The following is a 72089-nucleotide window of genomic DNA, read 5'->3' as shown; positions in this document are numbered from 1 at the left end:
AACACCAGCCTATTAAAACATCTGTTAGATAGGATGCACTATAAAAGCAGATGCATTTACAAACCTATGAGTTTAAGCATATTAATGTTATAAAATGTTTAGCTTTTTGAGTCTCATAAAGGCTTTTTGGAAGTTTTTTTACAGTACTTCAAAGATTCAAACATGTCAGTATTTGCTTTTATAGTTCAATATGGGGTATGGTTCAATTGCTTTTTAGAGATCAGTAGCAAGAATTGCTGTAAAATGTGACTTCTCCCCAAAACACCAAAATGAGTTCAGACATGCCGAATACAAAAGGATAACAAAAACATAGCTTGACAGATTTGATGGGTAGATGCTTTGATTTAAATATCAAAACACCACACACAAACACATTGAAAACATAAGAGAAAAAAGAGAAACAGAGAGAGCGATAGAGAGAGAGCTGCAAACATTATTGACCGTGATGATTTGTTTCATAAATCCACTGCATTTCATTAGACTTCTAACTGATATCATACATGCCTCTGTTCTCTGGAATTTGGCTAAGGGCCTTAAAAAAAGGCATAAAAAGCCTTTGAAGCAAAACTGCTTCTTGTTCTTATAGACAATGTCGTCTGTGTTTACTGTTAGAAAATATACAATTCTAACAGTTTCTTTTACTGTCATCTGCTCAAATTAACCAAAAAGTCTCTTTCTAGTAACCCCATTAGATTGGAATTATCAGAAAATCTCTTTTCACCAACAACAGGATAAAGTCATGTAATGCAAATTAAAATTCATTAAATATCTGGTTGCTTCTTCCTTTTTGTTTTACACTGTGCTTTTATGTAATTTTATGTTGACGGAATGTTGAACATCCATAATCAGATGAGAGTCGGGTAAGAGGGAGGTTAATGTAAATAACGGTGACATTAGCCAACAGTAATAGCATTTTTAAAGTAAAATATTGAATAACATACTTCTAAAGCCAAAGATCTCTCCTCCACCTTCAATACCACGGCTGAGGTGAGACCCTTGAACAAGGCTCCGATCCCCCAACTGCTCTGGGTGTGTGTTCACGGTGTGTGTGTGTTATTCACTGCTGTGTGTGTGCACTTGGATGGGTTAAATACAGAGCATAAATTCTGAGTAAGGTACACAACACTTGGCCTCACATTACATCACTTTCATAACTTTAAGTTTGTATTTTTAGTAATTACATGCCTGCACTGATATCAGTAAGTGAACGGATTGATCACTGGTGGAACAGAACACACAATACGAGAGAGAAAATTGTGTAAGTGTGATGTAAGATGGTTTAGGCCCCAGAGGATGCTTTTTTCCTCCACTTTAATTAACCTTTCATTCATGTCTTTAAACCTTTTGTGACTAGGAACAAAAAGAATTACTGAGCTTGTATTCCCATGCAATCTGGACTAAAATAACAAACGGACAGTACAGGGCTAAAAGCCCCATGAAGATTTTTTTTCTGTTTTAAAGTTAAAAACCAAAACATATGTAAGATCAAAATAGATATTGTAAAAGAAAATTTTAAAATATTAAAATGAACAGTAATGATAATGTTTATCACTATCTAAGTATTGCTATGAAAACTTACTTGTGATGTTTTCGAGAATTATTTAATTCCAAATCACATTAAAAAAACGTATATTCATAGAGTTCTTCATGTTAGTTCATGGTGCATTTAAGGCAGGGTAATCGATTTCTGCTTCCAGATAAACTATGACGCTCAAAACTGCTCAGTTACACAGTTAACACAACAAAGCTCTTTATATAAGATTGTTCACTGATGCTAATGCATTAACTAATTGTTGACAAATACAACCTTGTTGTAAAGTGTTATCGATCTAACAACATACTGTTTAATTAATCATTTTACCACTTTTATAAGTACTTTAGTATTTATTTGGAATGTATTGTTTATGTTGTACAGTACAGTATAAATTGGGGGCGCTAAAATATTTTGAAACATAAGTTATTGATACATAATACACACAAATTGTTTAAGTAATAATAAAACGGTGTGGTTTTCATTTTCGAGTTGAACAATTCCAGAACACTGTTATGAAATAAAAAAATCTCATCGGTTGTGCATGAAAAGGTGTCCATGCCTTGAGTCAGATTAGAGGGCATAAAGGAAGATTGGTCAAGTTTCATCTAACATGGATGACTCCAGGCCATATATGTCTGATCAAGTTTGTCGAAAAGAATACCATATGACCTACATTCCTTCACCCTCTTAAATTCAAACCCTCTTTCATGGCTTTCTGTCACACATGTTGACAGTAATTCCTTTTAAATGATCTGTGTAATGCAGCAGTCTTAATAGTATTGAACAAAAGCATTTGAAAATAACATTAAAATGACCATTATAAGCATTAAAAATACAATACGGACATACATCATTCACTTTTGTGACTCATCAACACAATCTGGGCATGTGTTTCCTCTGGTAATGTTCTTAAGGACGACACACTTGCTTGAGTTTAGTCCAATATCCCATTAAATCTTGTTGTAATGACAGAACATGATATAATTTCTTAAGAATTTCAATGTGTGGGTGTATATGAATGTCTCAGAAACACAAGATTGAAATGCCTAATGCGTTTTATATTCTTGCCATTATTAAAGGGACATTTAACCCCCCCCCCCAAAAAACATATATAATCATAATAAAGTCATCATTTATTCACCATTGAGCCCCTAATCTGTATACATTTCTTTGTTCTAACAAACACATAGAAAGATATTTGGAATATCTTGGCATACTGATTATCCAAACTGTTTTCAAGTCGAACACTCTGGAGCAGCTAACTTTCAAGTAAGTAAAATCACTTGTTAAAGTCTATTAAGTCTTTTCATATATGATAAATGTTATGTGTTTTGACTCTATTCAGGAGATTTGCTGACCACGCAATTTAGTTAAAATGGCAGTTTGAACCATTAGGTCTACAGAGTCTTTGTTACGGCCCTCATTGTGTGGTTCTGACCTGTAGGTTGTAAATAGAAAGCCATCCCACATCCTGGTTAAAGCCTCATTAGAGTTTAGACCAGCTGGGAAAGCGGGTGGGACACTGTGCTTAAATCCTTTTGCCCCGCAACTCCTACACAGACCTCCAAACACTTAGAAATGGTTTGGTCACTTAAAACTGTGCGCTTTTGTACAACGTTTTCTCACACTCGGGTCATTATCGAAGGGGTCAAACTAAGTCATCAGCTCATTTGTTTGGTGGGAAATGATTACCATCTTAAATCGGCGTTGTTAAATGACATTTCAATTTTAAGTGTTTAATGACACATGGAAATACATCAATTTTTTAGCTTTATAAGTGTCGTTCTCATAATGATCTTAATTAACTATATTAAGACTTATGTGAGGATTTGCTGAACAAATAATTGGATTATCCTGTCACTTCATAAATATAGGTTCATCTCGGTCTTTTCCTCTTCATACAAGCTGGATGTGGCATAACATTAATGATTCTCAGATGTTACCAAACAGTGAAACATTAAAGGGAAAGATTAACCCAAAATGAAGATTCTGTCATCATTTGCTCTCCCAACAGTTGTTTGAAATCTGTACAAATGTCTTTGTTCTGATAAACACAGAGAAAGCTATTTGAAAGAATGCTTTTAACCATACGGCTCTTGGCCACCATTGACTACCATAGTAGGAAAAATTCCTTTGTAAATATCTACGTTTTGTTGAGCACAAATTTTGAATATATTTTGAAGAACGTAGAAAAGCAAACAGTTCTTGGGCACTTTCGACTACCATTGCCATTTTTCCCACTATGGTAGTAATGATAGCCAAGAACTGTTTGGTTACAAGCATTTTTCCAAATATCTTTCTCTGTGTTTATCAGAACATTATTTTTGGGTGAACTGTCCCTTTAAATCATGCCAAAATCTAAATGCGCATTCAAAGTTTGTAAACCCATCATCTTGTTGCCTAACACAATGTGCAGAAAACTGACTTGATTGTAATCAAAACCTAGTGCTGTTGTGTTTATCGTTTGCACACGGTGTAATTTGTGGCGTAAAGTGCATTACATCTGCAACGGCAGGCACATAACACTTTTACAGGTTCATGAATAGAAGCAAGACTGTGTAATGATGTTCATTTTCCAGAACTACAGCAGAGCGAGGCATCATTTCCACCGTGTCTTTAAACAACAAACGCATGTTGAGAATCCATTGCCGCGAGCTGTATAACATATGTTGCATATAAAAGTTCATTTCTGATTGGATTACATTCAGTAGAGTTTTATAGAAACCACTGGCAATGGAGCAGCTCGTCAGTTATAGTCTGTTTCTTTGGATACGCAGAATAGTGCCAACAGCCCCGACTGCAGTGCTCGGTTTCATGTTTAATACGGCGAAATAAACTTGTAATATTCTGTGCTTAGCACACATTCCGCTGAGTTTATCATCAGTAAGACTCATCGTGCAAGTGTGGTAGCAGCTGTGAAGCTTAAGAAGAGATCTATATCTCTCCTTTTACCCCCCAACCCCCCGCGAAATGAATTCATTAGAGGTTGTGGTGTGCTACAAGCACCAACTAGAGCAATTCTCTGCATCGTTAATATATTTTATGATATTGCTATTCGATGTTACACCAAATGTGTTCTGTTAATATAAAATAGCAGCTTAAATTTGTTTTAGGCCTGGCACAACCGATCTCACAGTTGAATATGTTTCCTACGGCCATGTCTGTGCCGACTAATATAAAAATATTAATGGTGCTTTACCAACACAAGGGTTAATTTGACTCAACCATAGGGGAACGTAGAAGCAAAAGAATCAATTTTTGAAGATTCTAAAGTTTAAAAGTATATCTATTGCGCTGATCTTGATGGTTCGTCCTAGTATTGACTATCACTTCATGCTTGGATTATGCATTTGTCCATTCAATTAGGCAGCAGTGGAGGCTAAATCAAATGGGAATAGTGTACATTGACTGTAGTCTGGATTTATACTGGCCTCAGTATCGTATATACCAGCTGATGCGTATTGATTAAACTCTAGGAAGGCTCAGAAAGATTAGAGTTTGTATGTATCAGAGGGACTACGTGCGTCTGAGGTGTGAGTGTGTTTATATCCCAGTGGAGACCTAAATCTGAATGTACAACAACTCATGGGGACTCGTTTAAAAAAGCATGTAAATCATAGAGAACAATATTTTTAAGTATATGATCTTTAGGTTTAGGGGATGAAATCTACATTTTGTATATTATAAAAATCATTACGCCTAGGTACTGTCCTTAATAAACCTTAGTGTTTGTGTGTGTGTGTGTTTAGATTGGAGCAGATCATCTTGCTTCTCTTGAGTGCGATCTGAAGCTGCTCGCAGATGGTGTAGGTGCTGATTAGCAATATGGCATAGGTTAATATATGTGCATTTGTAAAGCCTACTGATGATAAGACTGACAGGTGAAAATAGCATGACCTGGCAGTACATGTGTACAAATATCTGTCCCTACATTTATTCAGCGTTTGTGTTTGTTTTTTGCGGCTTCTGCTCTGCTGCACAGAGTCCATGTCTTAAGCACATTAACCATTAGGCACATTAGCTAATGTACAAATTGTATTCATACAGTCTTCCATACACTCTCGGTGAGATCATTTTACAGTATTTGCCGGAGCAGCGTCAAGGACTCTCTGACTGTTATGATGGTGGGATCATGATAAATTAGGTGTGTCTTTGCTTCTGCAGCGATTCCTGAGATGTCTGATAGAAAGTCTGTTTTTCATTTTGCTGTTCTTTCAGCATCGCAGTGTAGAACCTCAAACTGTCTGCAGGAGAAGTATGAGAAAGAAAAGCAGTCATAAGGGGAAGACTGAGTAAGATGAATGAGTTCTGTTTGAAAGTCAGAGATGACCCCCCTTTCCCATCAACCCCCCTATAGGGAGGCTCAGAGATTACGTATTTTGTATGCAAAACCTGGAAATGAGTTAGCATTTTAGGACTTTGATCGCTCCAAAGTCTATGGGTTTCTTTAATGGGTATTTGGTAAATAAAGTCAGCGGTAAACAAAACCTCTAAATATTTTCACGTTTTATTCTATGACATAAACACCAATTATAACCAGCTTGTGTTTTTTTACGTTATATAAGCCTTATTGTGTCTTAAAAATGGTGGTTGCTAGCAACTTGCTAAAAGCGACTACTTCCTTTGGCGGGGACGTTAGTCGTAATCGCGCTTATAACGCTCAAATAATTATGTTTTATCAACGAAGTTCGGGAGGAGCACGTACAGATAACTAACCAGGCTGGCTTGCTATGACCAATCTCACCATTCAGATAACTAACCCGGCCGGCTTCCTATAACGTTCTTACCAAACATCTTTTAAATCCGGGAGAAAACCCTACAAAGACAAGACGCCTTACCATCATTCTCTTTACATTATCGCAGCATCACTCCTCCACCCAACTCCTCACCATCAGCCTATTTTACCGCAGCAAAACAGGGGGAAATGACCTGAGTCCGGGCACACACCAGACCCGGGGCTCTCTCCCCGGACAAGGGGCGGGCGCTCCGAGTTCGCTGGAACCACTGTGCTCGGAGCGCTCTCCCTAGGACAGCACGCGAATTACGCATAATGTCCGTCCCCCATCTGTAGTTATTATATGCGAGGCGAACTCGTGAAATGCAACATGGCCACAAATCTCTTAAAACGTAGATGCGGATTCATTCACAGAGTTATTACTTACCAGAGAACACATTTTTAATAAAGTTTGAAAGAGTTGTCGGAGGCTTGGTGGTAGTGACGTTGATATCGAGCGACCTTACAAGTAGTTTGTTTATAGCATCGTGTTAGCTTTTTACCACTGCCGATTGTATTTCGGCTTCAAAAGAATCTAATTCGATTATCTTGATAGACAAAATGTGTAAACATCATAAACATTTGTTAATCACAGAGCTTATTTTTTTCAATCTTCCAAAATAATATAGGGAAAATGCGTAGGCTTTCTGTTGAGGGAACCAGCGTGGCACTTACTTCTGGGTTAGCCTACAAAAATACGTATTTATGAAACACGCTAGTTTCTCTGTTTATGGCTACTGTTGAAACAACATAGCCAATTCCATGCAAGGGAAATTATACACATTTGAAGGCAGAGTTATGTATATTATATTACTTTTTTGTCAATACATCCTCTTAAAAATTACACATTGGACCTTTAAGCACATGTAAAAGAGAGACTGTGTTTTTGTGAAACTGATTTGTGGAGAGAGAGAGAGAGAGAGAGAGAGAGAATGCCCCTAATCTCCCCTGATTCACTCTGACATGTGAATGACACATGGTGAATGGTTACCATGGAAATAAATGTGTAAAATTTATGCATGCACCTTTTTTCTCTCTCAGCCAAAAAGAGGGAGATTTTGCTAATGGGGTGTAAGTGCTACTGGTTTCAATCTCTCTCTCTCTCTATCAGTCTGTTTCTCTTTGTGTATGTAAATGTGTGTGTTTCTGTGGGTGTAGTGGCCATTATATTTTGGGTTGTGGTTATGCATCAAAGCATGTTAGCATGATTAGCAATGAAGCGATGGTATGAATGCACAAAAGTGTAAAGACTTCCAAGATTGGGTTCTTTTACTATATTTGTGCAACACAAACCTATAATCATCTTGTATAATTGCACGCTTTGCAACACAAATATGCGATCCAATAAATGTTTGATTTCGACCTTGAGTTTTCACAACTGGCATGTAATTAAAGTGAGCTATACACATAAAACACGATAAATAAACAATAAACTCACATACAAACAAATGCACAGAGGCTCTGGACAAGCCCCAGGGTACAACATTACTATTTTGGTTTCCTGCATGAATTCCAGGCATTGTGTTAGTATGTGCGTGTGGTGGTGAAACAATGACTATAACATCCATCATTACATTTTCTAAGGCTCTACTTCAAGTTCTCTCTCCAACCATATTTTACTGCCTTATTTTTACTGCAGCATTCTTAGATTTCAAAGTAATAGCTAAGAATAAAAGTGCTTCTCCAAAATTTTGCACCCTGTGAAAGGAACCGTTTATGCTGTAATGCGAGATGAGAAAAAGTCCTGTTTATAAAATGTGCAAATGCGGTTAGAAATAAAATGTTTTACTTGCTGTGCAAAGCTCTCATTATATCCTGTAATGCTGAATCATGTATTCAGCATTGCTACACTTTCAGCAGGGTGCAACTGCAAGAATATTGCCTTCATTTGCAGTAGTTCAAAGGTGCTTTGCGCCCGCTCAGAATCTTTTGAACTGTTAGCCTTTATATCAGAAGAAATCTGATCGAGCAGTTCTGTACACAGAGTAATAGCTCTTTCATTCTCATCCCCAGGCCAGCTAGTCTCTTTATATATGTAGAATGGACAATATTACCAGAGAAATTTACTTTGATTAAATCTTCAGTGTAGTGATGTGATGAATTGGCCTCACAGTAGGCTATTTCATGGCTGTTCTATGGGTATATTCTAGCAGGGAATTAACTGTACTATTAATCAAGATTACGTCTTAAAGCAAAGCTTTATATTGGCAAAAATAATATGAGAGAAAGAGAGCGGAAGACAGACTGAGATATTGGGAGCAAAAATAAACCAATGACTGTCTCAAGCCATTAGAATGAGGGATATTTCAGCTTGACTGAGCAATTCATTCTCAGCATGTCACATTGAATTTCCTCAATTCTAAAAGCCCCCGCAATCCTCACTTTTCTCTAACCTTTCAGATGCTGACATATTGCTTCCAAACAGTCATTTTACCTAAATATGTTCACATGCTCGCAAAAAATCCGCTCAATTTCTGTCTATTTGCTTGGATTGACTTTTATTTTATTTATCAAATGACATATATATTATGTCATTACAATATTTATTATTTGTCAACCAGTCTGTAAAAAGCTAGCTAAAGTCATCAATTATTTTTTGGTGATATCCTGTTTTCTACATAAATTCATAAAGAACATTCTGTGAAAATATAACATTAATACTGGCCTTAAGAAGGCCATGTCAAAGATTGAAATCATAGTGAAAGTAATTATTAAAATCAAACTTTAATGCTCATTAGATTAGGACTTAAACTTTGATGCTTGCTTAGATTTTGAGACTTAAACCTGGTTTTCACAGACTGAGACGATGTTATTTTCCAACCCATTGCTATATATATGCTATTGTATAGTTTTGTATAAGGATGTGTAGGAATGTTTGGTTCAGGAAGATGTTTGATCAGACGCCGTTTTGGGTGAGTGATATGCTCTCCACAAACAGTATAATATCTGCTATCTCTCTTTCTCCTCCTTATCTGACTTCTCTCTCTCTCTTCCCTCTCCCTGCAGTCAGGCAGTTGTGACAGGCCTGCTTCTCTCTGACTGATGTTACCGAGATGCCAAATGGGAGAGAGAATGGCAATTATGTCAAACTGCGCAGAAACATGTGTCTGTGTGCACCATCGCCGACCCACCTCGCTGCACCTGATCACTCTAAATAACTCTGAACACAGGTATTCTCTGCCAGTGGCAGGCAGAAAAAGAGACGGAGCCTCTATCCCGAGGCTTTTTTTTAACCTCACTCTTCTTTTTCTTTCTCTTATTATTTTTTCTTTAAACTGTGTTATGTTTTTTTCTTCCCTTCAGCTACTCTGTCCACAGCCTTGATCTATCAAAATAAATAACTGGCGGCGTTTCTATTTGGAAGAAGCTTTAAAGTGTGATAAGAGACAAGACTACACCGATATTGCATTATGTGTATGATTCTACGTCTATGTGTGTGTACACAAACAGTACTTCGAGTACAACATCCAGTACTGTATATTTAAAAATACCAACGTGCACAAACATAGTCATGTTCCAACCACAAAGTGGAACAGTTGACTAAATGACATGTAATGCAGATATTCAGCATAAGAGACTGCATTCAAAATGGAAAAGAAAGAAAGAAAAAGAAGAAAAAGGAGGGAAAGAAAATCAAATAAAATACAGTAAATGCTATTGAAAGTAGTTTAGCAGTGATTTGCAAGCAAGGCACCATATGTGGAGGCCTGTGGAGGTCTTTTTTTACAGAAAATAGTCTCCAGACTGGTTTTACTGCAGATCCACAGACTGACAGCACATGCTGGCACTTGGCCAGTAACATTCAGGCATGAGGATTTGTTCATTTCTGCTACTTATTAGTGGGAGGGTGACAGAATTGTAACAGAGGTTTTGAATAGCAGAACCACTTCTTACGACTGAATAATTGCTATCATAGAACAACACAGAGGAAAAACAATCAGTAAAGTTGTGTGTGTGGTGTGGGAACAAATAGAGGCTTATGAAATGGAGACTAGTATATGAAAAATATATGTATTTTTTTCTTTAGATTTTCTGTCCCACACAGACACAAACATTATTTATTTGAGTATGATTTTATCTTCTCCGTGTACATGCAATGTACTTGCTCCTTTGTGTTCTTATTTTCATATATTTATACATCCGTCCTGACCCCACATGTATAAACGTCATGATGAGAGAATACTTTTCATTTGACTGACCTTGAAAACTAACTATAATAGTGTAAATGACAGCATGTTTGATTTATAAAATGAACAACCTATATTGAATGGATTTAATGGATCACTCTAAATAAAAGATTTAACACATACTCCTACCATGGCATAGCAGTAAAAATTTGTCCTTTTTTCTTCTACAGAAGGCAGCATGGTCTGTCCCTGATTCAAGTATATTATTAACCTGACATTCATAAAGCCAGCCATAAAGCTCTTGTGTTTAAATAGATTGAATGTAAATGGAAACCAGATTCTGCATTCCAAATTCATTTTGATAAGACCACAAATAAGACATACTGTTTGTTTCTTTTGATTTGTAGTAAATACCATCTTCCCCAAGTAGATTTTTGAGCGTAGCTTACTGCAAAGCTTATTGAGCACTGCCCCAGTTCTCACAGTCCTGCACAGTAATACTGCAGTGTAAAATATAAACACAAGGTCATTTGAAAGATTTATGACATGTTTATAGAGCAACAGAATTCAGACTTCCTCTTCTTATGCTGTTTATTCACTGTGCTAACCTAAACGCTGCTACATCTAACATGGCCATTTCCCTTCTTATCTGATGGAAACACTACTCCGAGACAACACACACACATTGCACATAAAAGCAAAAATGGCAAATCCTCTAGATCTTGTCGTCGTCGTTTTTTTTAAAGGTCAAGATAAGACCAACACTCATGTTGATTTTAAATTCCTCCAATCAGCTGATGTGAGTTTTCATTTTTGTGTATTAGTTTTTCATCATCTGTCTGTCTGTCAATGGACCTAATTTAATTCTTTCGGCAATATCACACACACAGGAAAAATAGGGAGGAAATCAAAGTTAAAGGCAGAAGAGGGGAAGAAAAATGTCATGACAGAATGAAACATGTCATTATATGCTGATAGAAAGGCAAACTGAGGCATATAATGTAATTACTTCCCAACTTTCACAGCGTGTCAATCACGCCACTATCTGCTTATGCTTTAATGGGATATTGAAATGTCCTCTCAGCTCAGAAGCAATGAAGGCTCCTGGTAATTAGTATGAACGAGGAGCGTTAAAACGAGTAATGCTGTGGAGGACAGGTTTTAATTGAGAATAATATAATGCTCAATCCCTCAAATTCATCAAAGCCCCGTGCTAATTGCTTATCAGACTAATGTTGCCACAGACCTTGCTTTATTTCTTTTACATTTTTGGACTAAGAAAGTTTCTTTACTCTAATTGATGTAAGATAATTACAGTGACATTTCTGAGTAAGGTGACATACACATTTTACTACACAGTGGTTAACAGAAATTAGGAGTTAAGTAGATTACTAATTAAGTCATTACCATTGGTGTGGTAATGACTCTGCATTTGTCAGTAGGTTAGTTCAAGGCAATTTTCGAAATGTTTTTGTCTGTCCATAGGCTACGTTTAATCAACAAATTAATTCATTTACAGTTCATTCTAACAACTGCTTGATGTGTTTACCTTACATTTGGATTGGTAATTAATCTAATGTGATCATAAATCTGTATTTTTGTTGTTTAACAAATGCTTAAAATTTAAGCATCAGTGCCATTTGTAATCACATTCCCTAACCTTATGAGAACCAATTATACACAACTTAATAAATCACACCTCCGCAAAAAGAAAATTGCATTACTTATGTTAAGTATCCCAGAGCCTGCTGATTTAAATAGAAACATAAATGCTATATGATAATGCTTGTTTTGATTAGGTTATTTTAAAAGAATGAAAAAATAACAACTTTATGTGGAAACAACTTATTCGCAGGAATCCCAAACATTAAAGGAATAGTTCAACAAAAAAAGGTCCCCAACGACATTTAGTAGGAATAAATATTAATATGGTCAAGCCAATGGGGACCATTTTTGGATGAACTATTCCTTTAAGATGAATCAAATGCATTAAGAAATTTCGTTTCAAGAGAGGATTAAAGTGATTCTTCACCCGAAAATAAAAATGCTGTCATCATTTACTCACACTCTTGTCATTTTGAAATTGTCTGTTTTTTTCTCTCTTAGAACACTCTCTTAGATGTTTTGAAGAATACTGGTAACCTGTGATACCCAATCTACACTCGTAAAAATTAAGGTGCTTCATGATGCCAATGAAGAACCTTATTTGTCTAAATGGTTACATGAAGAACCTTTAACATCCCAAAAACCTTTCTGTTCCACAAAAGGTTCTTTGTGGCGAAAAAGTTTCTCCAGATTATTAAAAGATAAGAAAGAGATGGTTCTTTAACGGACCTTTGACTGAATGGTTCTCTTTGGAATTGTTATTCTATTGCACCGCTCTGAAGAACCTTTTCACCTTAATCTTTTTTTTACAGTGAACAGTATTTTACAGATTTACAAATTTGAAGCAGTGTTGTCTTTCTGTACACTAGATTACAGTAAAATCCACATACTGTATAAATTCTCACTTATGAATCGTGTGGTGTCCATTTTATGCCATCACAGATACACAATTAAACATTACAGTGTAATATCACCTATAATTTCAAAGAACAAATACCACAATTGTAGAGAAACAGGGAGCGAGATCAGGAAAGGCGGGGCTATAGGAAAAAGAAAACGCTTTTATCTTTTATCTTCCTCATCATTACTGAATGCTGTAATAGAGACAATGGCCCCTGAGGGTTCTACATAAAATGCAAAGACAGCATAACCACACTGCATACTGCAGTATCAGCCATGATTGGGGGTTGTGGGTGAGAGAGAGAGAGAGAGGTGTGGGAGTATAGACTCAAATCTCATAAAAACACAATTTGTAGGAGAAATGTTTCAGTAAAGAGCACAGCAAATTTCTCCTCCTGTTATCCGAAGTAACCCTGTGTTTTTGTATTATTATGGGCTTTAAAGAATGTAATGCATCAGTGTAGAACTAAAACACATTTCTTAAAACCATTTAAGAATCTGAGTTACTCTTGAGATGACATGATCATAGAACTCAGTCACTATTTTTGATTATTTCATGATTCTGCTATGTTTAATATTAAATACAAATTTTTTTTTCTTTAGCTGTTTGGGCTTTGATTATGTTTTTTGTGTGTTTAACAATGGATGTTCAGGTTTCATATTTCAAAAACGGTTTATATTCACATATTTCAAGTCTATCGTTCACCGCTGTCCCTCTTCTCACAAAACGATTATGTCTATATAAAGTCCCTCCTTCTGAAATTGGTAAAGCTGACCAGGTCTGTCGTGATTGGTTCAACTTAAGGTTGAAAAATGTGATCGCAGGGACTGTGGCCTTTAAGATTACAGCAACAAAAAACATTTATTATATGTTTATTCTCTTGAGAGTTGGAAGTGTTTTGCCCACTTCAATTATTGCGCAAATGCATTAAATTCAGAATTAGTCCATATATTGATATGCAACTGCATTGGCGGCGACAGATTCAGGCATTCCCAGAAATGTGTGATCGTCATACATATTTTTCAAAGACAGTCCAACTTCATTGCATTAGAAAAGGAGGAAAGATCAAAGACATCTGTGGTTGATAATGAGATGCTGAGGGGCCAAGCCAAACACAAACAAAATAGCTGCCTTGTATGAATCTATGCAGAATGGAAAGAATATGAAATCTTAGAGGACGCTAGCTGAATCTTGATTATCTGTACACAATGGAGCAAAGCTGATTTGTCAGTTCACCAAGGTCACTTCAGTAAAATTATCTTGTTTGGGCTCAACACAGAGCATAATTTAGAGCTCTGGGTTGTAATGTAATGCTGTGGGTCATAGGTCTGGGTACCCTGAAGACAGGAGTCATGCTTAACAAATGCAATATGATGTGCAATGCTGCTATAAGACAAAACACCAATGCAATCATATAACAGAAATTTGTTTGCATTATAAAAAGGACCTGCGGGTGGCAATTTGTTATTTATACAAATGTGCTCATCGCATCATACATTATTTTGGCCTACATACAAATAGCCATAAAAGATTTGCATTGTACTGTATGAAGTATTTGGCCTTGTTTTATAATAAGCACAGGAGAATTGAGATATGAATATTATTGATGGCACTGATACCTCTTCTACTGCGTACGCAGCTGTTCAGTCCAATTTAGAGCTCACTGCTACAATAGAGAGATCACATGCTTAATATGAGGGCTGCATAAATAAAGATTATTAGGTTAATTAATTATTTTGCAATTATTATTCTTTATACCTCCACATAATTACTGTGGGCTGCTGTAATTGAATTTGAACTTGTGCCAAGGAGGGATAATTTGTTTTCAGGTTACCAAATGGTGACAATGTTGCCGGCTGTAGAGGAAATGACACGAAGTGTGAGCGCAGCATAATTCATGTGTGCTCAGACTTTGACACCCCACAACCCACAGAGAGGAAATTAATTCAGTTTCCCTCCTGCCAAACCAGCAAACAACATTACACACACAAATAAATAATAACAGTGAATCAAAGATTGGCTCCTGGTTGCATTCATCACCACACATATCAAATGCAATAGCAACATGGAATGTGGAACACCCCGTTTATCTGATCATCCGTGTTTACACGCACATATGTAGATGCATGCGTGTTGTTTTGTTTCTTTGTCTGTTTATACATGTTTTGTATTAGAGAAAAGAAAGGAAGGTTATGTTCAGACAGTTCTTGTTGTCACACTTTTTTTGCGGCAAATATTACGTATGGTATGCTTATTTCTGAAAGCCAGCTTTTAGAATACATAAAGTAATGTCTTGGATATAAAAAGCTATTTTATAATGCTTTGAAAATGTTTTACTATTATTTCCCTGCACTAAAAATCTGAGATTGAGAAAATTTAAAAGTTTAAGGCTTTCGGGACAACATCCTTTCAAGCTTAATGTACAAGTAGATTACTGGGTTTACTCAACTAATGATATAACGTCCACCCAACTTGTTAATAAAAATCAAGTTTATAATTTACTTTGTTATATTATATCGTTTTCTACATACAAGGCAACCTGTAACCTGTTCCTCTCTATCGCCATCTCTGTTTAAACATAAAAATTGCAGGTTACCTTATCATCATGTTCCTCAACAACAACCAATTTCCAACCTGACAATTTATATTATATAACATTACTGTATTTTCCTGTATAAATAAATAAAAATATTGTAAGCTTACTGTTGTTTTTGCCGAAACTGTAGTTGGATATTTTTGCAGTGAGGAAAAATATGAGGTAATTAAATAATGTTGACCCTATATATATAGTGGGACATGTTGTCACACAATATGGGGTAAGTTGTCGCAGTAGAACCTTCCAATAAGCACCATATACTATGTTTGATGAATTAACGCTAATTGTTTATATGAACGTCTCATTATAAACCAATTGCAATCAAAAAGTAACCAAAAACAGACAGACCAAAACAGTAATGACGTTGTAAAGGAAAAGCTCTAGGACCTTTATTTAGTGCAGGACACTGTGCAGCCTGTAAGTTTATCCAGAACAACCTTGTTTTCGTTCATGTCAATTTCAGTATGTTGTGTACCCTGACTAAGGTCAGTAGGCTTTTTAGGAAAATTTCTTCAGTGAACATATATAAAAAGATTGATTTGGCACCACATAAAAAGAAACACTGTTAGTGCTAACATTTATGTTGCTGAACCTTTAGCTCAAGTGTCTCAGACTGACTACAGTATAGCGTCAGTCTCCTCTATAATGTGTATACTCCTTCTGTATATGTACACATAATGTAAACAAAATCATGATTTTCACTTCCATCTGAGCCCTTTGCGGGTAAAGTTACTTTCATCTTTATTTCTGTGATTTAGACCCAAGGTATAACAAAACAAAAATATATGAGCCATTCTAAAGATAAGAAGCACATGCAGGTAATGTCTTTGCAATGTGTCGTTACATATAAAATGTTGTACTGCTTAAACTGCGAGTTCTCAGCAGTCTGTTTGAATAGCATACAAACAGTAAGGTTTTGAGCTTACTTGTAACACTGAATATGACCCAAATCTTCTTCCAAAATTGTATCCTTATTAAAAACCTTTGCAAAATACCTTCAGTGTGTCTGTAGTTTCTATAGCCCCTGGTGGTCACATATGGGAATGCTGTCCACCTTATTCAATAGAACATGTTTATTTTGGCTGTGTGAACAAACATCTTTCTCTCTTTCTGTCTCTCCAGCTGCCTCTTACATGCACTTGGTATTAACTAGCCTACTAACCTGTCTTATTTTTTAGCATTGAAACCATCATAGGAAGAGGTCTATTCACATGCAAATCATTCCTTAAATCTTCTTTCCATGCATCCACTGATCCTATTCTGAAATCTACACAACTAGGCTGTGTATTTTCCGTGGAAAATTGATGTCCTTGTGTGCTGAATTTAAAAATGTGTCCACACATGCTCAAATCAGTTATGAACATAACTATGCACGGCTTCTCTTTCTGATAGGGGAGTGGCGATATGAGATGGGGAGTGGTCGCAATGAGCCCCACTCTTCCCTTCTTCCATACCCCTGCCATCACAGCCTGATGTTGGTCGAAGTAAACACAAGACCATTGGTTGTTCAGACTCCCTCAAACGAGCTGTATAATGATTATGTAAACACAGCCTCCTAAGTTTCTAATACGGACTAACGGTGTCATCGGAGAGTGCTATCCATGCGTCCGGAGGGGTTAATTTGATGCAATCACCCACGCTTTAAGGGGCAAAAGTGTGCCAACTGGCGTGCATTGCTTGAATTAAAACGAAAAGTGTGGATTGATGGATGCGTTTATGAAACGGGACCAAAATTGTATTTCAGTTCACTAACTGTGTGTATCTTTTATAGCGGAGTTGCTGTTTGCCGGCTCGCGTATCTTTCTTTGTGTTGCTCCCCAAGCATGCTTGAACCTCGCAGCGCAGGAGCAGTTTGAACATCGCCAAACCTTTCTCAACATCCCAAAACTATGGCCGGCGATCAGTGCTTATAGAAGAGGATTACTTAAACTCACAACATCACCCTTTTACCCTTTCTCCGTCCCCCGTGAGCCGTGCTTATCCCCGTGAGACTCTCGTGATTCGCGCCTGGATCATTGAAGGACAAGTAAGAGAAATTGCGCCTTTTCACGGAGCAGCAGCAGCGCTTCGCCGAGAGGAAACATGGATGTATTTTATCCGTCTGCCGGAGGGAATTCAATTCCCAGAGATCCACAGAACCTGGATTTTTCCCACTGCTTAGGATACTACAACTACAACAAGGTAAGACAACCATTTTGGACCCCTGAGCCGGTTGCTTCAAAGTAGGAGCGCAAAGTTGAGTCCCGGTTTTTTGGTGACGTTTTCGGCAAGTGTGTGGAGTTCGCTTGTGTGTAACGTTAGCTTTGCTCGCTACACTTTTGTTTTTACTCAGTTTAACAGGATTCAATTTTGGAAAGATTTGATGAAATGCGCACGATGTTTTTCATCGTACAGAGAGCAGGTGGATGATGAATACACTCCCCACTCTTCTGTATGCTATCCTCTTTTTTTTTTGCGTAAAACAACGCGCAAGAAATCAATACGAAACATTTCTAAGAGCTCGAGCTCACGCCAGTTTGTGTCACTTGACAACTTTGTCTATGCCTCCTCGAGCTCGGCTGTGGTTAAAGTAACGTTAGATAAGTGAGGTCTGTTGTGTAGATTCAGTGGTGTTAAACAATGCAGAAGAATACAATACAAATCGGCAGTGAAATAAGTTTTAGACAAAGGACTGTCAGTGTGTTGCGGGACAATGAGTGAATTGTGCTGCCCTTACAGATTCTGCTTGATATGACAGGAATGTTTTTATGTGCTCCAGAGGGAACCGTTGTGCGATTTTCAGCTCGCTATGCAAATGTTGTTATTCACAGAACTATAAAATCACATGTGACAGTGTTCAACATGGACACTTGTGTATTAAAGATGCATTAAAACTTTGTTTGCACACCTTTAAACTACTTTGACTTTGATAAATAGTGTCCAGTGATACAGGTCGCGAATCTTTCTTTTTGTAAAAAGTACAAGCATTTTCCTCTGCCATAATCTATTTAAATCTTACTGAGTAATGGTTATGTAAGGATGGGTAGGAAAGTTAAGTTTTAGAGCTTTTGATGAGAGATACAGGGTAATAGGCTATGGGGCATTTCTGTATGGTACAGTATCTTTCTTACCCACAAACACACCTATTACAAACATTGGATCATGATCAACACAGCTACTTCAACCCACCCACTGCAGCCTTTACATGCTGTCTTTTTTATCTTATTGGTTTGACTTATTAGGTACAGGACTGATAGTGTCACTCTGTAAAGACTGACTCATACCTCATAATGTACACATACTGTAAAGCGTTTTGTTTATTGCAACAGCATTAGCCGCCATTGGCAGCAAATTACATTGTGTATTTTACAATATTTTTAAGGGGGAGATAAAAACTGTGCCAAGTGAGTAGTTAATGTTTAAAATGGATATAAACTGAATGAAGAAAAACAATGGTCATGGAAAAAGCTAATAATGAATAATGAGATTACAACGTTTTATAATGTTTGACATTATTCAGCGTTTATAAAAGTAGAAATGGGATACAGAAAAATCTGTGTTGCGAGTTTTTAAACTTTGGAATAACAAGTTAAAGGGCCAGGCCCTTGAGGCAGCTGTAAGGGGTCTTGATTTGTGTCTGCAGCCTCACTGTATGCGGTGGATTCTGGGTAATGAGTGTGGTTTCTGCAGGAGCATTGAGTTTATAAAGAGAGCACATGTGTTAGCAGTCAGTGAAAATTTACTAGAAAAGTGTTCCTGATGGCTTAAATAAACCAATGGCTTCATTTTGAAAATGTAATGGGATATTACTTTTTGCCTTTTTAGTTTCGTGGAAATTGAATGGCATGTTTAAACGTGAGCTGTTTGGGTTTCTGCTTTGTTTTTGGTCAGCAGAACTGACGTATCAAAGACAAGCCTGTCACACCAAACCAAACTCTCTGCTCGCTTTATATGTAATGTAATCACTTTGTGGGAGCTTTTACATAATGCCAGGTAGGAGTCATTTGCATCCGAGGTGAATTGTTGTATTTACGCAGATCATTTACAGATGCGTAATAGTAATCGAAGGAGCCTTTTTAAATATGCAAAGGCGTTTAAATTTGACTGGAAATTTTGAAAACATTTGAGGCTGCTGTTAAGGAAAAGTATTAAAATGATTACAAGGATAATGAGACGGCACATTTAGAAGGAAATGTTTATCTGAGTCCCACTTTATTTTGGTGGATGTCAGCATTCCTAACCGTATTCAGTTTCACTCTCAACTTCACTCTCTCTCTTTTGCTCTCACCATCTCTCTGCCACTGATGAAAAGCATTTCAAAATCATTTAGTTATGCAAGAGATGAAGGATTCTTTTTTTCCAGTTGTCCTGGAAATGTTTTTGTGTATGCATTTTGAAGCTAATGTAGACTGAGCTGCTGGAAAGGTTTACATACACCAAGTGTTTATAAATTCTTATTATTAAATGTAAAAAAACACATGTATAAATCACACACGCAAAACCATAAAAGGTTTTTTACGTTAAACATTTTTACTATACAAACTCCCGACAGGCAATGGCAGCTGTATGGGTTTACTCAAATAGTTTATAGAACAAATCAGGGATTGTTTTGACATAGTTTCATAGTACATTTTATTTCATATTGATTGCCAACTCACAATGTTTACTTGTAATAACATTTCACTACAGAAGAATAGCCACAAGAATTTCAAAAACATTTCACTTAGTCTTTCCTCATAAGGGTATCTCAGAATTACATGCAAATGTATCAAATAATCATAATCTCAAAGTGAAAAAGTAAAATGTCTGGCAAAAGTCTAGTGGAGTCCACGTATGTTCTTTTTGCAAAGGTTGAAGTCATAATGACAAGGCAGGGGACTTAAAAAAAACATTTTCAGTGAAATATTGCCTTCATTTCCTTATCTGTGCTAAGGACTCGATAACAATGTTTAAAAGAAAATTTCCATGTATGAGTGAAAGAATTGATTCACAATAAAGTGTGGATGTCAGTGCATAGGGGAGATGCAGCGACAGGCAGTGGTCTCTCTGGAGTTCATCTAAAGGTAGTGATGAGACAATGTATAGTCTGAACAAAGTGCCTGTAGTAGCAGCTGTTTTGTGGCCCTGCACTAGAGACAAAGGCAAAGAGGAAATGAGGTGACAGCCACTGGAGATAGCAAATTACAGTGGAGAAGAGATGACATTCAGATGTATTTGCTTGTAAACACCCACACGTTGACTCTCCCACCCCCTGTATAGAGCGATTCAAATGAGGCTTAGTGTTGATCTATAAAGCAAGGGTTAAATTACATCCTAACATTTAGATCTGTTTACAGTGTTACATTGTATTCGGCAGGTGTCATTGTAAACAGGAAGCAGTCAGTGATTAATACATTTTAATGGATGTGACACGGTTGCTCATTTGTAGGGGAATTAGAAGAAATATGTTTCTTGTGTCAGATTCTTTAAAAATGGATTTAGTGGCAGTTTATAATCAAGACAGTTTACATGTGCATGTCTAAAGGGATTTGTGAAAGAGAACCCTCCATCATGCCCCCAAGCACAATATTTGATGGAAAGAAAATATTTACTCTATGAATGACAGCTGAAGAAAATAGCAACTGTTAACGGAAATGCGAACTGTAAATGATACAGTTTCATATGCCACCTCGATTCAGACAGCATAGCATTTAGAGAGCGAGAACAGATGCAAGTGTTTTTTTTATCTCCGTCTGTTCATATCCTCCAGGAAAACCTATGCATTTATTGAATGTGGAAAGGTTTGATCAGAATATATCACCAGTGTTTTGTACTTAAATGTCAGACAGGTTTTTATTTGGACCTGTTGTTCGTGACAAGGTTTGTGTAATCTGCTACTGAACATTCAGATCTTTCCGATATAATCAACAAAATGATGCAGCCATCGCAATGTGTTCTGCATTTATGTTGGTCTCTCTCTTTCTCGACTTCTGTATTTTGGTTCTCTCTCTTATCTTTTATTGATCTATTTCTTCAAGTGAACTTACACTTCATGCGATTTTGCGAAATAGCAGCATATGTCCTATGTACCTCATCCCATTCTGTGCATGGCATCTGACTGCGTTGGTCTAAGAAGCTTGTAGTGCAGAGTAGTCCTCAATGGCTAAACTTAAGGGCCAATGATCATCTCAGATACATAAGTGATTGATGGGAGAAAGTTAGCCATGCCAGTACAAGCCCGAGGCTCAAGAGCTCATTTCCACTAACCCCTATCAGCAGACTCCTTAATAGTGGCTATGATTGATTTAGTAGCTGGCTGATATGATGCTGTGTGCTTGGGCAAATATGTAAATTTGTAGCTGACACACACCATTAGCCAGGCCAGATCATGCTCTATAAATCATATCTGTAATCCCCTACATGCTGCTTACTGTAAATGCTTCTTATCTCATTTCCTCCAATATAACCTACATGCCTCATCTGGCTGAGATGTGACGATTTCTGACTAGAATGATTTCATACGTCTGTTTGTTTGTTTCCAGCATAAGTGAGAGTACAGAATAAGGCAATAAAAAATACAACCTGGGGCGATGTGGCAGGTCACGAATTAGCATCTGTGACTAAAAACGCATACCTCTTGCTACGGTTACGCCTGGCGTTAACACTGGTCCGGTTTTTACACTGATCCGGCAATTTCGACCCCCTAAAACTGACTTTTGGAAACGCTGCTGACCCCGTTTAAGTTTGAAAACTCCAGGGTCTCGTTTTTGTGTAAATGGACGAAAACGGAGACTAAAGAATACGCAGGCATGGTTGCCCACATTCGCTTTCTGATTTGGTCATCAGTATCATTGCGTTTGCTTCCCCGATTCGTTAAGCCTTTGTCATCTGAGCCATTACGCAACCTGAAGGCGACAATGACCAAACAACGGGAATGTTTTACTTCAAGCTGCCTCGCAAACACGGATTTACACAGTAATATTACAGCAACGCGAGAGAAAATCGCGAGCTGTGTGCTTTAAAGCAGTACACTCAGTACTGTAATGTCATACGTCGATCGGTCTGTGTGGTGCCGAATTAAATCAAACCTAATAGAGCCTAATAGCATGGATTACCTCATCTAACGTTATCCACGTGAAGACGTCCTTGCTTTTCCTCGCCCTCATGCTAATTTTGTTCTGGTCGGTCTGTGACTATAACCAACTGTCAACAAAACCAACTTATGAGTGCCAATACAACTGTTTACATTTATGTGCGGATGCCCAGCGTGTCTGAATGGTTATGTGACATGCGTTTTCGGTAGTATAATGGAAAAGCTGATTTTTATTCTAAAACGCATGTGGAAATGGCAATATAAATGAGGATCACTTTCGTTTCAAAACGCTGTTTTTGTACGACAACGGGCTTATGTAAACACCACTTAAGACACAGAAAAAGAAATGCAGTGATCCTGGGCTGCTGAAAACTGTCACCGAATAAGATTGCGTTAAACAAAGGTTTGAAGGCTGCTCTTCAAGACAGGAATGTGGACCATGCTAGGGACTCTGCCTTTCTGACAACACATTGTGCTGATGCTAGTGAGCAACAGCATGAGGACAGAGTTTAGCATGTTGACTTTCTTTTGTTATGAGCTGAGCTGAAATTCTGATCCCCATCCTGTTCCAAAACAATTCTCCAATCTTATTGTTGCGAAACAAAGGATGTCAATCTGGAATGCTAATCAGTCAAAAGATATTCCAGTTATGACAATAGCTTGTGATTATAGAGAATGCACTTTTTTCCATATATTGTTTTACTTTGAGAGGGTCACAGATGTCAGGGAGGGCACTGAACATCTTTGTCATGATGAAACAGAAAAGTGTTACTACTGGTGACACAATTTTTAACAATATTAATACAAACCTGTCAAGTGCCAAACGTGACTGTTTTGCTGGCAGATTGACTTTTTATGCACTTTTTTAATTACAAATGAGATTTCCTATAAAGTTCAGTAAATCATCCGGCTGAATTTCTGTTGTGCTTAAAATAGGGCTGTATAACAGGGTTTTTCCTGGCTCTAAATGATGCAGAGGTGGCGCCATCCTGATCTTGTACATACGCGCATGTGTAGGCCTACCATTTACCAGACCAACATAAAAGTTGATTAATGTTAGGTTATTTAGAGTAGCCTGGAGAGGTGAGTCCCGAAATCTCAATTCAGGGGTGCCATAGGCCTCAGTGCTTGGACCGTTGCTCTTTTCCATATACATCCCTATGTTATGTCATTCGCAAACATAGCTTTCCCTATCACTGAAATGTGGATGATCCATTTCAGCCTGACGATACGACTTGTTGTTTATTCATGCTTTTCAGCATGCCTGAGTAACTTTTCGCTCTGAATGAAGGACCATCATCTGCAGCTGAACCCAACCCGAAGATTTGTCAAAGCATTTCCATTCAACTAGGCTCGCCAACCATCACACCTTCCAGAACGGCCAGAAACCTGGAAGGGGTAATCAATGATCAGCTAAACTTCACAGATTGTGATTCCGCCACCACCCGGTCCTGTAGATTCATCCTATACAACATTAGGAAAATTAGACATTTCCTGTCCAAGCATGCAACGCCAGTCCTTGTCCAGCCTCTTGTCCTGTCCAGACTGGACTATTGCAATGCGCTACTGGCTGGACTTCGAGCTTGCACAACCAAACCTCTACAGATGATACAGAATGCTGCAGCAAGAGTGGTCTTCAATGAACCGAGGAGAGCACACGTCACTCCTCTCTTCATTAGGTTACATTGGCTCCCTATAGTCGCTCGCATCAAATTCAAAGCTCTGCTCTTGGCCTACCACTGGTTTGGCACCCCCATAACTTCACTCGCTAATACAGACTTATGCACCGGCCATATCCCTATGCTATGCAATAGAACAACGTCTTCTAGTGCCATCCCAAAAAGGGAAAAAATCACTCTCACGTACCTTCTCCGGATCTTTTCCACATTTGTGGAATGATCTGCCCGTTGCTACAAGATCAGCAGATTCTGTAGCCATTTTTAAGAATCTGCTGAAAACACATCTCTTCCATCTACACCCCCTGACCGATTAGTTCTGAATTCTACCTCTTTTTTACTCTTTCTATCCTATACAGTGGCAGGCTATATGAGTCCAGTTTTACTGCGCTTCTGCTTTTTGTTGTCCTTATGTTGTTCCGATTGCTTCCATTGTTTACCTCATTTGTAAGTTGCTTTGGATAAACACGTTTGCTAAATGACTAAATGTAAATGTAAATTCACCAGTTTTACTAAATGAGCAAAGCTCATTCACATCCAGCGTTCTCTTGTGGTTCACTGTGCTTTTAACGAAACGCTTTTCTCTTATATTCGCTAGTGACTGAATAGTTTCAACTGTTCAAACAAATCTGTTCAAATGATATATTATTTTGCGTGTCGTTCTGATCACAATGTGCGTTCATACTAGCGAACTCACTGTGTACAGTAAAACGCTGATTCAGCGAGCTACTGCACAGCTTAGAACATTACATTGTCCCGTGTGCATATACTGTACTGCATTTAAACTCACAGTCTGTTGAATGCATGTTGTTTTTAATTTTTAATTTAAGAAACTCAACATAATTTTGCCCAGAGAAGAAATTTGACTGAGGTTGCATGGGCCGCCTCCAATTTTTCTCTGCAGGAAAAAACCCTGTATAAGTGTTATGTTTCTGAGATAATAATTGAACTTATGATTGCTCTCATTTCCTTTGACCTTTCATACATCATTAAAGTTAAAAAGGAAGCAGAGGAAACAGATTATTTAAAGAGCAGTCTGAAATATGTATGTTCATGGCCCTATAAAGTATATTTTGGTCTCGCAAAGCTCTTGCAAGCTTTGTCCTGCTTCTCTACAGTTATCGACCTCACAGGCTTATTGCTGGGATATTTTCGGTGACCTAAAAACAGCTTTTGCTCTGAATCAAGCCGTTTCCAACGATCCACTCGGCACTCTTAGAATTATATGACTCAATCAGTGTTCATTGCAGTATGTTTTCTTGCTTTAAAGTTAAAATACACACTTTTATTTTTTTTAAATAAATAAATAATAAATAAATAAGTCAGTAATAAATCAGTCAGCACTCTAAACAAATTATCGTGATTTTACGTGAACCTATTTACTTAAAGTAAAGAATACATTTTGAAGCTGTGAAATCAATGAAATATACGTAATATACATATTAATATACATACTTAATCGTAAGATACTCAAAATATTTCTATTAGAATTCACCAAAAATACTAAGTGTATTAAAATATATTTTTTAATTAAATACTTATTGTTCATTAATAAACCTAAATAATATATGTACATTTTAGAGAAATTAACTGTTGGATTCTTATTTATTTTTTATATATGTCTGATTGAAAAAAAACGATTTTAATAGGTTTTATTAAGTTAATAAAACTTTATCTGTTGTTTATTTACTAGGCCACATTAAATATTTTTCTGAGTGAGGAGTGGTACCTATCATCTAACAAATCCAGGATTAGTGTTACATAAAACGTTTTTAATATAATAAATGATTTGACCAACTCCTGAGATAGGCGCAGGCTCCCCGTGACCCGAGGTAGTTCGGATAAGCGGTAGAAAATGGATGGATGGATGGATGATTTGACCATTGAAGCTCTTTAACTGGTGGTAACATGACACTCCACATTTATTACATTTAAAATGTGTCAATAAGGGACATCTCTCTCTTTCTATCTCGCTCTTTTTCTCTCTCCTCCCTCTCTCTACTATCTTTCAAACCAGTAAACAGGTCAGTTAATCACTCATCTGCCCTTATTTGACTATTCAGTCTGCTCTCGAACACAGTGTTTTGCGGAGGTGCAGAGTGACAAAGAAAAAGAGGAAGAAAAAGGGGGAGGATCTCATTATTGTAACTGAAGAAAGAGGTCTTTGAGACTGTGTCGGATATAATATTAAATTGTACGGCAGCGCCTCTGTAAGTCCTTTGTCAGGTTGCCGGTGTTGCGCCACATATACCCACAATGCTCTGTGGCTCCAGGTTGTCCTGTATGAACTGACAAAGACAGCAGGTGTGCAAATACTAGTAGAGCTCAAAGAGCACAGAGTTCAGATAGTGGGGGTAAACAAAAGACTCATTTGAATGAGCAAACAGAGCTCATATTGAAATGACTTGTGGGGGTAAAACAGACATTAGAGTGAAGTCAAGGCGCTCTCTCTCTCTCTCTCTCTCTCAAGATTCAAAGAAACTTTATGATAAAATAAATGTTTACATTGCCAAAGCACAGGAAAATTAAATTTAAACATTTTGCACAATTACAGATGAAGATCAAAATAAAAGTGTATAACTATCTACACTATACATATAAATATAAACAGAAAAAGAGAAAAGTATTGATGAAAGTTTTCAGCGAGGGTGACAGGATCCTGTCATATGGCGTCAGTTTGTGTGTTTTGTGTCTGTTTTGTTCTGTTGTGCTGGTTGTTCTATTGTTGTGGCAGGACTTGACATATCTTGCAGCTAGGTTTGAGCTTATTGAGTTTTCTCCCAGTATGTATGAAATCGTCCTTTTATTGAAACTGGTTAAAGTCTTTGTGGAAGTTTGTAAACTGGGGGAAGCATGTTTCTCTTAGTGCTCGAATTGAATCAATTCTTATGGGGGTCCCCAGCATAATATTTTTTTGGTGGGGTGGGGGTCAGTCTTGCAATATACATTTTATACAAAATATATTTGATCTTAATATGCAAAACTATATACTATTCATTAAAAATAGGCTTACATAAAAGAATAAGCTTCTTTAAGTTTATTTTTTAATCAAATCAATGCAGGCTTGGTAAACAGAAATGACTTATGAACAGCAGTGTATGTCCAACTGAATTATTCTAGCATTATTTACCAATGTAGTATTTACTATTTTCCCTAAAAACAACTGGATGATTGACACTTTGTGATAATAATGTTTGTTCCAAAAGACTTGTTTAAATGTAATAAACTAGTTTATTAGATATTGAAAATATAAATTCTGACAACTCCGGCTGTCAGTCTGTGTGTTAGTGTTGTGGGGATTTTTCAACGATTTCAGTTTATATAGTTATTTTCAGTTAGTGGCGGCAAGGGACTCATATGAGTGAGTCTGTCAGTCAGCAGACTATTCAACCATTTCAGTCCAAAAGTCTGCTTTATTCAGGAACTAACTATTGCTATCAATATGTCAATTATAGCTATTTCAAGAGTGAATCCCCCATTTATATGCCGATGCAATTCCCAAAACTTTGCTACGTGTATGTGGTCCTTGGTCTTAGCAGCATGAGGTAAAAAAAATTCTGAATCAGAATCCGAACAATAAGCGCTCCCTTTGTAATTTCTAAAAAGCTGTCACTCATCTTCATTGAGATCTCTGGCACCCCAGATCAAGGCCTAATAATAATTCACGCAAGGAATACAAAAGCCCCGACATAGAGTTAATAAATATAGTGGACAGATATACAGAGAGAAAATTACCCCTCAAAAAAGAAGAAGCTTCCTCTTACCAACTGCGAGTGGACGTTTATTATTCTAATTTTTTTTAGCTGAAGTTAACTTCCCCGGAGCGACGCCAATCAACCAGTCATGTCAACGATGTCCTGCGCTTAGCGGTCTTTAGACGTGGGGTGGGGCGTTTAAAATTTAAAGAGACATGACAACTAGCCAATAATCAATCTTGATATATATTATTGTAAATAATTCATTCACAAAGTTTACCATATCCTTTGCATGAATTAAATCTAATTTGTCATTATCTTTTTTTACTCAAATAAAAATATTTGAGGGACCCCCTAAGTCTATTTTTTATTTCTTATGGGGGTCCCTAATGCCTTATGGGGTGTCCTGGTTCCCCCCAGGCCCACTTCAATTCGCGCACTGGTTTCTCTGATGTGTTTATAGTTTACTTTGAAGATGAGATTAAAAAGTGCTGCTCTGTTTCTTTCTCTCTCTCTCCAAGTCTTTACATTCAGTTGGATATTTAAACCCAATAGGTGATAAATTGCACCTGCAGTGTTATGGAAATTAGTGAACAATGTTTGTTTGCTATTACCTTAAAAAGGTCATCGGTTAGAGATGCTGCAGGTAGCCCCTCCTCCACTCGCACAGATGGAAGCTGGGTAACTTTAAAATGTCTTTAAATCCGGCACTGAACTCAAATTGAAAGACACTCTCTTTCTCTTTCTCTCCGTATTTTAATTGGATCCTTTTTAGGGGTGCATTAGACTGATAAGAAAGAAGGACCCTTTGTTTTGCATGGGAATGTAATTCTCTGTAATTTATGTTAAATAAAACGTCAGGCCTTGTACACTTTTGGCAGCTCTTGCTCTTGTTTTCTCTCATTTTGTTTCTCCTTTTCTCACATCGTATTTGTGATTGGATTTGTTTGGTATTGTGTTTACAGTTACACCTCAGATTCTAAATATAATTCTCTGCTGTTTATTTTAGTATTGGTTACAGTGGGTAAAGGCGGAAGACCCACCCCTGTCTCGCTTGCCCAAGGCAGAGCAGGAGTGTGGTTTTGTTCTGTAGTAGTGAATTGCTCCAAGGGCACTGATATCCAAAGGCTGGCAGCTTGTGCTGACATGCCGACTCGTTTAAATTGTGCTTGACAGAACAACCCAGGGCAATTAATCATTTGACTAGCATGTGGAATGATGCTGTGTAACAGACAGAGGAGAGAGAAAAGGACCTCTCATACGTTTGCTCTTCCTATCCGATTCACCAACCATGAAATTGTTATCATGCCCGTGACAGCGTATTTTCTCTCGCAATAAAAATCAGACGGATCCGCTCTGTCCTTTTCCTCTTATTAAGATGCCGCCATGGACATTCATATGTTGCTACTGGTATTCTAACGCATTAAAGCGCATGTTCTCTGTTTGAAGACAAGGTCCCACCAGATCGAAGAATGTAGACTGAAATAAAAAGAAAGGAAGAAAAAGTGAAGCATTAGTTGTTCGTAGCCACCCCGTCATATGGTTTCTCTCACTGCTGAGCCAGCTGCTGATATTTATTTCATATGCATATTAAAACTGGAGAGTGGATGCTTTGAAGATGCTTTGCAGGAATTGTACAGTGATTGCTTCATTGCTGATGGGTCTTTTATAAGCCTCAGAGGAATCCTGGAGAGAAACACCAGTCTGCACTCTCCGCTAAAGTGTGATTGAATGTTGCGTTTAGCCTCTAATAAAGTTCTATTGGAGACTTCAGCAGCTGGCCTCCATCTGGAGTGTGCTGAGAGTTTAGTGTGTGCCAGCGTGTTTTTGGGGTGTGAGGAACTTCTATTTAAATACATAGGAAGGAATCAAATCGTGCGTTTGGTTTTGGAGAAGTGGACAGGAGGAATATTGCAGTTGATGCGGTGTTCGAGATAAGTAGTAGAAGAGATGTTCCACAGAAGCTGGGTTAAGCTGCAGGAGGACAGATATCAAAATTTTGGCAGATATTAATGTTTTTCCATCATTCTGTTTAACATGACATTCACTTCTATGCAAAGTTCTTCGAAATAAAGCCTTGAGATGGGTGTGTAGCGAAGAGGCCGCAGGGTTTTAAATAGCACTGTTTGGTATGTAACTCATCACATGAGCATTTTTATTCTTTCATTACTGCTAATCTGCTGTCACACGATGTTCACACTTACTGGCTCATCTTTTGTTCAGTGCCTGATGTAAATAGAAGCGCAGTTTCTCGACTAAGTCATCACACCTCTCTCCCTTTATCTCCTTCTCTCATTCTCTCTCCATTAGCTGAGAAGTGAACAGTGAAAAGATACATTAAAAGGAATTACAGTATGTAAGCCTATGGTTAGAGCATTAGAACTGAACCATTTATCAACTAAATAAAACAGTGCAGAAATGAATTGTGGGCAATTCCGTGAAAATGTCAACCTTAGCACATTTTTTGTTTGTTTTTTCCTGCGGTTTTTACTATGGTAACAACATTTGAACAACATTTGGTTGTTCAAATACCCATTTGAGATCTCTCTTCAAATTTGTTAAGCATTTATTTTATTTTAAGTGCACGATTTTTCATGTTCAGGTAAGAGCAATTTTCAGGATTGTCTCCATATTCCTCATAAATGGACACATGAAAATTAATATAAAGTAACTATTTTATGTTCTATACATCCCTTCTCCATTCATTTGTGTATTTTTGCTTCAGGATTTTGCATTTTATTTGACAGAAATCCTACAAAGTTTAATGTCTCCCAAAAATTTCCCTCTTTTTAATATATAATTTTTTCATAGACTGACATTTTTTGATGTTTAGACTATCAACAAGGGTTCAGTAAAATATACACAGATGGTTCAATATATTCGTAACAAATTCATTCTCAGAGCATTATGTCACGTCCATAACGCAAAATGTCGCTGGAATTGCCCTAGTGCTGTGCTCAGTGTTGGTAAGAAATTCAAATTTATATCCCTCAGAGAAACATGTTTTGTGTCAATAAAAGATCACATTTTTATTACTGATCATTTTTAATAAAATAATCTGGATGGTTTACAGGTTTGTTGTGAATTTAGCAGCATTCCGCTTCTATTTTAAACCCCCAGTAAACTGTCACATATATAAATTATGTATTTTTATTGTAGCATGTAAAGTGTAAACAGCTCTGGGGCTCCAGTTGCTCTGTTTTGTTAGATTTTTAAAAGATAGCAACGTTAACCAATGATGTGAGTTTGAGGTGGAATTTCCTGTTTACCTGACCAATAGCAAATTGTTTTGAGAAACCTCTCATCAAATTTTATTTTGGTAACTTCCATTCTGCTTCTGATTCATACATTTTACATATCGCTGCTGTTTTTCTGAAACCTTGTATCTCCATATTTTGTGATTTTTATTTTTATGATTTATGATAATAATCATTATTATTACTCATACTTTATGTTTGTAACTGGGTTTTGTAAATATTTTACCAATCAAAAGCATTAAGAATTGCTTGTGAACTTGTGACAACACAGCATTTTATAATTTAAAAAGTACAGGGTTCCTTCCATTTACTGAAAACCAGCAAATGGACATGTATATGTAAAATGTGTGTTTGTGCATACAGTTGCTGCACTGCTGTAGAGGTCACCAGATGTTGCTCCAGTGTTAGAATCTGTTGGACTGGACCACTGGACAGTAAACTCTGCAGTCTTGCACTCCATAAAACCCATTGGTAAATCCTCAATGGTATATTGTTTGGGGCTCATTACCCCTCTCACTCACCCTGATAAACCGTGTATGAGAGCATTCATCTCCCCATGCCCTCTTAAGCCACATATCAGTGCTCTGGAGACTGGAATCTCCAAAACTGTGTTTACACAGGGGCTCAGTGTACTCATCAGCTCCACAAGCTAGGCTGACTACTGCCGTGTAAAAGAAGGCTACCATCTCTTCTCATTAGGGTTGAGTCTGAGCCAAACCCTGATACCGTTTGACATTCACTGTCTGTAATTGCTTTACTGACCAGCCATTTTGTTACGTGCCAAACTGAGACTGGATTGTTATCAGTGCAATCTTTGTTGGATGAATTTATAAACAATGCGACTTCAGTAACATTCCCTACTGCTTCGCTCAGGGCATGTTCATAAAAGGATCTGATTTAGCCGTATTGGTTTCACCGGAGCAGCCCTGGCATGCAAGACCTTAACATCTTTGTTCTCAATCCAGTAGAGTTGGACACATTCTATTAATAGACCGTCCTTCTGAAAGATTCCTCAGCTATCTTGTCTTTCTACGAGAGAGGGAGAATGTCTGGCCTTTGTAATGTCCGTCCTAACTCGACTCGGACTAAAGCACTGTGAGGAGTGACGTGATATCGGGAGTAATTCACGAGTGCACGCGTTCACACATTAGTGGGATGCAGTCAGACAGGAACAAGGTTGAGAGCTAATTACAGCATTTAAAACCTATCAGTTCCATATGATTGCCGCCCGTGCCGGGTAAACAGCCTTTATTTGGTATGCCAGAGAAGTTTCCCCTCACAGCGAGGGCTCGGCGGCTGCAAATTATTTTCATCTTAATTGCATGTAGGTGGAGACATGAAATAATGGGGCATATTTGTGTTCAATCTGCTGTGTTTTCATTACATTGTGGAGGAAAACATTGTTAGCAGGAGTTAATTAACAAATATGAGTAATTGCTCGACGCTCATATTTATCACTAGCGTGTTCGCAACAGGCAGACCTGAAGCGCTAACGACAAAGTGCTACATAAATCAAAGTGCTTTTCTTTGCCAAAGCAGAACCCTTGGGAGGTACCTTAGAGCTTAATTAGAATCTAGAAGGATTTTGTTTTAAGTGTGAGGTGAGCAAGCACTTGAATAACAATGATAAATTAGACCCCGGAGCATTGCCTGTATGTTTTGGAACACGTACGATGTTATATCCCATTTCTATATCATTCATAAAGTGCGATAGCAGAGGTGCTCTGCCAGATGTTCGGCCGGTCCTGTCCTTTCGATGAGAGAGATTAATGTAGAGATTGCTGTTACTGGCTGAAAAGTTTACTGAAATGATGCCAAAACGTTCGCTGTGGAATTACTCAGATGGGATTAGTTGGACTATTTGGATTTTACGAGGATGTTTATAATATTATTCTTGTCACAGAGTAATATGGAGGGATGCTTAATGTTTAATGTATGTCAGTCATAATTCAGGGAACTTGGCGGATTAGTCAAGCAAAATATTTGTGGTCATCCAATAAAGAGAATGTATTTGACTATTGATGGGAAATTACTGCGTAAGCCATTTTCCATCATTCCGTACTATTTTCAGAAAGCTTTATCATGGGACTTATTTTAAATGACGTAACCAATTCTGGAGACGGGTCACAAGCATTGTAGCAAACTCATTATTCTTTCCAATAAAAAAGCAGTGTTTCATGCAGGCACAATACAATTGAATGCTTTATGCTAACACGGGAGATCAAGAGCATGTTGGTACAATTAAAGGAATAGTTAACCTTAAAATGAAAATTCTGTCATCATTTACTCTCCCTCCTGTCATTTTAAACCTGTGTGACTTTCTATCTTCTGTAAAATACAAAAGAAGATAGTTTGAAGAATGTTGACAACCGAAAACCATTGGTCTCCATTGACTTGTATTCTATGGACAAACGATGACGAGGCCTGACATTTTTCATTTTGGGTGAACTATTCCTTTAAAGACTAAGACATTTTATTGCAATGCTGAGGTGCAATGAATAGTGTCTGCTGATTTAAAGAAACACAGACTAAAAAGACTCGCCTGACAGACACTTGTACGATTCTTGATTACAGTCATACTGATACTCTGTGGACATGCATATGGACTGCCTGTCTGTCTTGGCATCTGATTCAGCCATCTGGCCTCAATTATGCTTTAAACTTGCTTTGTTGTACATGACAAGTCCACACTGACAGCGAATCTGCCAGTGTTTAAACGTCATGCCTCTGGCTACGATTATACTCAATCAGTCATTCTGATTTTAATTGGAAAGTCACGAGATGTGTGGGAGATCTGGATGAAAATAAAACTTTCTGCATCTTCCGTGTTGTCGATTTGGAGCTTTTAAGAGTGTCTGTGCAGAGAGAATGTGCTCGGTGTAGATCTTCACCAAACAAACAACTTGGAATTGAAATCTGTGCTTTGCAACGAAGAAAACCCCCCAAAACTGTCTGTGCAGTTATTCTTCAACATAATTGAAGAATTAACTCATGTTTGCAGTGGGTTAAAGGACAAATTACCTGACAATTCAGTCAAATAAGTTTTTGTTTTTAGTCAGTGTTCTTGAATAAACATTAGTGCAGGAGGATTAATAAGCGTAACTGTAGACATCTGTTGACTGCCGTGATGTCGGGCTTTGCGATCTTCCAGAAAACAAGGCTTGATTCTCTTTAGTGTAAACAAATGGTAAATAGCATTTATTTTTATCTCTTCAGCACTACACTCCACTCTATTTTCAAGAGACAATCTCTCTCGTCCCACCATTCTCAGCTCCATTCCATGGCAGAGCATCTCTTTGCTCTTAGACTCGGATTAGCTGCTCGACATTGTCTGTGCCGGACCTGCTGTTGCAGTAAATTGGCTAGCCATTTTGTTGCTGCTTTCAAAATATCCAAGCTAACAGTGACAGAAGGTCCCCGAAGACCTCTTCAGATGCAGAGAAAAAGGTCAAACATTGACCTAATGAAGACGGATGGAGCTGGACAGTGTCTACATGTGTTGTGGATGATGGTTGGCCTGTGGAATGCATCGTGTGCTTTGCACGCCGTGTTATTTTAGTGCAGCGCTTCTCCCATTTGGCCGTAACATAGGTCAACTCAAATATAAGATCTGTTATTGACCCCCTTTTAAGGGTTCTCAGTGTAAAATTGGGTAAAATTGGAAACTGCCTTAGTGCCCTTACTGGAAGATTGCAAGACTGAAGTATTTACCGAAGCTTTAGCTAGAATTTTGCTTAATTGCAAATAGACTCATACGTTTCATTAGCGACACGGATGCCGACTGTTTATTTGAATGTGGTGAGTTTTTAAAATGGTTTTCTTTGTAGCATGTTATCTATTTATGAAGCGTGTTGATTTACATTAAAAGTATTTAGTTCTTTGATATGCATTGTTTGGAGTGAATGATTGAAAAGCATGTTGACAGATGCTTTAATACATTTGTGTTTGTTGTTGTAGCTGCATCACAAAGGATGGTTTTCACTCTCTCTTGTGTCTTAAAACGTCTTTGGTACTGAAGATAAATTCTCCCACTCCACTTTAAAAGATGTGGCACAGTTTCAGTAGTTCCCTGTTTTATTTCTGTTTCCCTTTGATCTGTCTGATGTCACCCTGTCTTCAGGAGTGGAGTAATTGTAGGGCATATCTGTTCAAATCCTTGCTACTCTTTTGTTCCAGGCCTCTCAAAGTGCCACCGTGATGACCAGAAGTGAATAGGTAAAATGAGGTATTTTCATTTCTGCAGCACTTGGCATTGTAATCTTATCTCTCCTTTGAAATGCAGAACATACTGTAAAATGAAATCTCAGGTGTAAACATACGTATGGGAAGCATTCAGGAATTGAGCTTGTATTTATTCTTTTTGGTTTTGATGCCTCCAGCTGTTATTTAGTTTTATTTAGCATGAGGTCTGGAGTACAGTTTGTCCTACATGAACAACACCCGTATTGCTGTACAGCTGTGTAAATGCAACAGGCACAAAACCTATAAACCAGTCATCAATATTTTAACGTTTTCATTATTCGGGCTAATTTAAACCAACTGCACTGTTAATCTTCCACAACCTGTTGATTGCTCCGCTTCTTGACACATTTCTGGAGGGCGGCCATAACTGTGTTTTCAGAAAGGCTCCTGTCAGTGGCGCCAGGCTACACTGTCTCAAATTGGAATGTGGCACTGGCCTGGGAATACAGCCAAGATTTAAATTAGACAATAACCTCTGGCCCCTCAAAAGGCTCCTCTCTGCAGCTGTAGGCTGATCCATTTGTTTAATATGGTGCTGTATTCGGCAGAATAATGAGCTGATGTATGAGTCGGCTCTTAACAGTTTGTGTTTCACAGACCCATCAACTGGCAGGCAATGCATCCACTGCAAACAGCTATACAGAAAGTGTACAGCATGTAAGGGTCATTAAATACACACTAACACTGAATGAATTTATCTCGGAAAGATAAGTAATGAAAATTATGGATGCAACACTGCTGAGGGAGCTTTGAGGGGAGAATTTTACGTAGATGAGGGAATGAATGTAACCTTTTATAGGATACACTTAACAAGGTTTCGCTTTGTTAACATTCCTTTAACACAATATCTATTGCTTTATTGAATTTAAAAAAAATGTATGTATATATGTTTACATTTTTAACTCATACACACTTTGTACATTTCTAGCTGCTTAAATTATGTTTCATCGGGGTGATTTGCCAGACAGGGATTATCTTAAACCAGGACTAGGCCTTAGTTTAATTAGGAAATGTACATGAAAAGTGCATTTTGAGACAACACAAAGGCAATGATGTATTTTAAGATATGTCCGTGCAAGCTGTTTTCTGTTTGGACAGCTTTTACATTTTTTTTAGTCTAGGACTAGTCTAATCCCTGTGCGAGAAACTGCCCCAAAATGTATAAAAATAACAATAAAGTGCTAGTTCACCTCAAAATGAGAATTCTGTCATCATTTACTCACCCTCTTGCAATTTTAACCCATTCTCTTCTATATGTACATAAACCAATGCAAGTCAAGAAGAAAGAAAACCATACATCTGTGAAATGACAAGAGGGGCAGAAAATGATGATAGAATTTTCATTTTTTTATGTAAATTGAACCTTTAATTGATCAAAATAACATTAACAATAAAAATGCTAAACGTTCATTGTTGTCTACAGGACTATCACTGTATCTGCACCGGCATACTTTCCCACCCTCCTACACCCCATCAAGAACTGTCTTGTATTGCCTTCTCATAAGCGCAGTACATTGCTTTCCCGCTCATTCTCCTTCTGAACTCCTTCCTGGTGGAACATTCTTCTTAACTCAGTCCGGTCAACCACATCTCTCACAACATTCAAACAACTACTTTAAACTCTATAAATACTTGACAGACAAATGAGAGAAAAAAAACACTCTCCCTCTCGCTTTCTCTCAACATGTATTGGTCTAGCTTTTGCTGAAACTAGAAACTTTGTATTAGCACCTATTTTATTATTGCTCCTGTATGACATATCGCTTATTGCTCCCTGAACTCTCTGTAAGTTGCTTTGGATAAAAGCTAAATGACTAAATGTAAATGTTAGTTCATGATACCCAGTGCATTATCTAAATGTCCATGAATCAAACCATTTGGAAAGTGTTACCCTTTTATGCTGTTACTTTTTTGATATCAGCATCCATACAATCTATTTCCTGACTTTCCTGAGATTGTGTTTGTAAGTGACTGAGCGTCCGGTTCTATTGTGAGAATCTCTTGAAGCTATATCCAGGGTGTTAGCTTTTCTGTGGTAGTGAGTCAATAGTGCTGTGCCCAGCGAGATCAAAGATGAAACTTTGGCCTTGCAATGCTTCTTTAAAGGTTTTATGTAAGGACTCAAATAGCAGAGCTGGTGTGTGAATTGAACACAGGAAGGTATGGGGGCTGTCATTAATCGGAGCTATGTAGATGAGACAAAACGGCCCTCTGGTGCGAGTCTCTTACATGGTAGAAACCGATGCTGGTGCAGTGGGAGATGGCAGTTCATCCCTAGTACACTTCTGCGTGGATTCTGTGGTGTACTTTAAAATATGTGGTGAAATAGATGGACACATTGTGCGTTGGCGCGGTACATTATCATTATTGCTATTAGGATTGTACTTTGTTAAGTGCTTGTAAAATATGCTGAAATTAATTTACTTAATTTACTCAATTAATTCACTCTATGTATCTATTTCATATCATTCACCTGTCACATTTCATTTAAGCCACTTGCATAACTGCATTTTGGAAATGGTCCCTAGTTCAAATCTTCTCAGTATTTCTTTTCCCAATATATTTGTACCCAATTAGCTGATATAGGGAGAGCCTTCATAGCATCCTGTAATGCAATTCTTGTAATTTGTTTCTTTAATCCATTATAAAAACAATTCTGCCAGTCTTGTTTTTTTTAACTGGGAGGTGTGTTTAAAAGAATAGAACAGCGTTAAAGAGACAGGTAGAATAAAGAATGAGAGAGAAAGAGTTGACAGTCTAAAGCAGATTATGATTGTGTTCTCTCTGTGTGTGTGTGGTAGTTTCATGTAATGATTTTAGCTTTAAACTGACTTTTGGTGATCGATTCCTCCTGCAGATCAGAACAGCACTGCTTCAGGGTCTTTGTGTGGGCCTACTGAGCAAACACGTCAGTTTACATAGTCCCCTGTGAGAAGATGTGTGTAGTTTTATGTTTTTTGGGTGTAGCACTCTTTTACTAAAACACCTGTGTTTTTGTGCATTTATTCACAGTGTTTGCAACCTGAAGTTGCCATCTTTTAATTAATTAGGACTGAAGGTGTTATATTTATACTATAAAACGATTTTGAATACGTTAAACTTTGGTATGTTTGTCCAACTCTCCCACTCACATATAATGGCATTATTACCTCAGTAATTCTACAGACAGACCGTTGGCCACGATCATAGACTTCACAAGTGGATATTTACTTTTTGGTTTATTTCAGGACGTAGTTCTACAATATTGTTTTTTCCCCTGGGTGATTGAATTCAGTGTTGTAATAATAGCTTATTTTCCCTTTGGAAACACTTGCATAGGAATATATAAACACTAAGGTTATGAAATGCTGCCTGGTATGGACGCTTGGGTCCAAAACCAGTCAGACCTTTCAAGAATGCTTAAGTATCGTTTAAGTATCATTCACATTTTATAAAAGCAATAAAATGGAGGTTGTGTGTTACAGTAGTTTCACACAAACACACAAGCTTGGTAAGAGGTCATCCGATTGATTTGTCTGCTGATAAACCGGCAGATTTTGGGGATTTTGTAATCATTTGGCATTGGCCGATTGTGCCACAAACTAGGCCGATTAACAGGCAGGTACATCTGTGATGCCTTTTAACTTTTTAACTACCTGATAACTTCACAAGAAAATAGTAAGACTCAAATTCTTTCTATCCTTCGTTCTTAATCTAGCCTTGTAAATTTCATTGATTAAATATGATGCTACTTAAGAATGCCAGTAACGTTTTGGAACTCTGTTGTTGGCAAGCAAATGGTTTAGGCTACATGTTTGCACTGGTACGAAAACCTGGTGACGAGCCCAGCGGCTAAATTATTACAGTTTTCCGCATTGTATAGCTATAATATTTTTTTTTTAAAATATACGTTTTTGGCGTCTTGCCTTTAATTGAACAGTTTAGTTGCAGAGAGGACAGGAAGCGAAGTGGGAGAGAGAAGGAGGCGGGTTCGGGAAAGGACCAGGAGAATGGATTCTAATCCGATGGGCAACCGCGCCACATGTCGGAGCACTGCCCACTAGGCTATCGGCTCCGACATATAGTTTTGAACTTCAACAACTGTTTCTGAACCGGAGAATTTCTCTCCCTCTGAAACTGAGTGTGAGATGGAACAACTCGCAGTCTGAAGCCATGCCTTGTTGAAGACAAACTTCTGGCTAAAACGTGTACGTTAACTTTCCTGCTTAAATCGGTCTGTGGGTCGGACTCTTGATTTGAAAAGACATTTCTTCAATAAATGTTTCATTTAATCAATATTCTGTATCACTTCTTATTACTTAATTATATTTAATGAGATGAAGTTGGAAAAAAGAAAATCTGCCAAACATATCGGCCATCAGCCTTGGCTCTAACATACAAGTACATAGATTCAATCACATTCCTAATTGGACCATTAGTTAGAAAGAAATATAAATTATTTTTAAAAGGTAGAAGCTGTCATGTTTATTATATTTCCATTAATCAATATTCACATCTGTGGAAAAAATTAAGAGACCATTTCAAATCCATCTGTATTCTAGATTGTGGTCATTACAGTACAGTGTCTGATGAATTTCAACAAAAACAAACCTCAAGAGTGACAAAGTCATCCAACGGCAATGTGAAAGACTGACAGCATGACAAGACACATGGAAACTGTGATAAATATCTATCACATATTTGTTTTTTGGAGCTTTCCCTAAATGCATGAATTTAAAAGTGAATATTAACTTGTTTTCTTTGCAATATTTAATGTCAGAAAAAACACAGGCATATTTTCTGTTATTTTGACCTGTTTCTCCGGTTTTTATTTTCTGCAAATAAATGCTGACAGAACAAATATATTTGAAATGTAGGTAGTAAAAATGATAAATTTACCTAAACACATGCCTTATAGTAAATAAAAATACAATGCATGTGATTTTGAAATGATCTTAGGATTTTTTTTTCACAGCTGTATACTCAACTGACAAGTAAATTTGTGATTTTTAAACAGCAGTTCTCATCCGTATGTTGACAGTAACATTTGTTCAGTTAATATTCATGAGTTGTGCATGTGTCAGTGATGTGAGGCAGAGAAGCAGGTAATGGGATTTAAAACAGAGTGAATGGTGATGATTTGAATGAATAACTTAAAGCCTGGAGCAGTGCCACTACACACACACACCCTGCATAATCGCACACACTTACACACATCTTTCACTCCCCTTATTGTTTGTATTATGTAGACTCGCATTAGTGAAGAAATGAGGCATAAACTTTTTTCCATCTACTGAGAATCCACCTTGTGATCTCTCTCAGTGTGATTCTCTTTCTCTGTCATGTGATAGCTTCTTTTATTATTCTCCATTTTCATGGTGATGGGTAGGAGGTAATTGTTGTCATGTAACGTAGTGGTCCATAAAGAAGGACACCCTAAAAATATTGTCAATATTACCCTTAAGCAGATAACATTTGCTTTTTATTAACTACTCCCTGCTTACATGTCCTCACCAATTATTTAAGCACAAAAAGAACAACAAACAAAGAAATTAAATGTACCTAGGGAGGGATACAGTAAACAGGACATTGAGCACCAGTTCAACGGTGTGCAGTATTGTGATATGATCACAACGGTTAAGAGGGTGTTGCAGAGCAACAGTGAAGCAAACAGCACAGAATGACGGTCATTTTTCAGTGTCTCTATTATCATAAAGACATCGTACTGCTGACATCACGGTGCTGTATTGTGTAGACAGCACCAGGTGAGATCTACAAAAGGCCTCCTCAACCCAAAACACCTGCTCTCCAAGACCTGCAGCTGCCGGCAGGCTCGTGTTTGCGTGGCGCAGGGGTAGGTTTGTATGCGTGCTGGTTAGATTTTTAACATATCGGCTCATTCTTTCTCCATATCCCCCACTCTTTCTCTCTCTTACTCTCTCTCCAGGGCATAGACTAATTAATGGATACCATTCGCAGTTGATTAGCTACAGTTCCTTCTGTAATTACATTCGCATACTAACCACTCAGACAAAAAGATGAGGGCGAGAGAGAGAACAAAGCAAGGAAGAAATAAATGAATGCTCTTCTCATTCTGCTCTGATCTTAATTTGTTTCTGCTATTGTTTTGCTTCCACAATAAGATAAGAAAGCTATTTTTTTCCCTCTTTTTTCGACTCTTCTGGTTGTGTAACATCTGAAGGAATCACTTTGTTATAAACGGACAAAAGCTTGCTGTTGGTTGCAGCATTGAATCAGGGCCTGTTGTGGACATTACTTTCTACGGCCGTTCTGGTGGATGTTTGTGTGTGTGTGTTTGTGTTTGCATGATTTGTCTGGTTACAGAGAGCCCTCTGTGCTGGCCCTCCAGCTGCTAACACATAATTCCTCATTTTGCTGGCCCATTGTTCCTACCTGTCAGTGTGTTTGTGTCTCTGAAGAAAAGATAGGATGGCTGCCATTTCAACAATTTTCTATCATGTCTGATTTAGAGGGATACAGATAGAAGAAAGGATTAGAAGAAAAGCTCAGTTTAGAAGCGAAGCTCTAAAATACTATGTACTGTATAATACACAGCACAATTTTATCTTTTCACGAGTCCTCAACGTTTATTTGCATATTGTTTTTAAATGTTCAGGCCACAACTGCCTTATTTCTTAGTTATTTTTTTCTGTTGGCGAGTCCAAACCCACCCTACCCATATTATAACCTGCTGTGTTGATGTAACGAACACAGCAATCCATCATCATGTCTGCGTAGTCATTTAGCACTGGTAATATGTCTTTGTGACTCACCCCCACCTTTGTAATGCAAAGATAATTTCTCCGTTACAGCCACACCTGTCTCTCACACGTTTTCTGCATGTTGGAGGTGAATAAGCAATAGGGGGTCGTTTTTATTACAAGTGTACATTTACATGTTACCATCTATTTATCGTTTATTCTTAATACAATCAGGCTACACATTTTCTCTTTATTTGCTTTGCTTGGGAAACAAACCCCTGATCTGAGAGTTTTTAGCGCTTTACCAGTTAAACTACAGGAAGGGTAAACTAATGAATAAATTAACTTTCTGCTCTGCTACTGCTTCCTAGTAAAAATAATGTTTTATATATCTTTTATGTGCAGATGTAGTTGCTATTTTGTACCGAGCTAGAAGTCGACTACAAAAAGAGAGACGGCTTTAATGACTAATGTTCTCTTCTTTGTTTCCTTTGCAGTTTGGGAATAACAACAACTACATGAACATGGCTGATGCCAATGGAGCTCTACTAGGGGCAGATGTGAGTATTTCTAAACTAGAAATGATCACAAGCTATATCACTGACACTGGGACTTCTAAATTATCATTTCCATGCATAACCACTTATTGTTTTAAAACAAAGCCAATTGGCTGTTTAAGTTGAAAAGAAAAGAGTCATTTCAGCGGCAGGTGTGCAGCTGCTACATTTACATAAAACATGATTTGCTCACTCCATGCTTCCCTAATCTGCGATGGGATTTTCCGTAATGCCTAAAGCTTGTTACACCAGTGGCTATCTGTATATCAGTATATCTCACAGTATACAGTATATCCCTCTGCTTCCTTAATACAATAAATGTTGTTGCTCACGTGTTACAGTGTCACTCCTGCCTGATTTCCATCACATTTCCAATGCAAATATCCCTCCTCTTAACATCTCAACGGCATTCATGCTGGCTAAGCAAAGATAATGTGTGCACTTGTTTGTTTATGCTTGTAGTGTCAACTTGCTTTTTAAAAATGTTTTTATTTTGAAGTGCCAGCAGTGAAGCCACAGCTTTGTCACGGGCAGTAAGCACATTTGATCGAGTCAGTTGCAATCTCCATGAACTCTTTTGATAAAAGTATTGCTTTGCCAAGGCCAAGCTCCAGGTTGGCACCTGCAATGGAAAAAGTGTTTTTTGTAGCGTTGATGGATATTATTTAAAGTAACAAAGTGTATATATCCTCCAACATACAGCAGATGGTATTATGGCAGGACAGTTAAATTTAAGCATTAACATTTGAATACATTTTTTGGGCACACCTCTAGTATGTTGGGAAGGTATTGTTTCATGTAACTCAGGCTGAGAAGAAATTAAAGACATTTTACCTTAGTGACTACTGTAATTTCACAGTGTGATGGGTTTTCTGTGAGCTTTAGCTCTATTATTAATCTGCTTAAAGTGTCATCTTTAGGAGAGAGAGAGAGACAGAGCCTGAGCAACTCTGGAGTCTCACACTGTGCATATGTGTATAAAACATTAGGTTTTGCCATAAAGCAAAACTATATACATTTATCTTTTAAAATAGACCTTCAACAATAAGATCCAGTTTGACCGTCTTGATTCATGCTAAAAACATTTGGCTTGAGAGATTAATAGGATTTCACGTACAATAATGTATGCAAACGACGTTATCTTAAAGTTCGTAATGAAACACGATATGGAAACAGAATATCACGGTGGTCAATCAGGTGACCTCTCCCTTCCTGCTTTATAACTGAAACTGATACCATCATATTTTGTTCCACTCAGCGAGATCACTTATCACACAAAATCTCATTACATATGTGTAATCACTACTGTATATGTAGAAATGGATTCGAAATGGCCGGTATTCCGAGAGGGCTGATTCGGAGCCATTGTCATCTGAGTAGCGGTTCTCTCTCTCTGCTTGACTGATATTAGGAGCTCAGCCTTATCGATTTTTCTTACCAGCGTGCTCAGTAATTGTGATGCACTGCCTTTTAACAAGTGCTGCTTAGGACTCTGCTGAATCAGTTTACTAAATCTACAAAATGAACGGGGTTATTGTTTTTTAATCTGTGCTATTGGTTTACTTTGGTTATCATATTAGTTGTAGCATATTAGGGTTGATAAAAGGATGGATGGATGCAGGCTGAATATTGATAAGGAACTGTAGTGTTAGTTTAATTTTGTATGCATCTTTGTATTGTATTCTTTTATAGTGATTTCATTCATTTCTCTTTTACGGTGAGAATAAAACAAAAATGTATAATTATTCAGCCTGAATTCACAGGATTTCGTAGTTATTTTACCAGTGGACTAGTTTGTATGAATTTGTATTTTGTGAATCGTACAAGTAATACTGAAGCCCCACCCCTTAACCTAACGTGACTGGCGGGAATGCAAATTGTACTAAAATGTAAATAAGATTGTACGAATTATCCAAAATGAGCCCCCTCGTAAAACAGTACGTTTTTGCTGTGAGATTGTGTAGGATTATTAGAGAAAAGCAAGAATGATGGTCCACACAAAGTCTTCATTAAAATCCAAAATAAGTTCAGACCTCTTTGAGTTAACAAGTGTGTATATTGAGAGGAGAGGAGTTTTCATTGACTGTATGTCTTAAGTCATAATCACACTTAAAGGGATAGTTACTCCCAAGATGAAAATTCTGTCATCATTTACTCACGTTCTTGTCATTTCAAACCTGTATGACTTTTTCTGCAGAACACAAAAGAAGATATTGACAATAGAATTTAATGGGTACAGCTGATGTTCGGTTACCAACATTCTTAAAAATGTGATCTGTTGTGTTCTGCATATAAAAGTAAGTCACACAAGTTTGAGTAAATGACGACAGAATTTTTGTGTGAACAGTGATTTTCTCCTATATTTACATGTTCTGGCACTGATTCTGCCATCTTTGTTCACATACCTGTACACCCTCCAGTGTTTTATCGCTCACCCCACAACATTGCGAGCAACACCAGACAGGCCAGAAGAACATCCCAATTCTCATTTACCCAAACCGATTCGATCGCTATACCTCTCTCAGCAGATGTTAATTTGATGTCTGTTTTCTCGCGTTCCACTCATTGTGTTCAGTCAGGTGTTCAGTGTTGTGTTTTGTTGTGTTGAAAGGTCAGTGTCATTTTAGTTACGCTCTGATGTGAAAAAGATGAAGAAAGAGACTCTTCCTCGCATTTGATCTTTGAATGTCGTATCAGATCTTACAGTACAGCTGTGTTGTTAGGACATTTAGGTCGGGCAGTGCTAGTTTTCCCTCTCTTTCTTTTGCTCTGCGGTTGTTGTACTGTGAACATGCTGGCACTGCAGGTCTTATTCATAGAGAAAGGTCATGAAGTAAAGTAAATGAAAAGAGCACCTCTCTCTCTCGCTCTGGTCCTTTCTGCTCCCCTTTCACTAAACCAATGTCTTTCATTCTTTCTTTCTCCACATGTCATGTGATTGCCTGTGTTATCTGGAGCGATCTTGTCTCATGATTATTATTTATGCCTCGATGCTGCTGTTTTGATTAACACACTGTTAACTGCTGCAATGCCACAGGGAGGGGAAATGAGTTTGTAGCTGTGTGTTAATGGAGAATTGGGAGACAGAGCTTTGCCGACCACTAATGGTTTTAAATGGAGGTAATGTGAACATGTGTTATGAGCTGCAAGCCCCTGGCCTTCAACATGCTCAACACACCTCTGCCTTTACAAGATCCACTGCTCACAGCTGCAGAAAAAGGGCTGTAAGTTAAATGCTGGAGTAGAGCCATATAAAAATGTACAAGAAAAAATGGGAGTGGCAATAAAACAGTTTCTTAGACTTAAACTTCAGCTGGATCTCATCATACAGTCATTGACCGAGTTTCAAATATATATGTGTATTTGGATGTGCATTTGAGTTTTGGAGGGTGGGTTAGGTTTTGCCATACAGTACATTGTGTCCAAATGTTCCCACAAGAATAGTAAAACCTGAAATCTCCTCCACTCTTAATAATAAATGTGCTTTACGAATCACGATGCCATAGAGGAACTATCTCTTTCGTACCTTTTCTTAATCTGAAGAATCTTTTTTTAACCACAAAGAACCTTTTGTGAAACAAATAGGTTCTTCAGAGGTCAGAGGTTTTTTATGGAACCATTTAGACAAAAAAAGGTAAATCTATGGCATTGTGATTCGTGAAGCACCTTTATTTTTAGGGGTGTACATTAGAGTCTGTGTTTGAATTGCACTGAAAGGGAGAAGATTGTTTTTCGTTTATAAAATTGGAAAATTTTCTTTACAATTGAGGAATAACATAAGATAAAACATCATTTCGAGCAAAAAGAGAAATACAGTTGAACATTATGTTTGCACGATGTTAATGTGGCTTAAGCAAATGTATTGGACACAATAAGTTGTTTTTGATAAAAAAGCACAAAAATTGAGGGAGCAGATTTTAATTTTGTCTTTAGAAACTGAACAAAGGCAAATTAACTATAATATGCTGTAATTCACTGACAGAGGGATTAGTCATGTAAGGAGCAGATTTATACAACAACAAAAAAACAAAGTGTGACACTTCTGGCCACACAAAATAATCAATGTGAATGTCCTGTAAATCCATTAGTCCAGTTCCATCATTTCCTTTTCTCCTCAAACAAACATCATCCAGCTCAGATTAAGCCGTTTTCATTATGTCCTCCTGCTTGTAGCGGTGCAATGTTTCATTTCAGAGTCTGATTTCTTGTATTTTCACATCCTGTTTCATTGAGAATATAATGGACAAAGGATAAACATTTTCTGTGCGAGATTTAAATAGGTTTTCTTATCTTCGCTATTTAGGTCAAGAGTTATTTCACAGCTCGGAGATTAAACGTGTTTCCAGTTTATGAGAAATCAGCAGGCTGTGTTTACTTTCTACAGCTATTGTCCTTGTAACATGTTATTAAGAACATACACAGCGATGGTTAGCGGGGGCTGCGGAAATTCATCTGCATCGCAGATGGCTCTACTGCTATTTTATAACTTCTTGTTAATAACTTTAAAACTTGGCATGTCTGATTATCTCCTTTGTCTTCTCTTTAGACATTTCACACTCCAAGTCTTGGCGACGAGGAGTTTGAAATACCCCCTATCACCCCTCCCCCAGAAGTTGAGTCTGGTATGGGCCTTCAAGAGGTGGGCTCGACTTACCCCGGGCTACCTGACCACCCAAACCCTCATCGGGGATCATTCACCCCACAGTTCCCACCCCAGAGCCTGGAGCTCCCCTCAATCACCATCTCCAGAAACATGATGGAGCAGGAAGGTGGACAAATGAACAATGGGCACCCAGGGGTAAGGACCGGGTTATTCCTACATTATAAAGGTCTTATTGTTTGCGAATGTTGTTATGCAAGGGATGAAAAAGTTATATTTCAAACATCCCGTTCACCCCAAGCTACATTTTTCTGAATAAATTGTAGATGTTTTTCCTTCTCTAAATGCAAATAAGTTTGCCAAAGGTGTTCTGTACAAAACAGATTAAGGTGGCTGATATACCTTGCTGGTATATGTTGCTGTTATAAAAGTGGGTTTTTACTTGTAAACAGTTGAGAACATACAGTCACAGCAGTCTTGCCAAGAGGCAACACATCCAGTAAAACATTGTCAGATTTAGCTGAATATAATTATTCTGTAACCTTGTATCACTGTGATGACTAAAGCGTAAGTTATAGTCGTGCTTAGGACCTTCGCCGTAACCTACAGCGTAGCTTACGCAGAGCCGCGTACCCTACACCATAGCCTGACGCTCACTTCTCCAAAAATGTAGAACACGTCAACTCAACGCGGACCGCATGCGCTGTGATTGGTCTGTTTGAACCCCTCCCTTAGGTAAAAAAAACTCAGCGATAGCATCATGTGTACTCAAACGCATTTCTGAAATTAGTCAATTTTACGCACGACTATTACATACACTTTATACATTAAAACGAAAGGTCTAGGTAAGCATTTGCTTCATAACAATCATGTTTTACGATCAAGCTTTTATGGCTGTTAATTCTGATCGAGAAATGGCTTCTAAATGCCACAGAGATGGATTCAGCGATGAGGAAGCTTTGAAAATGCCACGGCCTGACTAGATATATTAAAACCACTATTATAAGAATAAAATCACTGTCAAGTAACTTTGAATACATTAAAGGACACAAAATGACATTAGCCGGCAGATGATGTGAGGCAGACATCTGTGCGTTTTCATGAGCTTGAATCTGAAAAAAATGACTCTCTTTCTACTTATGTGTACATATGGAATTATACATCTTTATTTGCATTCCAATATCGACAGGCACCATCAAGTTTTACTGCTCTTCTCCTGGCCGTCCACGCTGCTGGCGAGTAAAATAATTGCAGCTTTTAAAATATCTGTGCTGCATAAGTGACCGCCGGAAGGCTTTTTGCCTAAAGAATTTTCATTACATGCTCAGTTAAGCTCGTATGCAGCCGGAAAAAAAAAACGGAACCTCGACACAATTACAACGTGGACGGTTCTCACTGCACTGTGAAGGGATTAGATTCGATTCCCCAACATTATTCCTCTTTAGCAGCTATTTCTGTAGACACTGCTGGTGATTGTGTGGGGACTATATTAGCGGGATTGGGGCGCTCTGCTCAGCGTCTGGTGGCATTGTGACCATCCCTCGGAATCTTTTCTGTCGCTCATCACTCAGTGTCCTCCTGAAAGACTCTCAGTCTCTCCTCTTAATGGAATTGATCTCAGTTTGTAATGCTCTCTGGGACTTGTGCGGACAGCGTCGTGCCGTTGAATCAGTGTCTTATATTTGTAAAGGACTCTGCAGGGAAGTTAGATTTGTAACCTCTAGCGTCGTCCTTTAGTGATTTTGATGTATTTTAGATCTTGTATTAATCTAATGTAGCATGAAGGACCAAGAAGGACGGTTCAGGATCACATTGATGTAATATTTCAGTGGATGTATGAGCAGCAAGGGCATAAACCAGAAATGCACTGAAAACTGTTATAGAAGGATTGCATCTGTAGTTGTGTGTGAAGGTAAATCAGATCGTTCTACAAGGCACGTCTAAAAGATTAAAACAGGCTAGTTTCATTTGCTTTCCGTGTTCCTGAATTTGTGCCAGATATTCCTCTAATTCCTTCCCACTGATGCTGTACGTCTGTCAGGTGAAATTAGCCGCAGATGCTGCTGGACAAACCCAGCTCGGCGAAATCCATTTCTCAGCTGTGAAGAAGCCTGGCAGGATTTTGAATGTGAAGTCATTATTTATTTAATCTGTTCTCCTAACAAGCTCCTACATCTCGCTCGAGAATCGTTGGATGTGACTGGCGTTCTGCTCAGGCCAGAACTGATGAGGATCTGAGCACTGCTTTAGACCGAATCCAAAAGAGAGACTGGCTCCTTCAGATTGTGTTGAGATAAACAGCAGATCAAGTATTTCTGGCACCTTTATTTGGACATGAATGATTTGTTTTGCTGATATTTGTTTAGCGTATGTTTCCCAAGCATTTTTTAACAAATTAAAGGTCCAATGTGTGATGTTTTTTGGAAGATCTATTGACAGAAATGCTGTATACATAACTATGTCTTCAGAGGGGTCTAATGACCTTACATAATGAAGCGTTATGTTTTTATTACCTCATGCTATTTCTATCTACATACACCGGGTGTCACTTTACATTGAATTGCCCATGTTGTTTCTATGGTAGCCCTAAACGGGCCATCTGCTCTTCAGAGTGCGTTTGTAAGCGCATTATCATTCGTAATGCAGAAGCGAATTGTGACCACATCTTTGTTCTGTGTCAGCCACCGTAATTCTTCAAAAGGGAGGATTGAAGTGAGCCGTTGGTTCCTTAATTTCATACACTAGACCTTTAATATAATGGGTTAAACAGGTAATTATCTCAGGCTGTTTAAATGTTTTTTCACAGTTTGGTTACAGTCGTTGCGTTTTCACTGGTCTCATTTGTTTAGAGCAGGTGTTTGTGGGACACCTGCAACACACTGCCATCTTAAAAACGTGAACACTCGCAAACCGTCAAGGCTCTGATTGCTGTCTGAAAAAAATGGGAAAATATGCCCAGTGTTGCAGAAACTATATTTTTCTTCCCCCATCACTAAAACACACACACTTTACTCTGCTCCTCTCTCTCTCTCTCTCTCTCTTTCTCTCTTTACACCTATTTGTTATCTTATCTCCAAGCTGAGTAGTTGTGACATCAGTTGTACATCAATCTTTGAAAGTGGATTTTTTTCTCCCGCTTCACCTTCATGTTTCTTTCTTCTCGCTTTTTTCTGCCAGACAGCCATTGTGACATATTGGGCCAGTAAGAAATGAAAGATATTCATGCAGGCATGCAATACTTGTAATGAAGTCTCAGCCTGACCTTCTCTGTGATTGATTCTGTAATTTAGTTTTCTCAGCCAGTACTTGAAATGAAATGAAATCATGTTGAACAAGTTTTAAATACCCATAGTGCAACGGGAAAGGTGGAGGGAGGGAAGAGGAAAGGAGAAAAGGGACAGAGAACAAAATGATGTTTTGGACTTTGTTTTTAAGGAGTGCATGAAACAGGGACACTTGTGTGTGTTTTGTAGACAGAGAGATGGAAAGAGAGAGAGAGAGAGAGAGAGAGTAGGCGAAGGAGAAATAAAAGTTGAAAACAATTTATCTTCATGCTACCGTGGTCTCAAAATTCCATTTTCGTCTTTTTCTTGAGGAGCCAGTTATGCAGGTAACCATAAACGCTTGTAAAAATAAAGCAACGTTCTGTTTAAGGTTCCAGCGCAGCTGTGAATACGTGCAGGGGGCTGATAAACTACCCATAATAGAGGCGACCTTTTCACACTGGCCAAAGTTGTGAGGTTCATCCTCATAATTACCATATAGATGATTTTACCCCATTTTCTGTTATGGAACGCTTCCAAGAGCTCCGCGGAAAGATTGAATGGAAATTGAACGTGTTAACATTCTTTTCGGCACGGAACAGCTCATACCAAGCTGCTTTTAATAAACTCTACAATTTCGTTTCACCCCCCATCGCATCCAGAGGCTGGTATCTTCAAGAGCAGACCCGAGACTCTCGGCCATTGACACGACATCTTCAGATTCTTATCCGCCATCGCAGTATTGCTTATGTTATGGTTCCGAACACATGATGCAAAAAGAGGTCTGAGGTTTTTAAAGGGTTTTTGTTGACTGCTTAGTTGCGCTTACTGCTTTTGATGAAAGAGGTCAGGACACTATTAGAGGCAGAACCAAACAGTCATCTATCAAAGGTGTCTGCGTGTTGTATAGTTTGGCAGCTGGTCATCTTCTCTTTTAGGTGCTTTTAATATTGAACGCTTAAAGTATAGCATCAAAACTTTTTATAGTACGTTGTTGGGGAATAAAGATAAAAAAGATCCTTTTTGCCGGCGGAGATAGGCTGATTGCATGAATAATAACAACATTTGCTGAAGCACACACAAACACACAGACGAGAGGATAGGGCACATCTGGCCTCTTTGCTCTTCAGATAAGAAGTTATTTACAGATTTATGAAGACTATCAAAAGCATCTGTGTAGATGTGAGCTGTGTGTCTGCAGACAATGTTCCAATCAAAATGCAAATGGAGGCTGTGCAGCAGGGACATAAATAAACAGATCGAATACAGACTCGCTCTTTCTACAAGCTAAACTACTCCGACAGGAGAAATCACATTTCTTTCATTGCCTACAAAGGCTGCTATTAGCAAAAGCTGCCTGACATTTGTGCTGGTTTCATCTGAACGTTTCATTCACTCCTCTTTATTTTCTATATACTGATTTGTGCAGCGTGCATAAATATCTCTTTTTATTTGAAATTATCTCATGGTTTTATTTTGCGGCCTTTGATCACTCGATGTCGTGTCTGGAAGCGAAAGATAATGTTGTCAAATCAAATAGATGCTTGAAGATAAATTGCATCTGATTTTTACGAAGTCCTCTGTGGGAATTATTTTTACATCTGTTCTGCGCCATGCTACGGGATCAAAGCTAAAGACCAGTTCTGACCGCTTCTGAAACAATATTCGCCAAACCAGTCGGTGTCAGAAGAAAACATTTTTGACAAAAAGAAAATCAAAAGAGTAAGTGGGCATATGGTCCGTTGACAAATGCAGCGTGTTCAAATCATTGATCATGTCAATGTATTCACTTGGGGAAGAGCCGGAACATAGAGACCTGCAAAAGACTTTGATGATAAATATGAGCTTGCGGAGGCTGCGTGCGTTACGTCTGTGTGATTCTCTCTCTCTCCTTGCTGTACATTAGTGATGCATAGAGAACGCTGTCGTGATTTTAGCGGGGCATTGGTAGCTGTTAGTCGAGTAGTCCTGCAGGGACCGTGTTGAAGTGTTAGACACAGATGGTCTTGGATAATGAACACAGAAGACAGGTCTATAACAAAGAATACTGCCTGCTTTGTCACTGGTCTCTTGTAGTAATGATGAAACCAGAAAAAAGTATTTACCTAGGACAACATTTTTACTAGATTACTTTTCTGTTTTATTTACTTGATTTGTTCTTTGCAGAAAAAGCAAAAGTCAGATTTCCTATCTCACCCGAATAATGTTGAAAACACCTATTGTTTTGCAGATTGTGTTTTTGATAAGGCACAGATTTAATATAAAGCCTTATGTACCCAGGGAATTAAAAAAGAGAGAATCTAATCTGTGTGCGAGGGAAGGTGTTAGAATATTGTACTAAGCGAGATGGTTCAGCAGGTCTGGCCAATATGGCCAGGTGCACAGCTTTATGATGTGTTGACACATACAGATATTGAGTTCCAGTCTCTGAATACCAGATGGAGGGGGGTTGATGTAGGAAGATCTTGACTAAATGAAAAAATGAACAAATATGCGATGAACTCATGGTTTTCCCTGCTGTTTAAGTTGATTTTGCTCTGTGATCTGGTTGCTGTTATTTCACTTTCTGGTCAGTCTATGCAAAACATGCAAACCTTAGTGAATAAAGCATCGCACAAATCATTGTGTCAAAAAATATCATGGATGCTATACAAAGCTTATATTCACAAGTCGACAGAGTGAAAAATACTTAAAACAAAGATTGATAGAGTTGTTTATAAAGAGATATAGAGCTTGTCTTTGGAATTGTGGATGATATACGAGATGACGCCTGTCATCTGTTGAAGTTCTATCATCAAAACATGAGTGGTATTATTTTACTGAATGCTGACATTTAACACACCTTGTACACTCCTTGTATACCTTATATACTCCCCATATGGAAATCTGATATATGTGACATGTTTGTCCCTGTGCTGGAAGTGTTATTGCCATATGTTATTTTCATATTCTTTAAATATATATGATGATATAAGATATATATATAAGTTTAGGGTATATGTAACATTTTATAAACAAATATTAAAAAATTTGACATGATGAATTTGAATATGGTATTGTATGGTACAACCTATATGTTACCAGCATTTAATGTCTAGTTTAAGTTTTTTAAGTGACATATATACCTAAAAGATCCTGTTAACTTAAATTTTTATTTAATAGTACAGTACCATACGACAACAGTACAGTACCGTTGTTGTCCTTCTGAAACCTTGGTAATGGGAAAAACACTGTATTTTTTTAAATGATTAAATGTTTTGTTGTCGAAGTTAACGAGCACTTTCTAAAACTTTTTATTGGTTAGATACTGGCAAAACCCAGTTACAAACATACAGTTAAGGGTGATTAATAATGATTTATGACAAACAAATCACAATATTTGGAAATACAAGGTTTTATAAGGACAGCAGCGATATGTTGTGTTTCAAGCAATTTTTCTATATGTTGTGCTCAGAAGGTCATCTTTTTGTTTTGCAGGGCATTGGTCAGACTCACCTGCGTCAATACGCTCCAAACCCCACCATGGTGATGCGCTCCATCATTAACATGCACAACCCCAATGGAATGATGTCACAAAACCAGCTTTCCACCCTCAACCAGTCACAAATCAACACACAACTGGGGCTGAATATGACTGGCTCAAACATAGCTCACACTTCCCCGTCCCCACCCGCCAGCAAGTCGGCCACGCCCTCCCCCTCCAGCTCGATTAATGAAGACGATCAAGAAGAAGGAAACAGGGTAAGTGTCTTTTTTTTCATTAACAAACGTTTCGGAACATTGTTCGCATTCATTTGAATCAATACCATATTACATGAAGAGTGCATCTGTTGACAATGTATTTTTTTAAATAAGTCTCTCTCTGTGTCTGTCAGGTGATTGGTGAAAAGCGTCCAGCCCCTGATGCAGGTAAAAAGCCAAAGACGCCCAAAAAGAAGAAGAAGAAGGATCCCAATGAGCCCCAGAAGCCAGTGTCTGCATACGCCCTGTTCTTCAGGGACACCCAGGCAGCCATCAAAGGCCAGAACCCCAACGCCACATTTGGGGAGGTGTCGAAGATCGTAGCTTCTATGTGGGATGGGCTGGGAGAGGAGCAGAAACAGGTAAAAAACTGTCCTGTTTTATTAAAGCAATTTACATTTCAAGATATGTTTGAACTTAAATGAAAAAAACTGTGTTTCAGTGCAGATTATTCTGTTAACAGGACTCTCTGTTGTGAAACATATCTTTTTTTAATAACTAGAGTAACAAATGTATTTTTTTTTCTCACAATTTAACATTGAATGATTCATGGCTGGTGTTTAACAAACTGCTTTTTCAACCTTCTTTAGTTTTTTGGCTGAGATGAAGCCTTCAGGCTCTCGCTGTTGCGAGAATCATGCTTGCCAGTCAATGTTCTGCTAATTACCTGTTTATCACACCTCACGAGTTCTGTTTTCTGCAGACTTACAAAAGCAAAACAGAAGCAGCAAAGAAGGAATACCTGAAAGCTCTCGCAGCGTACCGCGCCAGTTTAGTGTCAAAGGTGACCTTTTTCCCTGTTTCAGTATTTCTTCATTCATCTGTCTATATTTCCCTTCATGTTTTCTATTATACTTAGTTTACCAGTATGTTAATAGTTCTCACTTTAAGGCTGGATAGCTTTCACCTTGAGATTTCAACCACTTTAAAAGATGAGCCCTTCAACACAGTAAGATTTTCAATGAACAATAAATGTTCTGCTGACAACTGAAAGGTGATTTAATGTAGCAGTTCCTCTAGTCAGATGCTGTGTCTGGAAAACGTGTTTGTTCCTATGCACAATAGGTAGTGTAAAATGCCATTTCTATAAAACAGTTGGAAATAACTAGTATTAAAATATGATTCTTTTCCTACTGTGACTGTGAATGTGTTATCCTCACAGTGGAGATGTAAAAATAGCAGTAAATACAGCTAATGAATTAGAACAAGATACTCATATTATCCATAATGCCTCATTAACTCCCTGTATCCGCCAGGAACATTTGCATATTTGTTATTTCTTGCTAAATTATGTTATATTTGAGCACCAGATTTTCTTACACACTGTTTGCTTAGCATTACTGAACATCATGTATCATGTTGTAAGCCACCACAGTAAAGTATTGGAATTTTTTTCTGCTAAATTGTCATCACATTGCGGCTCAGTATGAATTAAATAGTTCATTATTTTCAGCGTGCGAGTCTTATTTCTGATCTTTTTCTGGGCTGCTTGATAATATAAATTTCATCCATGGAGTTTTTGGAATCAAGTTTTTTAGATCACTGAAAGTAAGACACCAGCAATTTTCTCTGAACAGCTTTTTTCTGTTGAGTCAGTCACTATATCAGCACTAATAAAGCAGAGAGCACTGCATGTTAAAGAATTTGTTGAGTACCAGAATTGATCAGTCTGCTCGTGTTAGCAGTATAGACACTAATGTTCTGCTCTCTATTTCTGTCTCAGGCCGCCGCAGAATCGGCAGAGGCCCAGACCATCCGCTCGGTCCAGCAGACTCTCGCCTCCACCAGCCTCTCGCCAGGGCTCGTACTGCCTTCTCCACTTTCCCAGCACCCTTCCATGTCCGCTGCCGCACAGGCTCTCCAGCAGGCCCTGCCTCGAGCCATCGCTCCCAAACCTCTGCAGATGCGCGTGGGCGGCAGCCAGATCGTCACCTCTGTCGCGGTAGCTCATCAGAGCATGGCGCCCGGTGGCCTGCAGTCGCAGCTGCTAGGACAGATGGGAACGGCTGGGCCACAGTCGGCCGTGTCGTCGCAAATGAGTCCGCCGATGCAGCCACGACACGCGACCATGCAGCAGCAGATGCAGCAGCAGCATCAGATGCAGCAGCACTTGCAGCACCATCAAATGCAGCAGCAGCAAATGCACCATCAGCAGATTCAGCAGCAAATGCAGCAGCAGCATTTCCAGCATCACCTGCAGCAGCAGCTTCAGCAGCATCAGATGCAACAGCAGCACCAACAAATGCAACAGCAGCAAATGCAAATGCAGCACATGCAGCAAATGCAGCACATGCATCAGCATCAAATGCAGCAGCATCAAATGCAGTCGCAGCCACAGTCTCAGTGTTCGCCCGTGCAGCACTCGCCCGGCACACCTCACCCCGCCTCTCTGGGCAGCCCGCCACCCCCTCCACAGCCCCAGCCTCACCCCTCCCAAGTACAGGCTCACGCTCAGGTCCTGTCGCAAGTGAGCATCTACTGAACCAAAACCCCTGAGACCCAGGGTCGCAATTCAAAGAGAAAAGCAGTTGTTATTGAAAAGCATAATTTCAAGGTTGCTTTTTAAAGTTGCACTTAAGAAGTGTGTAAGAAATATGAATGTTTTACAAATAACTGTCCTTTGTTCTAGATGGATAAGATATGTGTTTAAAGGACAAAGCATCTTAGCTGGATAATTTGTCTATAAGGCTGAGCTACGGCAAGTCTGTTCATAGACTTGAGTGCCCCGTAGTCATATGTTTGTACATTTGATTCATTTCGTTTATTTCTCTCTGTTGTGGAGTTGAAACTGTGCCGGAGCACGATGGCGTGGGAAAACGTTTCTGAACACTTGATGGGTTTTATTTAACAGCTTTATTTATGAGTTGGGCATCATTGGAATGACTGTCGAAGACAACATTTCATAAAGAGGCACTGTATTAAAAAAGGAAACAACACACAGGTACTAAACTGGTCATCAGAGACAAGCTTCTCTGGACAGTGTGATGTGAATCCTACCTTTCTTTTTCCCTCATTATCCTGGACAGTCCAACAGATGAAACTGTTTAACAGTCACCGCTGGGGAAGCCTCATCAAATTATCCTGCTTTTTTAACCGAGTGGTGTCCGAGATATCTCATGGCACATTATTAAACAGGGAATACATTGTTTTTGATGGACATAACAATGGACAGACCTCCACAGATCACATCAATCATAACGTCTCTCTTACAATTGTCTGTGGCCTGCTGTATATGTTCTAAGGAAAGAGCAGAAGTTCATGGAGGTTCTTCTCTGCCCAAACCCCTCAAAATCTCACTCACTGCCCTGTGTGTAGTAACAGCACTCCAAAACTTCTTCTCTGTAATTATCTTTACCTCAGAAGTTTTCAATAAGTTATGTTTCAGATTTTTCTTTGTGTTTTTTTATGAAAAAGGCTAAATTACTGGTTTACTGAGGTATTTTTATTACATAATATTCCACATTTCACAGTGAGGACAATTAGACAGGAATCCTTTCAGATCTTTTTTTACTACAATTGAAAGAACATGGAAGTATTTTTTGCCAGCTCTAAAATAATCTTTGGTGCAGATAAGATAAAATGAAGATGTACATTTTTCCTCTTGTTGTAAAGTTTTATTATGTGAGGCTTTAAATGCAGAAGTTTGCGAGCTGGCCCGTGTCCTGCTTTATCTCATAGCACTCTTTTGTACTTTTTTATGAGTTACAGTAGCACCGATTCATTTGTTTTTATTTTTGCTTACAATTCAAAAATAATTCCATTTAAAACATGACAGCAAAATAAAAACAAGCTCCTCCTGTTTTTAAACTTCTATGTTTATTAAGTTCCAAGTTTTGTTTTAGACATCCAAAAACATTTCAAAAGAGTGGCATTCCATCATCAATATGACACTAGCCATAATTTTGAATTATATTTCTCTGTGTCTCACTGTTTGCAATTAAAATAACAATCAAAAATATTTATTTCAAGGAATTGATTCATTTCAAAGACTATATTAGCCATACTTTTGTATAAAATATTTCCTCAATGTGTCCTTGTTAGTTATGAAAGATTTAAAATAAAGACATCAGTACTTAAAGTATTCAATCGATTTGGAAATGGAATTTTATTTTTGTGCCATCATCAAATCATACAAACTATTACATATTATTGCTTCAGATGTATTAAAAAAATGTCTTTAAATTAGAATTTTTGGAAGTGGCCGTGCAGTCTGCATTGCACATGTCATGTCAATACATTTTAAGGATGACCTCTGAGCCCCTCGTGCCGGAATATTTGTGAGGAAGCTGGAAATACAAAGGCTAATTATCATAAACACACAATGAGCACGTCAGGAAGAGGACAATCTTTTTTTTAATGGAAACGTCCAAATGAAAACAGAAGGATGAGAATCTGTGCTTGTTTTTGTTCTGCATTAATAGAATTCTCCAACACTATTCTGTAGGCATCAAGAATGCTTGTGTAATTTGGAGGAGAGAGGCTGCCGTGATTGGCCCTCCAGTCTGGTTTTGTGTCACAGAGAAGCCCACACTCTCACTGTGATTAATTGCAGCATCTGTTCTGTCAGAGGGTGTAGTGGAGAGGTCTGCAGGAAAACTGCAAATAAGTGCTGGCAACAGTCTTAAAGCGCCTATGATGAAATGAAAATTAAAAACAGCGAGTACCCCGCATGCCCTGAATTTCAATGGCAAGAAGTGGGGAGCGCCAAAGAGGGAGAGGGTGAAGATTGCTTAGCGTAGAATGTAAGGGCCGTGTCCATGGCAACCAAACACATCCTTTAAAAACAGCCAGTAATGAGGGGCTGGGAAATAGCGGTTATTATTCCGAACAGTCTCTTGGAGGGCAGCATCAATAATGCATGCGGTACCTTGTTATTTGGTAAACCTTGTTATCCGCGCGGTCTCGGTGAGGATAAATATCTCACAACAAGGGTTGGAACTCTGGCACACCCCGGCGCAAAATAAATAAATAAACAAAGGGGTGCAGATATTTTCTAAAGTGATTATGTGTGTTCACAGTGCTGATGATGATTATGAATCGTATCACTGTGCGCTGCGAGAATGAAAGGCGAACATCAAAAGGACCTCATTTAAATTCAATCATTGCCTCATAATGGGGTGGAAAATGTGACGGTTTTAAAATGAAGCAGAACATGTTAAGTGTTTCTCTCTTATTTAAGTAAATGCATTGTAAAAAATGTCATCATAAATTCACCAAAGCAACTATAAATTTCACCTCGACTGTGTGCTGGAATCATCCTCCATTAGTGCGGTCATGTCACGTCTATCAGCAGAATCTAGTTCATACTGCAGTCACGTGATCTGACTATACAGTTTTATTGCATTTAACCTAATTTCATCATGCGTTCACTGCTGTTTGTCACTTGTGCATACTTACATTTCAGGATATGTTTGCGATTTACATAAAAAGGTCATGCGATGCGAATGCCCCCTTTTCGTCAAGGATTGATTGGTATCTTCCATTACCCTGCTGTCTATCCAATACAATGTGAATGGTGCGACAAAAGATCCGAGGCTGTGACCTTAGTAGCTTTTAGTTGCTGTGATCATTTTCTATCAGAGCATGAAAAGTAAAGCACAAAGAAAATTTACTAGCTGATAAACACAAGCTCATTAATTTAGCATCAATGATATTTTACACCACATTGTAATCTGCATGGACCACTGTGAACAATGTATAAAGAGGCAACGATTCATTTTCATTGTTAGCCAGCTCATTAAATCTTATTACCACTAAATGCAAATATGAATGAAACAAATTGTTTGTGATAAGTGATTTCAGGTTACCACTAAAAGAGTTTCTTAGTTTGTTAATTATCTAATATGCCGTGAGCAATCTCTGATAAAACAACTACATGGCAGATGGAGAATTCCTGTTTGTTGACATTGTTTGCGTTGCTTGGCAACAATAACCAAATAGGATAGAACTCGAGTAGGGCAAGGGTCAACCTTCAACCAGAGAACATCCGTAATGCCGTCCGGTCGGCCATGCCGTCTGCCCTCCATTAACAAAACTAACCCATCCCAAGACCACATGTGACCTTTGACCTGACTCGAGACACCTGGCCTTACATGGAGCGAAGTGTTTTACTGACTTGTTTTGGGCAAGATCCTGTTGAACCCTGGGCAGGATGGCAGCATTTGTTTGCACAATGTTGACCTCGAAGTCAGAGACAGAACTTTGTTTAGGTGCTATTGACCTACTGGTGCTGTTGTGAACATTTGTGTAAGACTCCCCAGACTGAATGATCAAGGCTAACAGCCGGGAGACTGAAAATAAAACCGAGAACTTGACTTTTAAGAATGAATGAAATGTTTTTTTGTTTTTTAGAGCATAACCTTATAGGATAGTGCTATAGGTTATGTTTTGCTATGAAATTAGAGAGTTATTGTTTGAGTTATTGTTATAAAAAATCACCTCAACTACAATGACTCTCAGTTTCACAACAGCGATTGAACACAATGGTTCCTAAACAAATACATATCAGGTTAGTTATTAACCAAAATTGCATTTCATATAACAGGGTCAGATTTGTATTATATGCTTTTTAAATAGTAGTTTAAAAGTGTACAGATTTACAGTAAAAAGAAGAAGAGAAGAATACTTTCCAAAATGTTTTTCAATTTCAAAATTGCTTTTCAATTAGTACTAGCTTTGATAGACAGTGATAGGAAGATAAATGTTATAGCTTTACCCAGTACAGTTAACACAAGCCTTTATTCTTCCAAAACACTTTATCAAGGCAATGCTTCAACAACACAGAACCCAATTTCTCCCCAGTGGAGATCACATGGGCTTCTAGCTGTTCCCAGCAGCCCTCTCAGCTCTGGCAGAAAGAGCAGAACTGGACTAAATTGGAGTTTAAATTCCCATAAAATAGTTTTCTTTAAGGCATGATATTTATACATGCTTATTAACATCAAGTGAGATTTTCCTGCAGAGCTGAATTTCACGCTCCCGCTGCAATGAGGAATACAATGAAACTCTCAATATTTTGACTTCAGCAAGTTTATTTTACTTTTTTTTTTAATATCTAACTTTCTGGATTTAGGTCGATGTAATTTCAAATTATATTTATTGTACCCCACAGCTAAAATAATGTGTTTTCTTTTTGTGTACTGAGGTTAAGTTTGAGTAGATGTTGTTTACAGCATCTTTGTCTGACTATCTACTACTATTTTTCTACTATTATAGTTTTTTATAAACTCAAGTAATAATGCTGCAATGCGGGATTTTTCCTGGAAATATCATGTGGATTTAGGAACATAAAAAGTATTTAGTAACATTAAAAGATTGATTTAGGAAAATTAAAGGTATTTATTAACATTAAAACGATGCCATTCCAGAAATTGTTTTCAGATTTAGGTGGGAAATATCCTAAAGGAGGTATCTGGAACACAGACTAAGATGTTTTCACATTGGTCTGATGCATAAAAAGAGCATTTAAGAGTTAATTTACCTTTGTCAAAAACACTGTATGTCTAGTGTAGTCAAGGAAATGCTGTGTGGTGTTCACCAACAAAACTATTCCCTTAGTTTGTGGACTATTCTCCCCCAGTCTCAGGGTAGAACTCATAAAGGTCATCAAACAAAACCCTTGTTTAAAATCACTGGGGTGAACAAGACCAAAAATAAGATTCTGTTTCACATTGGTGACACTAAAAGCCCAGCAGTTCTCTTAACAGTGGTTTAGTCTAACCAGGAAATCTCTAATATGGCTGTACAATCAGTTTCAGGCTAATATAGATGGTTTCCGAAACAGTTCGCGCATGTCTTTTGTTGGTACATTTATTTTCTGTTATTGTTGGAGTTCTGTTGCAAAATTGCATTGCACGCTGTCATTGATTGAGGAACATTGCTTTGTTGTGACAGAAAACTAAACTCTGTAGCTGACAGATGTCTCTGGGAGAGAGAGAGAAAGAGAGAGAGAGAGCGCAGTTTCACTTCATTCTGTCTCCTTCGGTTGCAGAATATAAAACCATATATCTTGTTTCCCCCGAGTTCCCTCTTTCCAATTCCTTTTCAGTATTTGATGGACTTTGTGTTTTTCAGAGAAACCTGACTCTCTGAAATTGCTTTTTATTGTGACTTACTTAGGCTGTTAATGTAAGCTATTACTGAGCTCGCATGTTACTATAGCAACAAAGCTGATAAAGTGTACTGGGAGACCAAAGTGATAGATTACATGTGCATGCTGTGTCATATCCAATAACTCAAACTTACTATACGACACATTATTCCAGCGGCCTGAGAGAAATCAATAAATGTGGACACAACCAACAAGCCATGCTCTATATCTCTCTCTCTCCCTCTCTGTCTCTCTCTCTCTTCACTTCACTCTCTCCCTGTGTCTAATTTCGTACGACAGTAAGGAAGCCGTAGCAGATCAGACCATGTTTCTATGATGTCTGCGCGGAGCTACAAGGGGCAGGTGCTGTACAGACACCATTCAGTGGGACTCTATTCAGCTCTTCTCCTCCGTTTCTCCATTCATGCAGGGCAAAACGCCATCTGCTCCTGTTGTGCCTGGAGCTCTCACAGCTGACCAAAAAAACCACCCCAACAGCTGTTGCCAAACAAAAGCCAAACAATGGGGGCAGCAAAAGGTTACACACAAGTTTGAAAGAGAGAGGCAGAGCGAGAGGACAGGGGGAATAACACATTGCTCGGATGAAAGGAGAGTTAGTAATAAATCTTTTACAGATTATCAAAAGGAATGCTCTTTTCAAATGAGGAACAGTTAAAAATTACATGCTAAATCTTTCCTCTTGTCTCCATCAACTTGGTGGAGTCCATTTCCACTGTCGAACAGAGAACGAGGAAACCGTCTTTTGATGTCCCCGATTAGTTTGACTCACAATGATGAAGAACATTACATGATGCAGCATTAGTGTATGACAATTCCTCCTTCACATTATGAAATATTTATGTACACCAGTGACGTAATCATTAACATCACTTATATTACATTTGAACTAATATTAACATTTGTTTTTGCTTGAGATGGATACTACCATAACATTATCCTCACATAGCTGACACCTATGAATCATCATTCACAGCCACTTGAGGCAGGTAAGCAAACTACACAAGGTCCAGTGATAATCCAACATGAGCTCTCAAATCTGCCAACTAACCTCTTCTGGTGTAAAGCTACTGGTCTGTATTGGTGGTTTAGTGTCTTTTCTTTGGTACCAGACATGATGTTTTCCAAAGCATGGGGACTTTTTCCGGGGGGGGGGGGCTTAGGTGGATGAAAAGGAATCTGCCACCATAGAAATGATGGTTGATCTGCCAAAGGTTACACACTTCCTGTTCTTTACACGAATGAGGCCAACACTCACAGAGAGCTGGATCTCAATCCTTCTTAACACATCCAAACACTGACGGATTCTCTGGCAAAGCTGTAAATCAGCGAGAACATGTACTTGGTTTGGTCAGAGTGTGAGCTGAACTGTGGATGCATACACAGACAGCAAGTTGGCATGAAAACTATCAACAATCCTCCATAGCAGCCTGGTATTCTATAAAACACATCTGTATTTATGTATTTTTAGTTTGCTTTTAATGAACCTTTCTTGATCATTGTAAAATAGCATAAAACATAGCTTATTAAGATTCTTTATTTGAATTCAGGATGATGTACTGTAATCACTAAAAAGATTCACCCAAAAATGAAAATTCTGTCATCATGTTGTCAACCTCTTGTCATTTTAAACCTGTATGGCTTTCTTTCTTCTGCAGAAAACAAAAGAAGATATTTTGAAGTATGTTGGTAACCAAAACCATTGGTCCCCATCAGTGGCGATCGGTGACTCCTCTTCAGGGGAAGCAGTAATGCAGAGCTCTGATAACATGTATTTAGCCCATCATATGTGTGGCGCGTCATGTCAAAATACGTGCCTGCTGCAGACACATTGAAAGGGTTTTTGATAAAAGAGACGCTAACGTTTGCTAGATACTTGCTTAATCTCAAAATCAGAGTTAAGTGTTAACGCAGTGGATTCTGAACGCGAGCATTTTGACATGATGCGTGATGCACATAGGTTCACCTGAAGCACTGAACACGTATTTTGAAATCCTGCTTCCCCTGAAGGGGAGGCACCGGTCGCCACTGGTCGCCATTCACTTCTATTGTATTCACAAAAATCAATGCAAGTCAATGGGGACCAACAGTTCTTCAAAATATATTCTGTGTTCTGCAGTGGAAATAAAGCCATACAGGTTTGAAATGTCAGGAGGGTGAGTAAATGATGACTGAATTTTTGTTTTTGAGGGAACTATCCCTGCAATGTACAATAATGTAATCAAAGCTCCCTAAAACTATAGCATTAAAACACTTCACTGCATGTTGGTTGTTTACAAATCCAATTTTAAATGTAAAGGAATAGTTAAAATGATGTTGAACATTCACACAATGAGACACCATGATGCTTCAGCCACTATAGAAAGTAAATGATCTTTAACAAAACCACAATCTTCTAAAAGATTGCTTATTTTATGCATTCTCCATTAAACCTAGCCAGCACAAATAACATCCATCTATAATACACGTGTTTTATTCAACATGCTTCGACCACCCCGGTGGCGGTATGGTAGTGTGTGTGAATGCGTGTTTATGTACCTCGCCCCAGCTCAGAGACTGGTTTATTATGTCCAGGCTTCCATTCAATTTGTCATGTGTTTGACTATGTGTTTATGAGGTGCTGGGGCTATTTATCACACAGTTCCTAATGCACTAATTCTGTGTTCATGATCTTCATAGGGTTCATCCATCAACATCAGGTTGACAGAACTCCTCCCCCATCACCATATCCTTAATCCCGCACACCCCCCCCCCCCCCCCCGAAAGCCGTCCGCAAACATATGGGCCTCATTTTTTCAGCAGTGTCCTAAATTTCACATAATCACTCCATCTCATGAATCCAAACAAGCTGGATGGGACATTTGACGAATGGCAGTGTAACATGTATACACAAACCTTTATGTATATAATATATACTACACAGGCCAAATACAGTTAGTTATTACAGGCATTCAATTTTTATTTTAATATGGTTACTGTTGATGTACAAGATTATGGAAACGCAAATAAAATTAAGAAACATACAATCACATTTCTGCATGTGCACTTTTATTTTGTATACTTTTAATTTGAAGCTAGTTTTTCCTGTTTTCCTTTCATGGTTTTCTCACATGTGCAGTGTTAGCCTTAGTAAGTCTTGTGACTTTATGCCCTTCGTTTCTGTCATCCATTGTCTGTTTTCGTCTTTATAAAAAATGACATTATGGTAAACGTATGGTCTTTGTGGTAGTTTCTGTTGGCTTCCTCTACTGTGAAACTGCACTTGAAACTCTTGCTGTGCTCAACTTGTTACATACAAATCTTGTCTAATTGTCCTGTAGCTTAATAGCTGTTAAGCTGTCATTTTATATATTATATTATATTATATTATTGGCAAGCTGTGATCGCTTAAGTTTACCATTACTTGTCTTCATGAAAACTGATGGATTGTTTTGCACATCATCACAGCATGTGAACATCTCAGTGCCTGTTCAGATCAGCAGGGCTCCTTTGAAATCAATTACATGTCACTTTAAAGTAGATACCTACTTGTTTGGCTGTTTTAGTATGCGGTAAACATCATAAAAGGGCTTGGTAAATAGTCTTTCTAAGTATGCTTAATGTTGTACATAATTATGATTTTATATGTAAATGTACTGGTTTCCATTTCTTATTACTTTCCCACTGTGTTTAGTGCTTCTGCAGTGAACACTGGTAGGGTCTGAGTAATCATGAGAAAACATAATTGTTCATTAAATATTTGATTGAAAATGTATTTAACTTCGTATAGCAGTCATTCAGTGTTACGGTACCTGTTATTAGTCAGTTCCACGGGACTTGAAAGATGATTTGGGCTGTAGAAGTGAAATGTCGGATCTGTGTGATGTTCTATGCAGCAGTAGCAAATGAAAACAGGGAGTCTGAAAGGTCAGAACATGTGTTGAGGAGATGTCTTCTTTTGAATGAGTTGGTTGGGTTATACTTAAAGAAATAGTTCACCAAATATCTTTTGTCATTTACTCTTTCATTTCAAACCTGTTTGACTCTGTTTGTTCTGCAGAACACAAAAGAAGATATTTTGAAGAATGTTAGTAACAGAACGGCGGCGGTACCCATTCACCTACATTGGTTGTGTATCCATATAATACAATTAAATGAGTATGATACTGAATATTTTTTTTGGATGAACTATCCTTTAAAATGGTAAGATTACTATTTTCAAAAGTGAAAGTCTATCATGTTATTTAGAGCAGAATAAGATGAGGTCTCCAACAAAGTGTTTCAGGTATTTTTGATTTGTGACAGTTCATTCCCCCCCAATATTTTTTTATTTAATTTTTAATACAATTTTTAATAAATTATCATTAAGGATGAAAAACTGCTAATGACTCACCTGGACAAGGGGAATGTTTAAAGTACTAGTCTTCTGTGTGACTGACTGAGAAATGTAAGAGCCAAATTTTCTGTTGGGTTTGTGTTGTGTGTTTCTGGGTCAGTGGCCTAGTTTTAGGAGGATGACGGTCTTTTGTAGAAGACCACAGACCTAATACAATAGAGACTCTTCAACAGCTGCCCTGTTCTCAGCCTGCCAAATAGTGACCAAGCCCTGATGAACTTTTCCCTATTGTTCCCTGTGGTTCTGCCATGTTTTTCCCCTTCACTGGATTGGCAAACTCAAATCATTAGGCTTCTTTGGAAGTGATGTACGGACGGCTTTTGTTTGGGCAGTTCTGTTGTCATATCTTGTAATTCATTAGACACAACAGACTGCACAAACACAACTGGGACTCCACGGATACAAACTTACATGCATGTTGATTATGTAATGTTGAGTGTGTGTAATGATGATTAGTGTTAATAAACAGCATCTGGTTAGCGATCCAACCTGCAGAATAATTACATTTCTCAAAAATAAGCTTTCCCTGCACATCATTTGAGCGAAAGCATCTTCTCTCTGCCAATGTGTCAAGGCTCATTTTTATTAACCTAAATGATTCTGAAGTTAAATCACTTGTAATCTTTCCAACCTTGCAGTACTTGGAACTATATAATGTTCAAAAATTCCCGAAGCGTTGTAAAACTGCAGAAAGCTATCAATCATCAGGGGAATATTTATAGCTGGCATTATAATGTTTGATGGAGGAGTTATAGCGGTTACAGGCATTCATTTCAGAATGTGACTATGAGGCATTTTATTTTAGTCAACGAATGACATGGTTTACGATATAGTGCTTTTTGCTCTGTCGGGTGGGTAAGATGAGTCAAATATCTGCTTGAGAGCAGAAGAGAGGCTTTGAGATTGTTGCCGAAATAATGTTATACTGACAGTATAAATCAGTCCCAAAGTAAGGTAAACATTTGTGTTGCTGTCACATTTAATAAAGTGCTCTGGCATTTCAAGCTGCTTTGAAGAGTTTTTCAGCGCAATAAATAATATATCTAGCCTTGGACTTTAAGACCTCATATGGAAGTGAACAGTAAATATTAATAAGAGGAATTTTGTGTTTCAAGTTCCCACTAGTCATCAGGTTTAAAAACCAGCGAGGGTCAGATGTTTTCCCAGCTCATTCTTCTCCCTACTATAAAAAAAGAAATTGCCTTGACAAAATACACAGTCTGTACTTCATACCATATCAAAAAATGTGATCTGAGTTGGCATGGCAACAAATCTCCAAGGAAGGAAAAGGTCATAGTGGCTATAAATTCATTGCTTGGGTAAGAACGAGGTGGTTTCCTATTATCATCTCCATTCTGCAGCACCTTTATTTTCTCCATCTCTCTGCCTCATGCTCTTATAAATGTGGTGATTCACTGCATCACAGCTAAACAAGCTGATGATTTTAATTTTCTGTTTTCAGAGTAATAAACATTGACATGGGAATGTGCCTTGGGCTCGGGATCCTAATGAGAAAATGAAATTAGCTTTTCAGCTGACTGATCAGCAACATTTTACACATAATAATCAAACATTATTTGAGTGTGGGATCTTGCTGCTTATGAACGCTTCTACACATTTTGCATTTCTGTATACAAAGAAAAACACTTGATACAGACCTGGTTGTGACTGAACAAACATTTATAGATATTCATAGCGCAGAGTCCATAATTCATGTAGAGTTCATAAATCAATGTTTATGATGCTTTTCTTTAGGCTGTAGGTTGCAAATTAGCTTTTTGTGGATTCTATCATTTATCTTTGTTGTTAAGTTTTATAGTCAAAGAGACAGCCTAGTTACCTCTCTCAGACAACATTTATTCTATTTACAAACTGTCCTCAGTTCTCAATGAATAATGCACTGCAGGTGTATATGTGCTGTCGTGGCACAGGTCTTGAGTCATACACCAATGTTTCAATAGCTACCTGATGCACAATGGCTGATGCAAGAACTGGTCAATAAGACAACCCCACTTAGCCTCTCTTTGCCCCGGTATATAAAGCACCTATTTAAATTTGAAGAATTGTTTGAGAATCATGCACTTGAGAATTGGTGGAAAAGGTCTGCTTTTTCCTAAAAGGAAACATTAAAATAATTGGGCATGGGAGAAACCATTATTACGCACACGGTGGGACTCAAAAGGCTGAGACTGCATGTAAAAATGCTTTTATTTATCACAGCGTGGGTTTTTTATTACATCTTATCAGCATTACAATACGAGTTGAATTGATAGATTTTTTTTAAATGGCCCGGCATGATTCGAAAGACATAGAAGCAGGTAAATCTGACCTCTCACGGTCAAAGTCAGTAATTTGATCTTGAAATAGTGCAGAACATTTAACTTCTTTGCTTTACATTTTACGAACTTCTCGATAAATGAATTTTTAAATGCCTCACGGTGCATTGTGGGTAAATGCGCTCGACCCCTTGCCGGGCTTCTGTCCATGCAGGTATAATCTTACCTCTCTCATGTACTTGAGTCTAGACTTCAGTGAGCCAAGTCTCTCTATCATTCCATCCATATTGAGCTGTCTACCTTTGAACTGAACATGCTTTATTAGTTTTATTCCTGCTGTTGGCAGCCAGTGTTGGGGAATCACATTCATTAGTGTCAGTTTCATTGCCCGCTGAGTTCAAAGCATTTATCTGATGAGAGAGAGCTGGCGCTGTTACACTGAGAAACCCACAGCACCTCTCCCCTACCACCAGTTTACATCTGTCACTCAGCTGATGCAAATAAAAAACAGCAACTTGTTTATTGGGATTGTTTTGTTCGCTTTTCTTTAGCGTTCCTCGGGGACAGTGGTGCACCTGCTGTGATCAGTTTTGTTTGATAGAAACTTGCAACAAGCTTTTTTGCCCTTGAGGCTTTTAATTAGCCATAGTGAGGACCTAGACAGAGCTGCATCATGTCCTTGCGGTCAGCTGAATGAGTCTTCAAAAGTAAATACACAATACACTAACCAGTAATGTAAAAAAGCGTAAAATAATATTTATAATGAAAATGTACATGTTGTTCATCTGATTTTTTACCCGACATGTAAATTTGCAGTCTAGTGTAATTTGAGATTTTTGCACATTTCAAAAATAAATTCTGTAAAATGAATCCGTAAAATTCATTTTTACAGTTTACATCAAAGAGACAGTTCACCTAAAAATAAAAATCCTGTAATGATTTTCTCACCCACGAGGTGTTCCAAATCTGTATACATTTCTTGTTCTGATGAACACAAAGAAAGATATTTGGAAGAATGCTTGTTTCCAAACAGTTCTGGGACTGTTTGGAAACGGCTACCATAGTTGGAAAAATGAAAATGGAACTGTTAGCTTTCCTACATTCTTCAAAATATCTTTTTTGTGTTCAACAGGACAAAAAAATGAATGAAGCAAATTTTCCTACCTTGGTAGTCAATGGTATCCAAGAACTGTTTGGTTACAAGCATTCTTCCAAACATCTTTCTCTGTGATCATAAGAGCAATAACATTTATACATATATGGAAAAACTTGAGGGTTAGCAAATGAAGACAGAATTTACATTTTTGGGTGAACTGTTCATTATATGTCAATTTTCTGTTGCACAAACTCTTATAGCATCTCAGTTTATGCTTTCACCTATGTTTTAAACAGTATAGTTATTGAAAAAGCATGTGCAAAATCAAGAAAAGTCTAGATAGACTTTAAAGTTTCAACACATACCCCATAGAGAATGTGTTTTCAGTGGAATGCAACATACTGATTTACAGATTTTCATGACTAGTTTATAAACAGCCTGGAGGTGTTCGTGATTCATGTCAAGTCATGATGAAATATGCCTGTTTGCTGTTCTACTCTCACCCTCTGAGCCTGATGTTGGACGGGACATCCATTACTGTCAAATATTTTATACAGTTTACTTCCAGGGTTTGGATCTCACGTTGATAAAACAAACTACACACTCCATATAGATTTACTCCCAGACCATATTTACTTTCAAAGCCAGAATTCAAATATTTGAGTTTCTATTGAGCGTTCACACTTGCTGAGCAAAAATAGTTTGAGAAAACCAACAAAACAAATGAGCCATGAACAGATTCTTAGACAATAGCAGGAATGCACAAAAAGGTCATTTCATACAGTACGTGGGCTTCAGACGATGGATTTTCTTTTAACGGCTTGCTGTCCACTCTGTTTGACTGAATGGTATTTTCTCAACTTTATATGACAGCTTTTTATAGCTGGAATAATAACTGACCTCATCATTTCCCTGCAACCTCATTATGCACTGGTTAGACAGATGTGACAAATTCATTCACCATGTGCAAAAATCACCTCGGGCTGGGATGCAGTCAGGTACCACTGACCTAAAGCCCAATTACAGAACAGTGATGTCCTTGCATCGGCTCTCGGTTACTGACCCCGTGTCTCACTAGTGCATTGGGCTACATAATCTCTCACCATCTGCTGCTGGGAACTCCAGCGCGATCCTGAGAGCTCCAGACGAGATAGCCCTGCATGCTTCTGTAGCAGCGAGTGACAGTGTAATGTGGTGACCGAGTGGAGTAAACATGTTTCACCAGGTGACGGCAAAAACTGTTCACTTGACCGAAGCAGGGAACATTTTCTGTTTACTGATGCACAGTGAACACAGATGGAAGACAAAATGAACAGTATGTTATATGTTATAAGGACATTAATCATGGTCTACAAATGTGTGACATTGACCATGTTAACTCCTTTGTATGAGAGGCCCCGATACCTTTTTTTACATTTACACACACAAAAAGCCCCTTGGAAGATTTCCAGATCATGCTGAGACACCATAGAAAATCTTATTTCGCACAAGGTTGCATGATGTAACTAACAACAAGGCACATATAGACATTCATGTTCATTTTTCAATTCAACTTTGCTCGTGCTCATGATGCAATTTGTAATAAAAAAAGAAATATGCAAAACAGAGGCATTTTCAGAAGTGTGCTCTTTATCTCACAGCTCCAGCTCCAATGCAGGATGGAGAATTTATACCATTGCAATGCATTGTTGGATTGCCAGGATACATGGAATATTGCCTCGGATGTTAAACAAAATGTTGTATTCAGAAGCTGTCTACAATTTCGAACAAACCTACTAATGCAAACTTTTAATGTTTTTTGACGTGGTTGCCTTATAGGATTGAGGCAGAGCTAAATTGTTGCCATGTAGTCTTTTTAAACTGCATCTCTTTCACATGCTGCATTTGACAGTTTAATCTATTATGCTGTTGTCCG

General features: G+C 38.1%; 1 protein-coding gene across 1 annotated transcript; it reads left to right on the top strand.

The window, feature by feature from the left end:
* Window positions 1–17021: 17021 nt before the first annotated feature.
* tox3 (TOX high mobility group box family member 3) lies at window positions 17022–58401 on the top strand. The gene is made up of 7 exons (XM_056758861.1): window positions 17022–17718; window positions 42657–42719; window positions 47263–47514; window positions 54057–54320; window positions 54455–54682; window positions 55024–55104; window positions 56044–58401. The coding sequence occupies exons 1-7, from the start codon at window positions 17620–17622 to the stop codon at window positions 56800–56802; spliced, it is 1746 nt and encodes a 581-aa protein (XP_056614839.1). The 5' UTR covers window positions 17022–17619; the 3' UTR covers window positions 56803–58401.
* The last annotated feature ends 13688 nt before the right edge of the window (window positions 58402–72089 follow it).

This window comes from Triplophysa dalaica, chromosome 1 (genome assembly GCF_015846415.1).
Source record: "Triplophysa dalaica isolate WHDGS20190420 chromosome 1, ASM1584641v1, whole genome shotgun sequence".
NCBI classification, from domain to species: domain Eukaryota; kingdom Metazoa; phylum Chordata; class Actinopteri; order Cypriniformes; family Nemacheilidae; genus Triplophysa; species Triplophysa dalaica.
This window is presented reverse-complemented; position numbering and strand designations above follow the sequence as displayed.

What these genes read in the sequence shown, in the direction of transcription:
- tox3 (XM_056758861.1), top strand. Translation starts at nt 17,620, where the DNA reads ATGGATGTATTTTATCCGTCTGCCGGAGGGAATTCAATTCCCAGAGAT. An exon ending in GAGCTCTACTAGGGGCAGAT is followed by an intron (nt 42,720 to 47,262) that starts GTGAGTATTTCT and finishes TCTTCTCTTTAG; the next exon opens with ACATTTCACACTCCAAGTCT. An exon ending in ATCAAGAAGAAGGAAACAGG is followed by an intron (nt 54,321 to 54,454) that starts GTAAGTGTCTTT and finishes TGTGTCTGTCAG; the next exon opens with GTGATTGGTGAAAAGCGTCC.